At 58.0% G+C, this 69,676-nt stretch overlaps 1 protein-coding gene across 3 annotated transcripts; it reads right to left on the bottom strand.

The window, feature by feature from the left end:
* Window positions 1-49,567: 49,567 nt before the first annotated feature.
* Window positions 49,568-68,413, bottom strand: RIPK4 (receptor interacting serine/threonine kinase 4). 3 transcript variants are annotated; one of them, XM_004594170.2, is made up of 8 exons: window positions 68,166-68,413; window positions 61,598-61,889; window positions 57,442-57,590; window positions 55,719-55,768; window positions 53,046-53,204; window positions 52,529-52,632; window positions 51,623-51,890; window positions 49,568-50,800 (listed from the first exon to the last, which is right to left on the bottom strand). In XM_004594170.2, the coding sequence occupies exons 1-8, from the start codon at window positions 68,345-68,347 to the stop codon at window positions 49,641-49,643; spliced, it is 2,364 nt and encodes a 787-aa protein (XP_004594227.2). In that variant the 5' UTR covers window positions 68,348-68,413; the 3' UTR covers window positions 49,568-49,640. The 3 variants fall into 3 exon arrangements, with proteins under 3 accessions (XP_004594227.2, XP_058517583.1, XP_058517582.1); XM_058661600.1 differs by lacking the exon at window positions 68,166-68,413 and adding an exon at window positions 67,735-68,079; XM_058661599.1 differs by lacking the exon at window positions 68,166-68,413 and adding an exon at window positions 67,148-67,334.
* Window positions 68,414-69,676: the final 1,263 nt, after the last annotated feature.

Genomic DNA, 69,676 nt, shown 5'->3' with positions numbered 1-69,676 from the left:
CACCAGTTTTTTTTTTCTGCTTCTTCTTTTTATTGATTACATTGCATTATGTGACACAGTTTTATAGGCACTGGGATTCCCCCCAAAAATCCCCAACCCCCCCTTGGTGGATTCCTCCACCTTGCTGCATTGCCACAGTTCAAGTTCAGTTGAGATTCTTTCATTGCAAGCATCTACCAGGCATAAAGTCCAGCATCTCATTGTCCAGATAAGTTCAACGGTTTCTTGGGGAGACCATCTCTGGTCTGAAGGTAGAGCTGGCAGAGTATCATCACGATCAATTAAAAGCCCCGACATTACATCAGTAACAATTTATAACGTTATGGAATTAGTTGACATGGTATTGAATAACCAATATGTTAAAAGAGAGGAAAAAAAAAAAGAATGCAAGTTCTGAACCACATCCTGTGACTTCTACATTGACATTTCAATTATTAGTTTATATACAACCGGGTGCTATAAACCTTAAAATGGCTATAGATTGCTATTCAGTTGTCTCATGTCTATTTTAATTTTAGTATTTAGCAGTTCATAGCGTTGAAGCATGATTTTGCTGAACCTGGTTGTGTTTCGTGTAGTCTAACTATAACTATAATAAGACATATGTCAACAGTTTAGGTGAACAGTTTTAGGAGGGGTGTGCAGAGAAATCTTCCATACCCCAGTGAGGAGTAACTAATCTCTGTGTCCCACCCAGTGAGTTATAAGTGCGTCCCCGCTGACCGTTTCTTGTTTGTTTCTAAGCTTTCCTGGTTGTTCTCTATCTATTCTAGTTTTGTTTGTTTGTTTGCTTGCTTGCTTGCTTGTTTGTTTGTTTTGAGGGGTTTCTGGAGCGATCCTGATGGTCATTACAAAAGAGAGTGGGGACCCAAAGTCGGAACCAGGCAAGGACCAGAGAAAGCTCCTCTCCCTAGTCCCGAAGGAACTTCTGTTTCTGTTTCTTCTGTTTCTGCGGACTGCTCAGTGCTCCTGGTTGTCGTTCCGATGACCTCGGATCCTGCAAGGCAGGATTTGGGCTTCTTCCAACCCATGTGGTGGATTCAAATGGGGATGGGTGACCTCAGAGTTCTTGGATGGGCACCAGTTCTAATCCTGGCAGCCCTACTTCCCATCTAATTCCCTGCTTGTGGACTGGAAAAGCAGTCAAGAACGGTCCAAAGCCTTGGGACCCTGCACCCGCGTGGGAGACCCAGAAGAGCTCCTGGCTCCAGATCAGCTCAGCTCCAGCCGTTGCGCTCATTGGGCAGTGAATCATCGGACGGAAGATCTTCCTCTCTGTCTCTCCTCCTCTCTGTATATCTGACTTTCAAATAAAAATAAATAAATCTTTTTTATAAAAAATGAAGAACCCTGTGAACTGGCACCCTATATGCCCAGCACTTCGAGTCCCAGCTCCACTTCTGATCCAGCCGCCTGCTGACACGCCTGGGGAAGCGGAGGAGGACAGGCCAAGCGCTTGGGAAGACCTGGAAAAAGCTCCTGGCTCCTGGCTTCAGCATGGCTCAGCCCTGGCTGCTGCAGCCATCTGAGGCGTGAACCGGGGAGGAAGATCTTTCTCTGACTCTGCTTCTCTCCCTGTAAATCTGCCTTTCTAATAAAAATAAATTAAAAATTTTTTTTAAAGTTCCAGGCTCCTGGCTTTGTCTCAACCCAGCTCCAGCTGTTGGCAGAGATTCGGCGAACAACCAGCAGAGGGAAAATTCTCTCTCTCTCTCTCTCTCTCTCCCTTGTCCTTCAAATAAAATCCAAGGGCATTTACATGATTGTATTCTTCAGCATTGTGATGTTTTGGGGAGCAGGGAACTTCAGGAATTCACCCGGGCTCCCACAGCGTTAGCCTGACCCACTGCAAAGCCAGGGGAATAAATTGTTGCAAGACTTTAAGAACATGTTTGTGCACCACAGCTCCTTACAACAGCGTCTGACAGAACTAGGAACGCGCCCATTTACCCTAAGAAGGCTGACTGCACAGCTTATGCCGCAGGCTCAGAGAGAAGGCCCTGCGAGTGAGGGGGACGCAGCATAAACAGCCCGGGATAGAAACTGCCACCTCCTAAAGTGCCAGGATGGCCCAGAGTCCTGCTCGTCAGGGAGAGAGGGCAGGCCGGCCAGCAGCAGGAGGGGGCCACTGGCTGCCCAGATGCCAGGAAGCTGGAAGGCCAGGCTAGGCTCCCAGCCTCGGCTCCGCCCCAGCCCCGCCTCTGGCCACCCCCATCTGCCCCCTCAGTTTCCCTTTGCAGGAGTTCAGTTGGAGGGTTCTCCAAGGAAACTTCGTCTGAAGTGATCCCAGACCTGATTCTTGTGTGTGCTTGCCAGTACAGGGTCCACACAGCCTGTCACCGCAATCAGCCTATGCACATGCTGGTCATTGCAATTGGAACATTTCCTTTAAAAAAAAAAAAGATTCATTTATTTTTATTGGAAAGGTGAATATACAGAGAAGAGGAGAGACCTAGAGGTAGATCTTCCATCTGATGGTTCACTCCCCAAGTGGCCGCAAAGGTTGGAGCTGAGCCAATCTGAAGCCAGGAGCTTCTTCTGGGTCTCCCACATGGTGCAGAGTCCCAAGGCTTTGGCTGTCCTCGACTGCTTTCCCAGGCCACAGGCAGGGAGCTGGATGGGAAGTGGAGCTGCCGGGGCCTATATGAGATCTGGGCGCGTTCAAGGCAAGGACTTTAGCCACTAGGCTATCTTGCCAAGCCCAGCTAGCTCTTACAGTAAAACTACAAATGAAAGAGATGTGTCAGCCCTCCACCCCTGTCAGCCCTCCATCCCCTCCCATCCCTGTCAGCCCTCCATCCCTGTCAGCCCTCCACCCCTGTCAGCCCTCCACCCCTGTCAGCCCTCCATCCCTGTCAGCCCTCCATCCCCTCCCATCCCTGTCAGCCCTCCATCCCTGTCAGCCCTCCACCCCTGTCAGCCCTCCACCCCTGTCAGCCCTCCATCCCTGTCAGCCCTCCACCCCTGTCAGCCCTCCACCCCTGTCAGCCCCTCAACCCCTGTCAGCCCTCCATCCCCTCCCATCCCTGTCAGCCCTCCATCCCTGTCAGCCCTCCATCCCCTCCCATCCCTGTCAGCCCTCCATCCCTGTCAGCCCTCCACCCCTGTCAGCCCTCCACCCCTGTCAGCCCTCCACCCCTGTCAGCCCTCCATCCCTGTCAGCCCTCCACCCCTGTCAGCCCTCCATCCCTGTCAGCCCTCCATCCCCTCCCATCCCTGTCAGCCCTCCATCCCTGTCAGCCCTCCACCCCTGTCAGCCCTCCATCCCTGTCAGCCCTCCATCCCTGTCAGCCCTCCATCCCTGTCAGCCCTCCACCCCTGTCAGCCCTCCACCCCTGTCAGCCCTCCATCCCTGTCAGCCCTCCACCCCTGTCAGCCCCTCCATCCCTGTCAGTCCCTCCTATCCCGCCCCCACCTCCCTGTCCTGCCCCTTCTGCCAGCTCTCTCAGCCCCTGGTCTCCTGGCACCTCAGATGAAGGCTTCTCATGACTCACACTCTAGAAACGTCGTGTGTTGTCTTCTGGGCTCAGAATGGGGGCGGGTCAGCCCAGGCTGTCTCGGTGGGCACTGAGTCACAGAGGGGCTCCTTCCCGGGATGACACTCACAGGCGTGTCACAGCTCACGAGACAGGTACCTGAGCACAGTCAGGCCGCTGTGGCTAACTCATGCGGGCACGAGACAAGGATGTGGAGCCCTCTGTGAGGTCCCTCCAGTGACCTGACAATGCCCACCTCAGGCCGCGTCCAGCAGTCCTGCCCAGCAAGCCCTCTTGGCTGGGTCACTAATGACCCTCTCTCTCTGGCATGGCCAGACCGTGGGAAACTGACCTTCCCCAGGTGCGGTTTGTGATCATTTGCTGTTGACTGCGAAAGGGCAGGTGCACCTCAGCCTCCCCGAGCTAGCCAGGCAAAGCAGGAATGCAGAACTCCAAGCATGTCTCCCACCGGGGCAGCAGGGGCCCAGGCACCTGAGCCACCCGTGCCATCTCCCAGGGAGGGCCTTGGAAGCAGGATGGGAGCAGAGCAACCAGGCCTCGAGTCAGACATTGACACAGGATGCAGGTGTTCCAAGTGGCCATGGACTGGCCTCAGCATCCCACACCTGCCCATCTTTTTCTGTAGTCAGGTTTATTTTTTTTAGGACAGTTTTGAGCTGACAAATAGTAGACAGAGCAAACATCCCCCACATTCCCCATCCCTCTTCCCAACATCATATAATAGTGTGATTAGTTTGTTACGACTAATGAGTCAGGGCAAATGCAGTACCATTCACTAGTTAAAATGCACAGTTGCCGGTGTGGGGCCCTGTAGGCTAATCCCCTGCCTGCAGCACTGGCATACCTTGTGGGCACCAGTTCGTGTCCCAGCTGTTCCACTTCCCATCCAGCCTCCCTGCCTGTGCCCTGGGAAAGCGGTGGAGGACGGCCCAAAGCCTTGGGACCCTGCACCCACGTGGGAGACCCAGAAGAGGCTCCTGGCTCTGGATCAGCTCAGCTCCAGCCACTGTGGCCATTTGGGGAGTGAACCAGTGGATGAAAGATCTGTCTTTTCTTCTCTCTTTATGAATCTGCCTTTCTAGTAAAAATAAATAAATATTTTATTAAAAAAACACACAGTTGGAGGATCCTTGTTTTATTGGAATTTTTTTAAAGATTTATTTATTTTATTGTAAAGTCAGATATACAGAGAGGAAAAGAGACAGAGAGGAAGATCTTCCATCCGATGATTCACTCCCCAAGTGAGCGCAACCGCCGGTGCTGTGCCGATCCGAAGCCAGGAACCAGGAATCTCTTCCGGGTCTCCCACGCGGGTGCAGGGTCCCAATGCATTGGGCCGTCCTCAACTGCTTTCCCAGGCCACAAGCAGGGAATTAGATGGGAAGTGGAGCTACCAGGATTAGAACCAACGCTCATGTGGGATCCTGGCACGTTCCAGGCGAGGACTTTAGCCGCTAGGCCATGCCACCGGGCCTATGTTATTGGGATTTTATCCATGAATTACCTTGACTCTTTCCCTTTGTATTAACATCAAGATAACATGAGAATGGTGGTAATTGTCATACAGTTGTTGCAACTCTGAGAATACGATGCATTAAATTTTTAATTTCAATGAAAATTAAATCAAAAGTGTAGAGTTTTACATTAGGGTTTTCTCTTCTCCAAGAAACTCTTTAATTTTTGACAAATAGCTTCTTCGTTAAAGGACATGATCATTTCTAGTTGGACAAGCACTTACCTGCCAGCACGAGGCTGGCATAGTGTGAAGTAGGTTAAGGCACCTGTTTGAGACTCTTACCATCCTGGCATCCCACATCAGAGTGTCGCTTCCAGCCCTGGCTACTCAGCTTGCCTGATTCAGCAACCTGCTTATGCCCTGCAAACATAGCCGCCCAAGGGCTTGGACCCCTGCACTCACATGGGAGACCTGGAGGAAGCTCCTAGCTCCTGGCTTCGGCCTGGGCCAGCCCTGCTATTGCAACCATTTGGAAAGTGAACCAGTGGATAGAAAATTCTCCCTCTCTCCTATCTATGTGTCTTTCAAATGAATAAATAAAAATCAAGTCTTAAAAAGTTGACTCAAAAAAATAAAAAGCTCAATATAACTCAGTCCAACAATGCACACCCTACAGAAAGGCAGGGGACACCCCACCAGGCTAGCCCAGCCCCTGTGGCCCCTCTGGAGCTGCTCCCAGGCTCTGGGCGGTCCTGTGCGTCCTACGCGCAGTCCTGGGGTAGACGTGGGCCCCGGAATCCCAGGGCAGGTGTCTCCATCAGCTGCGTGGATGACTGCGGAACATTTGCCCACTCCCGAGCGCTCCCTGGTGTCTCTGACACCTCACACACCCTAAGACCCACTATCCAAGGTGGGTACCCCCATCCCCCGCCCCGGTCAGCAGTAGGACCTCTTTGTCTCTGGACCGCCTGTCTGTAACTGGCGGCTTGGAGGCAGAAGACGCCCCCAGAGGAGTAGTCCATGTTCCCACATACAGTCAGGGTCCTGGGAGTGAGGGAAGGAGGGCTCACGGGTGTTGACTAACCCTGGAAGGCTGCAGGGAAGAGGTGGGTCATTGGAGACGAGCTGGACCCACTGAGCATAGAGCAGCAGGGGTGGGGCCTCCAGGCAGGAGCTGCATCCATCCACTCCATGTGCTACACCAACAACATCTGTGCTCTGCCTGGGACATGCCTGGGTGAGCTCCCATGTCACAGTGCTGGAGCTGAGGTCCCCAGTATGACAGTGTTGGGAGGCAGGGCCCAGGGGCAGGTGATTAAGTCCTGGGAACTCTGCCCTGGTGAATGGGTTAACATCATCCCTCCCTCCCGGGAATGGATGCGTCAACAGATGGGTTCAGCCTTCCTTGCTGGGCTGCCCGCCCCGCCCCTGGCCCTTCCGCTGGCCCTTCTGCCATGTGACAGTGTGGTACCACACCTGCGGTAGAGATGGAGGCCAGCTCCTCCTCGAATTGACAGTGGGCAGAACCCAAGCCAGACCCGTCCCGCTGCTCACGGACACAGATCACCCAGGCTACAGTAGAGCAAAACAGATGGAGGTCCCTCCTACATCATATACAGTACAAGCTCTAACACACAGATGCCGCCGAAGTCAGGGCAGGGTGACTGCTGGCATGCCGAGGGACTGACTGCCACAAGGGATGCCCCACTCAGACTGGGGTGCCTGGGCAGGTCCTGGCTACTTCCAATCCAGCTTCTGCTCCAGGAGCCTCGCCTCCTGGGAGGCAGCAGATGATGCTCCAAATGCTGGGGTCCACTACCCAGATGGCACATCTGGCTGGAACTGCAGGCTCCTGGCTTGGGCCTGGTCCCGCTCCAGCTGTTGTGTCTTGGGAGAGACCAGCAGGTAGAAGAGCGCTCTCTCTCTTTCCCTTTTTCTCTTTCTCCTTCCCTCTGCCTTTCAAATAACTAATCTGTTTGGAAATAACTTATGGAAAAATGGAGTCAACTAGGCTGCAGCTCCCACTGGTTTATGCAAGGGCTGAGTGTGTGCTGGGCAGAACCAGGCTGGACTGCAACACCCATTGGTTCCAGTGGAAGTCGGGGCTGAAAACAGAACCAACCCAGCAATTGCAACCACCAGCTGATTGGAGCGATGGACTGTGGCGGGTCCCATACTTGCTAGAACATACAAGAATCTGGTCTGGGAACACCTCAAAGTTTCTTTTGGGGATCTCCCCAATCAAAATGGTGGACTCAGAACCCTAATCAAGAAAAGACAGAAGACAGAACAAGTCAATCAACCACCTCAGCCAGTGGGAGACTCTAAGATGGACTATGTCAATCAGTGGATTCTTCAACGACCTCATCATGCTTGGAGTGGCGAGATTGGCAGCGATTCACAACTGGTGAACTATCAAAACCACTTGAGCAAGAATCTCAGAGCATGCCCCACATCCGGGACCTGGGGTGGGTGGGAAACCGGGCGGGGTTTCTCCCTCAGTATCCCCTTTTACCTCAGATACATGAAGGAAACAATGTGGAAATAATAGTCTTACCCACTTTCCTATAGCCCTTGAACCTTTTTACCCTAATTAACTATGTAAAGATTGTCAAAAATACAATAAAAAATGAAAAAATGGAGTTAAAATGTGCACTCATTCTGGTGCAAAAATTATATAACTCCATATGTACATACAGACTTCCAAAAAGTCCCAGGAAATGCGGGTCGTAATAGTACCCAGCACCGAAGTCCCCTGGGGCTGTGCACCCTCGTGGGCACCTGTGCCTGGTGCTGTGGACAATGCATTGACTGCAAGGGACAGAAAAACCACAAAGCAGGGAAGTGCTACTGCGGGGCGGGTGGCCTGCACGCCGCCTCCTCGCCCAGCTGGGTCAGCCCCTCCCTGGCCGGGCCTGGCACACAGGGCCATGACCTGCCATTGAGCCCCCCGTGCGAAGCTCTTTCACCACCAATCCAGTTCTCAGCCCCAGGAAAGTTGCAGCATTTGGACTGGTCACCTGGAAACCTCGTACACGTGTGTCAAGCTGGGGTTTCCAGGAAGCGCTTCTCCCTGTGGGTGAGGGTTCTTTCTCCCTGGCCCTGCCCCTGGAAGGGGGGATGGAGGGAGGGGAGGAGACAACAGCAGAGGCTGGGCGAGCCCAGGCTGGCCCCAGCGTTGTCACTGCCTTTCCTGCCTGTGCCCTGCATGAGTTAACCAACTGCTCAAGAACAGGGCCACCAGCCAGGGCAGGTGGCAGCAATGTCGCTCATGGTTCAGAAGGCCATCCGTCCACGGTCACCGTGACGTTGGTGTCAGCTCGTTCTGCAGAAGGCCCGGTTCCAGATGCCCGGTGGGTGCCAGGGCCTGTGGCACTTCTCAGCTCTGCCTTCACGGAGCCTTGCCCTCCCAGAGTGGCCTGTGCCACCTCTGACCAGGATGTTCTCATGGGCTTCAGCGCCCTGGTCCAGTTGCGCCCCATTCTTCCACCTTCTGAGGCCCCAACTTCCAAACACAGCCACACCCATGTATACCCAGGACCTAACCTGTGGGCAGGAGATATTGCTGAGCCCACAGATGATTCAATTACCAGGCCTGACATCCATGGGGGAACCCAGGGTCCAGCCCGCAGGGGCTGCTCCCCAACCTGGGAATGGCTCTGTCGGTGACCCCAGGGGCAGAGGAGCATGAGAAAGCTGAGTAGTCCCCCACAGAGTGTCTCTGAGTGCAAGGCATTCCCCAGCTGCTGCTGGGATGGGTGAGCCAAGGAGGCCTTTGGGGGCCCTGCCCATAGGGGCTGCTCCCTGGGCGCACGTGGGAGTCTATACTCTGTGTGGTTATGTAGCGGGAAGCTATGGATGCCTGCTGTCGGCGGGAGGGGTCTTCCCTGGAGCTAACAGTCTGAGTTCCGGTTTCAAATGGAACAGAGCCTCCTGAAACTGTCAGCGTCACAGGAACTCTTAGGACAGCTGTATAAGCTGTGTCCTCACTTCTCTCCCTGTCTGAAGCACCCCATACCTCCCCAGGTTCTGAGCACTTCCATGGGAGAGCTGGCAGGGGGGTGTGCTTCAGGTCACCCTAAGTTCACACAGCGCCTGCACCGGTCAACAGCAGGGTGTGGGGTGGGACGCGGGGCTTGGAGGGGTAGCACTCAGTGCCCCCAGGGCAGCGGGAGGGACTGAGGCTGTTCTGGAGCCCGGCTGGACTGCGCCACACTCCTGTCCAGCACTCCAGCCTCCCTCCACCTGCCCTTGCCCCCCATACAGAACCAGTGACCAGGGCAGAGGACTTCCCAGCGGTGCCCCTCCTCCCAGCCCAGCTCCAGGAGCTTGTTGGCAGCTGGTAAAGCCAGGCGATATGTAGGAGGGACTGTGATCAGGGCTCTCCATGCCTGGGCAAGGGGAAGGCCAGGCTCCTGGGGGCTGGGGACCTGCTGGCCCTGCCGGGGGAGGGCAGAGCAGGGTGGGAGGTCACTGCCTGGACCCTCAGCCTCCCTGCCTCAGTCATGCTGCCCACTCACGCGTGCCCAGATGGAAGCCAAGAGGGTGCTCTTCACTGTACACCCGTATCTAGGTTAAGGTCTCATTGAACAGCTTGCTACAGGAGGGATTCGGGCCAGTACCTCAAACTTCTCTATTAGGGTCACAAGTTCTGTTCATCCCTCCCTGCATCTGACCATCCATCATCAGATCATCACTCAGAAACCATCTGTCCCTCCCTCCACCCATCCATGTATCCATCCACCCATCATTTACCCTCAGTCCATCCATCCACCAACCTTGCCTCATCTATCTGTCCTCCATCCATCCATCATTCAGCAATCACCCGTTATCCCTCCATCCATCTATTCACGCACATCTACCTATCCAACCGCCAGCATTTAGTCATCCTCCGTCCACCAGTCATCACCCGCCCTCCATCATTCACCCACCCCCACAAACGTACACATCCACCCTGTGTCCATTGACCCACCAACTATTCATCCTCCATCCATCTCCCAGAAAGTTACCAAGCACTTGTGAATGCTCACTGTCCTTGCTCCTTGGAGCCACATGTTAAAGGTCAGTCTGCCACCATGGAATCCCTGGTCTGTGGAGTGTTTGCCATGTGCATCCTCGGGGGTAGGGGCAGTGCCATGGCGTGGGACACTAGGGGAGTTGCTCCTCCACCATCCTGCTCTGCTCTGGGGCCTGAGCCTCAGTTCAGGATGGGGAGGCCTCCCCCCACCCCACCTCCTGGGAACCCACAGGTGGCGCTCTCACAGCCCCAGGGGGGCTGGGTGATTAGCGCCGCCCACCTGTGCGGGTCTGCACAGTGCAGGAATGCACTGGGTTTCTCTCATTGCAATAAAGGTACAAGGGTACCGCTCAAGCAGGGTAGCCTGGCCCATTCTTAGCTGCTGTGTGGGGAGTGCCTCTGACTTGGAGGGGGCGGCAGTAGCTGCTTTATTGGATACTTTATATCGCTGACTCAGGCCTGGAGAATGCCAACACGCCCACCTCCATCCTGACCTGGCCGAAGCCTCGGCCTGTGACCCCAGAAGAACAGCCAGGGCCTGGGAGCGGTGATCACGGCAGGCTGGGGGGGATGGGGCTCCCCCCAGCAGAGGAGGGGACTAGCAAGTGGTTGCCCTGGAGGAAACCACTGAGGCACGGAGCACACCAGAGCCAGTCCTGTGGTCCTCTGGGGCTGCTCTTCTGCAGAGCTGGCCCCTAGGGGAAACCACCCACCAGCCCTGATACTAAAATGTGGCCCTCTCCCAGTAGCAGTGAAGTGGAGAGAGTCACCAGGCACCCTCAGTTGGAAACTGTGACCTCACAGCGTGCAGGCGGCGCGTGGCACACAGGAATTCTTAGGCATCAGCAGGTGGGTCCCGGGAACTTGAGGAGGTGGGGAAGAGTGCGTGCCCAGCTCTGTCCCTGCCCCGTGACCTGTGGTCTTGGCAGGTGCCTGGGCCGTTCTGGGTCTCCTGGCAGGGATTATAATAACACGGCTGCCCTGTGTCAGTAAAAGGCTTTGAGCTCCTGAGGGGCAGTGGGGGGAAGGCGCCAAGGAACCCCAAGCTGTCATTAGCGGTAATTGAGCCTGCGATTGGGGAGATCTTCAAAGCTGCAGGCTTGGTTTTACTTCACCCGCTTGCTCTCTCATCTCTTCTCCCATCCCCACGCCTTGCTATTGTCCCCCTGTTCCAGCCTCTACACGCTCTCCCCTCCTCCTCTCACCTCACACTTTCCCAGCATGAGGCTCCCTCACTCTCAGCAGGATGCTGTTGGAAGCTCAGACACCAGGCCTGGCTGGGACCCTGGGGAGCTGTGAGAGTTGTCTGGGTCTCAGCCATGTACTCACTCCCCTGCCTCAGCCACTCACCATTCATCCCTCCCCACCCCCGTCCACCCATCACCCATCCATCAATCCATTCACCCACCCAGCCAGTCACTCCATCCTTTATCTACCACCATTAGCCAGCTTTTCATTACTATAATAGAATCCCTGAAACAAGCTATTGCATAGAGAAAGCAGGCTCGTTTTGGAGGTTCAAAAATCTGAACATCATGATCTGGGCTGTGATGAGGGACCCCATGGCTTCATCATACATGGCAGGAACACGCATGTCACGTCTCTTTCTCTGCATGCCAAGTCACCAGAATGTAACCATGGTGGCCCCACTCTAACTAGGTCAGAGCTGATCTAAGCTACCCGATGCTAAATGCTGCTGCTGGGTTAGATTTCTGCACTCCTAATTATGCGCAGAGGACTAAACACCTATGTGAGTTTGGGGGGTCAAGTTTCATTTGAACCAAAGCATCATCTATGGTGCATTCACTCTATGCGGTCACCCATTCATCCATCAGCCATCATTCCTCCATCCACCCACACATCCAGTGTGGATCCTGCCAGCCCTGTGCTTGGCTCTGCGGGTGCCTGATGAAGATCCTTGGGCCAGGGAGCAGGGCGCAAGGACCCCACCCTCTCCCCTCCCACCATGTGAAATCTCACAGGAAGCCCCTGGGGTGGTCGCCTTTGTCATCACCTTGACTCAGGTTTCACCTTGGATCTCTGCCCTCATACCTTGCACTCCTGAGTGTGCCGACAGCCACACCTGGGCCAGGTGGAAGGAAGATGGGTGCAGAAGCCCCAGGGGTTCTGTCTGCCCCTCGCCACTGCCTGCTGGGCCCTGTCCCACACCGTCAGCATTCTGGGCAAGGCGCCCATTTCTCTGGGAGCAGGACTGCTCAGGGTAGCCCAGGCACTGTGAGCATCGGAACCAGGAGCTTGAGGCGCTGGCATCCCACATGGACACCGGTTCGCATCCCGGCTGCTCCACCACTGAGGTACCTGGGAAAGCAGTGGAGGATGGCTCAAGTGCTTGGGCCCTTCACCCACGCGGGAGATCCAGAAGAAATTCCTGGCTTCAGATCGGCCCAGCTTCAGGTGTTGAACCCGTGTGGAGAGTGAACCAGAGGATGAAAGAACTCTCTCATCTCTCTGTAACTCTGCTTTTCAAATCAAAACAAACAAACAAACAAACAAAATAAAATATGCAGATTCCTGAGCCTAGTCTGTTTGCATTGAGGTCCAAGCCAGGAGCCAGGAGCCCAGGTGTGGCAATCTGCATTTGAGCAAAGCCCTAACTCTGGCGAGCGTCATCTCCAGAGCCTGGACTTGGAGTTCATGCTCAGGGGAGGTTCCTTGAACCTGATGGAGCTGCAGCCCTGCCTACCAACCGGCCGACCCTCTACGTCTCCTGCTCCTCCCTGGCCAAAGGCCACGTGGAGTCTCTGTCTTCATGTTCTGGCCACATGGTGCCCGTTACCCCAGTGACACAGAAAGCAGCGGGCCTGGCCACCAGGAGTCTGTCTACCCGGGCTCATCGCTCGACACAAAAGTAGGTCATGACAGTCTAAGATGGCGAGCAGGAGACCATTTGGTGAAAAAGCCCAAATTGGTCCTTTAGGACCGAGCTGCCCCGAATCTGTATGGTCCCATCCATGTTGCTGGCTCCTCTGGGAGGCGCACCGGTCTGCTGAAGGGTGGGATCGGGATGGGAGGCACCCATGGGCTCCTGTGTCCCCAGGATCTCCCTGGGTGCCAGAGCTGAGCAGCCACTGAAAGGAACGAGTCTGAGCTTCTCGGGGCTTCAAGCTGCCAGCCGGCCCCGAGGTCACCGGGGGTCAGGCGGTGGTGCTCTTCAGCCAGAGAACCGTCAGAGACAAGCTGGGAGGAATGTCTGCCTTATCATGCACAAGGTACAACTTTTAGAAGTTAGGGAAGGGGGAGCAGGAGGGCATCTTCCAGCAGGCCCCCACCCACCAAAGACACTGTAATTGGCTAGAAGACACATCCATCTCCCTTGACCTTGTAGTCACGTCAGAGGTCATGTTCCACACGTATTCCCCTTGACCTTCTAGTCTTGTTGGAGGTCACGCTCCACATTAGGCCCGGAAGTGGTGCCTCTCCTCACAGACATGCTAAGCCATGCCCACCAAGTAGCAGGCAGAGACTAGGGAGCAATTGCCCACATGAGTCCCCCAGAACAGTCTCAGGGGATACCCTATTTTCTGCCCAAATTACAGGGGTGGCCGCTCAGGCTCTATGGACATCAGCAGACAGGGGATGAGGGGGCCAAGGCTGTCAGGAGTGCGGGGCTGGCCATGGGCAGGGAGGATGGCATTGTCAGGAGGGGTCCCTTGGCAACCTTCCCCTCTCCAAGGTGGAAAGTGGAGAGGCACCCCTGTGGGACTCCCCCTCCCAATGGTGACCATGGTGGCCAGAAGGAACTTTTGGGTTCTCCTCACCCTGGGTGAGTATGGCCCGTGGATCCAGGTTCAATATCTAGTTCTCCTTCGACGTGCAGGTTCACCCTGCACATGAGCATATGCCGTTTGTGGAGCTACGCACTGCTGCCCATTCAACCAGTGCTCGAACCAAGGCAACGGAATGACAAGACCCTGTAATTCGGTCCGTCCCTTTACAAACTTCCTGAATCACACCCCTGAGACGTATTTTCTTTTTAAGACTTATGTATGTGAGAAACCGCTCCATGTAGCCCTTTAAACCCCCCACACCCACACCAGGCTGACTCACCTTGCTCTGCGTTCTGGTTCGTGTGCAGCTCAGAAGTGGAGGTGCAGGGCAGTGAGCAGCCAGGGGGCCAGCACAGGCTGTGATGGGAGCCCAGCTGCCCCCCCCCCCGCCACAGGGGACGGCCTCCGGGGTGTCACCACTGCTGCCAAGAATGGCTCACCTCCTCCCTGCAGTCCTCGGAAATCCCTCTCACACATTCCCATTTGAGAAACGGAAAGTACACTTCAAAACACTCAGAGAGAAGTGGAATTAGGAAACCAGGTTTGGGGACAGGCCTGCGGCTTAGCAGCTGAGACGCCAATGAAGACACACCCGTGGGGGTGCAGCTGGTTAAGCCTCTGCCTGTGGTGCCAGCAACTCAGATTGGCACCAGTTCACGCCCCAGCTGCTCCACTTTCCATCCAGCTCCCTGCCTGTGCCCTGGAAAGCAATGGCGGACGCCTCAAGGCCTCAGGTCCCGGCACCCACGTGGGCAACCCAGAAGAAGCTCCTGGCTCCTGGCTTTGGACAAGCCCAGCTTCTGCCATTGTGACCATCTGGAGAGAGAAACAGCAGATGGAAAGCCTCTCTCTCTCTCTCTCCCTCTCTCTCTCATTCCCTCTCTCTCTCTCCCTCCCCGCCCTCGCCTTTCAAGTAAATAAATAAATAAATAGAAGATGCTTTTAGGACGACACAGCCACATCTGCTATTGAAGGGCCCTGGACTGAGTCCCGGCTGACTCTGGTTGGGGAGACCGACCTTGGGCAGCAGCGAGGGCTCCGGCAGCCGGGTCCCGCCACTTCCACATGGAAGGCCTGGCTGGAGCTTCCAGCTCCTGGCTCTGGCCTCAAGCCGCTCCCCGAGAGCATCTGGGGAGTGAGTTAAAGGTTGACTCTCTCTCTCCCTCTCCAGTAAAATGAAAGACGGTCTCACTTCGGTGCTTAGTCTTTTCCTAACATGCATGCATCACAGACACTCTAAAGAACTTGCCATGCTGCGTGCCCGGCTAAGTCTTCAAATTCAGGCGGCTGGTCCCAGACCCAAGGCACTTCCTGCTGTTTACGGGTGAAGGAAGAGGACTACCCAGAGAGGTGGCGTTCCTCGCCCAAGTTCACCCAGCCGGCAGCACACCTTGGAATCCAGTTCTTCTGGATCTCAGGCCAGGACGGGTGACAGAGCCCGGCCCAGCCAGAGGCAGAGGCAGGGAGAAGCAAGAGTCAGGCCTGTCAGAGTGGCCGACCCCACCTGGACCCACAGTCTGCGGGCACCACCGCCCCAGCCCGTCTTCCGGCCAGGAGGGAGGTCAACCCTGACCGGCTGACAGGTGGGAAAGGACAGATGTGGCCACTGCTTGGTGGGTATCGCCAGCACATAGGAGCACATTAACATGGGGTGGGTTTGTATTTTACATTTAAAAATATTTTGAGGGCCAGAAATTGTGGCACCAGTTTGAGTCCTGGCTGCTCTACTTCCCATCTAGCTCCCTGCTTGTGGCCTGGGAAGGCAATGGAGGACGGCCCAATTGCTTGGGCCCCTGCACCCATGGGGGAGACTCGGATGGAGTGTGGCTCAGCCCTGGCCATAAGGACCATTTGAGGAGTAGAGCAGCAGATGGAAAATTTCTGTCTGTCTCTCTCTCCGTAATTCTGACTTTCAAATAATTTAAAAGTTTTGAGGGGCTGGTGTAGCGGTGGATTAAGCTGCTGCCTATGATGCCAGCATCTCATATGGACACTGGTTCACGTCCCAGCTGTTCTACCTCTGATCCAGCTCCCTACTATGGCCTGGGAAAATAGCAGAGGATGGCCAAAGTGGGTGGGGCCCCCACCCCATGGGGGAGCTCTGGCTCTTGGATCATCCCTGCCCTGCCTTCCCTGCACCCAGCAGGCTGGCTCCTCCTGCAAGGATGGGGCTCTGGCTGACAGGAGCTGGGTGTCACAGGGAGCTCTCTTGTCTGTGGCTGTGGGGTCTCTTGGGAAGGCACCAGTATTCAACCCTGGGGTCCACTCCAGCGACCCACTCAGGTCTAATGGCTTCCCAAGGTCCCGTCTCCAAACAACTGTCATCCTGTCAGCATCAGGAACGTGTGCCTTGGGGACGAGGCTCCTGTTATGTGTCCAGGGGATAGGTCCTGTTCCAGACACAATCACAACAGCACAGAAATGCCGGGGTCTCTGAGCCCTGGGTTCGCCCCAAGTGGAAGCAAGCTGCTGCCAGCCCCCCCAGTAGGTACCACAGCCAGGCATGTGGGGCAGGAGGTACCCAGCACACTTGGCAAGCAGGTATGGGAAGGGGTTAAGTGGGCATTGTGCATTCCCTCCCATCTGAAAAGGTCTTCCCTCGCCCGAGCTGGTCAGATCCGACCGATGGCTGCTTGGCGTCCCTTTGATGGGCCCAAAGCTTTAGGGTACAAATTATTTATTTCTAAACCCGTGACCCAGCAGAAGCACCCGGGCAGCTCTCAGCACACTGTCGGCTCCAGGGGAATGCACCTACATAAAACCTATGGAATTCTGTGCTCAAAACCGACCGAAAGCGACAGAACTAAATCCCCGCCTGGCCCTACCCTGCCCTGTGGTCAGCACATAGCCCTTGCCCCACGCACAGCCCTGCCCCATGCACAGCCCTGCCCCACGCACAGCCCTGCTCTACACACAACCCTGCCCCACGCACAGCCCTGTCCCACATACAGCCCTGCCCCACACACAGCCCTGCCCATGCACAGCCCTGCCCCACGCACAGCCCTGCCCCACGCACAGCCCTGCCCATGCACAGCCCTTGCCCCACACTCAGGAGTCCTCATGCCTGCCAGACCCCAGGTGATTCCTGGTTTGTCTCCCAAGTAGGGACATGGATGCCACCGCCCATCACCCGCTGCTTGCTGGCTTCCCATCTCTGCTCACAGCAGCCTCATCCCTTTAGCCACAATGGGGAACCCTGCAGGCTAGAGAGGCTTCCCCAGTGGGGCCCACTCCTCCTGCCCCCACAGACCCTGAGCCTCTTCTCCGGGCCCTCCAGAGTCTGAAGTCCCTAAGGGAATATTGTGTGCCCTGTGACGTCTGCCTCTGTTTGTGACCTTGATGTCACACTCAGAATTGGACACTGAAGCTCCTAAAGTCAGCTGGGACCACCCTGGCTAAAACCTGGGTCCTTCCCTGTCACATGGGAGCCTCAGAGACCGGTTAGGCGGCCCTGTCCTGGGCACCACCATACTTCACCCCCATCCTGGCAGCAGCAAACTGCAGATCAGGAGGAGTTTGGGGGCCCAGCCCCTCCCTGCTGGGACTGTGAGTGGGAGGCAGAGGAGGGGCCCCCTCGGGGCCAGGGGCAGGTGCAGGGCAGCCTCATGGGCCAGGGCCAGGCCAGCAGCCAAGCGGAGAATCTGATAAGGTTGTGAGCTTCATACAGAGATGAGCTCACTCCATCCCTACCTGGGAGCCAGGAGAACAAAGACACAGGAAAGGAGGCAGGTGCAGAGGGGCCCCTGGGACCGAGACAAGGCGGGCCCTTTTGGGGAGGCAGGCCTTTCCTCTCCTACGTTAGTGATGGATGGATCCAGGGTGTGAATGGTCCGCCCTGGCCTGCTGGGAGGACTGCCTTCAGAAGGCACTCTCTTCAGCCCAGCCTGGTCCAGCTTCGCCTCTGTACTTCCTGGCCCACCACCTGCTGGATGCCCTACACCTGCTTCTCCATCCCCGCCAGCCTCCACCAGAGGCCCAGCTGTAACTCCCAACCTGCAGAGGAAACACCAGCTCCTTCACTCTGGTGTCTTATCACATCAGGACGCTTAGAAACTCAGCCCCCATCCCTATTGGAGACCCTGGCTCCAGCTGCCTGCTAAGAGACCCTGAGAGGCAGCAGCGATGACTCAAGCACCTGGGCTGCGGCCATTCGTGTGGGAGATGGAACGGGAGAGCGTTTCCACCTGCCGTTTCTTCCCCCTCCCCCCAAAATATCTGTAACAGCTGGGGGTCTGGGCCAAAGTGAAGCCCGGAGCCCAGCACTCCATAGGTCTCGCACATGCATGGCAGGGATCCCTCACCTGCCAGCTCCCAGGGTGGGCATGACCGGGAAAGCTGGGCAGGAAGCAGAGTCAAAATTCAGGCCAGGTGCACTGACTTGGGCAGCAGGCAATTCTAGCTGCAGGCTTAACCCTCGGAGCCCATCGCCCTTCACCCTGGGCCCTGCTTTGGTAGGGAGTGGCCAGGCCAGGTATGGCATCTCAGACCCATCACATCACCTTCACGGTGACCTCTGCAGGGAGCCGGGTCAGGCTGACAGCAGACTCCTCCGCACGTTGTGAGCTCAAGGTGGAAGACAAGGCCAAAGTCCTCCCAGATATCGGTGAAAAAAAGATGTCACTCCTGCTGCCGGAGCGTGTCAGAGGGCAGCACCTGCAGGGTCTGGGGGGGAGGGATCATTGAGAGCCACTGGTGCCCTCCTCACAGTCCCCAGGCACACTCAGGGACCAGGGTTCAAGTCCCAGGCCTGGGAGACAGCAGAGGAGGCAAAGCCCAGAACCTGGGAGAGGAGACGGATCCGCTCGGCCCAAAACAATCCAGCAGAACAGGCTGCATCATTCAGGGAGAGGGGCAGGCTGCTGCATGCAGGCAGGCCCCCTTGTCTGCAGCCCAGGAAGGAGGCTGTCGCAGGGTCAGCAGAGGCCTGCTGAGGCGCCTTGGGCAGCAGCAGCACGGGGCTGGGTGCCGAAGGTCCCGGACCTTACCCTGGCTGACACCCCGTGAGTGTGCGTTTTATTTTTGTTTTCAAGGTATATCTACTTTAATTTGAAAAGCAAAGTTACAGAGAGGTGGGACAGAAAGGGACTTCCATCCTGCGTAATGGCCAGAGCTAGGCCAGTCTGAAGCCAGGAGCCAGGAGCATCTTACGGGTCTCCCATGTGGGTACAGAGTCCCAAGAAGTTGGGCCATCCTCTGCTGCTTTCCTGGGGGCATAAGCAGGGTACGAAAGAGCAAGTGCAGTAACCGGGTCTCAAACCAGTGACCATTTGGGATGCCAGCACCACAGGTAGAGACCTAGACTGCTGTGCTATGGCACCGACCGCTGTGTTAAGCACCTGCTACATGGCAGGCTGGGTGTGGGTACTGGACTGCAGAGCCTTCCCAGTAGGGAGGAGCTGCCCTCACCAGTGGGCTGTGTCTTGTTCTTTCAGCTCACCTGCAGTCTCTGAGCTCAGGGTTGCTGACAGCTTAGTCAAAAATCTCACTCCCAAGCCCTGCAGACACCTATCAAAGACACACTCGGTTGTCACAGCACCACAGGGTCACTGCTGGCACCCAATGGGGGAGGCTAGGAGTACCCCACAGGCCTTCAATGCACAGGACGCCCCACCCCAAGGAATCAGCCCCAGGGACCACCTGTGACACCCAGGCAGGACAACGTCCTCAGGCAACCCCAGCTTATCAGAAGCAGGAAGCATGGGCCTGGAGTGGGTTGCAGGAGCCCCGAGCAGCCTGTGTGTGTGTGTGTGTGTGTGTGCCAAAGCCCAGTCCTTTGCCGCAGCACTGGCACCTGCTGTGCCAGGCTCAGGACAGCCCTGGCCCTGCTGGAAGCCACTGGGTAGCAGCACTCAGGTTCATCCGATGCTGGGGAAGGTGACAGCCAGTGACTACCAGGTGGGGACAGCATGCACTGGTCGAGAGCTGACCGCTCTCAGGGCCGGCACATTGGCTCAGCTGGCTAATCCCCCACCTCCAGCTGCTGGGATCCCATGTGGACCCAGTTGATGTGCAGGCTGCTTGTCTCCAATCTGGCTCCCTGCTAACACACTTGGGAAAGCAGCTGAGGATGGGCCAAGTCCTTGGGTTCCTGTGCACACACGGGTGACCAGGAAGAGGCTCCTGGCTCCTGGCTCAGTTGGGAGCCATCTGGGGAGTAAAACAGCAGATGGAAGATTTTTCTCTCTGTCTCTCTTATAAATCTGACTTTCCAATAAAAATGAATAAATCTTAAAAAAAAAAAAAAAAGAGCTGACCACTCCCTCCATAGCCACCCAGGGCCTTGTAGTCAGATAGGGTCAGAGAGGGGACATGGGAGCGTGTCTGTCCTCAGACCCCAGGTACCAGAGTGACCCCATGGGAGGCCACACGCTGGGCCACACCTGCTGGTGACGGGCTGGGGATTTAGAGGCAGAGGCAGGCTATACTCTCTTCCTTGGAAGTTAGAAGTCACCCCATTAATCCCCACCCCAACACCCCTCCCATGCTGGGGGAGCAGAGGAGAAGGCAGACCCAGCTGTGGGGGCTGAAAACACGGGGACTCCTTTCTGGTCAGGCAGCAGCGAGGCACCACAGACCTCCAGGATCAGGCGACAGCAGGCACAAGGCCATGTCCACAGCGGCCAGCACCTCCTTCTCCAGGCCCAGACCTGACCCCCCTTTCTGTTGGGGAGCAGGGGAACCTCCTCAAGCCCCTGGAAGTCCTGTAATTAGGCCCCCGTTGCAGGAGCCAATGTTTTATTTTAATGACAGCTTGCATTTATGGGGTACCCATCTCCCCAAAACGCTCAGTTCTCCTGCCAGATCCTGCTGAGGTTAGGAGAGGAGGCTGGGGCAGATTAATTGACGATTAGCAATGAGGAAACTGAGGCAGGGACGGGTTCACAGACTTGCCTGGGGCGTGCGGGAGGTCAGGCCACAGGAGGGGACTCAGGCTCAGGGTCCATGCACCTGCCCTGGGGTGAGGCTACCGCCTTTGTAGAGGGGAGGATGGAGACAGCTCAGCTCTGGCAGGAGGCTGGTAGAGGGAGTGGGGAAGGCTCAGGGCAGAGGACGCGCCATAGATTCTGAGAATACAACACCCCAAATTCAGAGGAGCTGTCCTTGGGGTCCCCTCCCACTTCTTGTTGTCTTTTTCTTTGGAGCCAGGGCCCAGCTATTCTGCACGGGGGCCACCAGCCTCAGGGCGGATCACCCGTTGGAAAACAGGTGTGGTTTTGCACTCGGCTCTTCTGAGATGGGGCTTGTGGGGCTGAATGTTCCCACGGCCCCTTCAAGGAAAGCACCCACGGGGCTGGCACAGTGGCATTGCACGCTAATTTTTAACCTGCAGAGTCAACATCCCGTATGGACACCAGTTCGTGTCCTGGCTCCCTGCTTATGGCCTGAGAAGCCAGTGGAGAATGACTCAAGTGCTTGGGCCCCTGAACTCACGTGGGAGACCTGGAGGAACTCTTGGCTCCTGGCTTCTGACCAGCCCATCTCCAACGGTTGCAAACAGTTGCGGAGTGAACCAGCAGATGGAAGGGCTCTGTCGCTCCTCTCCTCTGCCTTTCTACGTAAAACCAACTATCTAGCTTCATGTGTGTGGTCATCAGGAACACCACCGAGACTGATTTTAATCGCTGCTCCACTTTTAGTCAAATCACTAAATAAAAACAGCTCTGGAACATTCTGGCACCCCATGTGAGTACCAGTTCGAAACCCGGCTTCCTGCCCTGCTCCCTTCTGAAGCACCTGGGAAGCTGTCGGGGATGGCTCAAGGACTTGGGCCCTGTCACCCACGTGGGAGTCCCGGATGAAACTCGGTTGCTGGCCCAGCCCTGGCCGATGAGGCCACTTAGTGAGTGAACCAGTGGATGGATGATCTTTTTTTAAAGATTTATTTATTTTTATTGGAAAATCACATTTACAGAGGGAAGGAGAGAAAGAGAGAGATTTTTCCATCTGCTGATTCATTCCCCAAGTGGCCACAATGGCCAGAGCCGAGACAAGAGCCGAAGCCAGGAGCCAGGAGCTTCTTCCGGGTCTCCCATGCGGGTACAGGGTCCCAAGGCTTTGGGTTGTTCTCAACTGCTTTCCCAGGGCACAAGCAGGGAGCTGGGTGGGAAGTGGAGCTGCTGGGAAACAAAGCAGCGCCCAGAGGGGATCCTGGCATATACAGGAAGAGGATTTAGCCACTGAGCCATTGTGCTGGGCCTAGATGGAAGCTCTCTCTCTCTCTCTAACTCCACTTTTCAAATAAACAAATAAACCTTGTAAAAATAAATAAATAAATAATCAGGCCAGGCGTGATAGCATAGCAGCTAAAGTCCTCGCCTTGAACATGTCGGGATCCCCTATGGGCGCTGGTTCATGTCCCGGCTGCTCCACTTCCCATCCACCTCCCTGCCTGTAACCTGGGAAAACAGTCAAAGACAGTCCGAAGCCTTGGGCCCCTGCACCCACATGGGAGACCCGGAAGAAGCCCTAGGCTCCTGACTTCGGATTGGCTCAGCTCCAGCCTTTGCAGCCGCTTGGGGAGTGAACCATCAGATGGAAGATCTTCCTCTCTGTCTCTCCTCCTCTCTGTGTATCTGCCTTTCCAATAAAAATAAATAAATCTTTAAGATTAAATAAATAAATGAATAATGTACAGACCAGGAAAATATGTGGAGCGACTTGCAATAAGCAGCCTGAGGCTCTTGAGAAGCTGTTCACCCTCTGACTGAAGCAGCTAGAGCAGGTGTCAGAACCTGCACGTACCTGCACATGCACTGGGCGACTTTGTTTCTAGAATTGAATTGCATTTTCTTCCAAGTCAGTGGTGACTTTTTAATCACACTGTCCAATAAGCAGGTAACCAAAATTCTCCAGACTTTCAGTACATTATTGTCATGATTAAAAGTCAGATGCACACGGACTGTTTGAATACCATGAAAGAAAGAGAGGAGGTGCTGGCCCGAGTCCCAGGCCCCTGCACCTGTCGGGGAAGCCCAGACGGAGTACCAGGTACTGACACAGCCCTGGCTCCTGCAGCCGTGGGGCGGGGGGGGTGTGGACCAGTGATGGAAGCTTGTGCGCTCTCTCTCTCTCTCTCTCTCTCTCTCAAACTGCCTTTCAAACACATAAATGCCTCTTAAGAGAGAGAGTTGGGGGTGGGGGAACTGAATAAACGGACACTGTTCAATGGGAATCCCTTTGGAATTCTGAAATTGCTCTTGGGAATGTTGTAATTATGGTTTTTGATAAGGCTCACATTTAACTGGATATGTGTATATTATACACAAAAGTGGAATAAAAGCGAGCAGACCTTGCTTTCTAGCATACACATTTGACAAAATACGAAAAGGGTCAGCATGAGAAAGCCTGTTTGAAACATCTGGCCTCGTGAAGGCGTTTATGGTCAAGTCTTGGGATAGAGGCAGGACCAGAACCTGTGCAAAGATCCAGGTGAACCAGCCACTGAGAGTGCACTGTGACACCAAGACGGCCCTCGGGGAGCAGAACGCCCAGGCCCTGACCGCAGCAGCCCCGGGACCACGGACAAGCTCCTGCTGAGCCTGCCAGCAGGTTCAGACCTGTCGGTTGCGTGGCGTCTTCTGGAAGGAAATGCCTGATGACATCATCAGCCAGCAAAGCCAATTGAGCCCTTTGGAGCACCGCCTTCCAAAACAAAAACCATGACCTTGGCGTTAAGAAAGGCCAAAACGCTGATGCCAGTCCATGCCTGGGTACCAGCTTGCGGTCGCCTGTCATGGTCAGCTAGCCTGGGGTGAGTGCTTGACACGGCGATGAACGCTTCCACACCAGAGTGCTGGGCTTAGTGCTGGCTACGCTGCCCATTCCAGCCCCTTTCCATACACCCCAGGAGGCTGCAGGTGGGGGCTCAAGGACTCAGGCCCCTGCCCACCCCCCTCAATGTGGGAGGCCCGGACAGGCTAGTCCTCGCTTTAATGTAAACAAATGCTCTTCTTACTTTTTGAAACAGCATTATCTGTTTGTAAATACATTTCCCACTTGATTGGAAATTAAGCCGTGCACCGCCGTAGCACTTTCCTTCCATGCCCTCCCCAAAAACTGGATCAAGCCTTACTTGCTCCAACTTTACTGTGTAGTGACAAATGTCCAGTAAAATCCAGCCCTGACGAATGAGCAGTTGGGTGGCTCAGCAGTGTTGACAGTCACACAATCGCCACCACCAGCACCTGGGGCCAGGACGTCTCAGTAATGACGAAGCCCACCCCAAGGCTGTCCGCTGAAGACCACAGCTCTTACAAGATGCAACACCTACCCACGCAACACCACCCAGCATCAACACCCTCTTATGCAGGACAAACACCCAACTCCAACATTCACTTACCCAACACCAACACCCACCCTGCGCCAACACCCACTGGCCCAGCACCCGCACACTCACCCAGCAACAAAACCCATCCTGAAAAAACATTCACTCACTCAGTACCAACACCCACTCATCCAGCACGCGCTCACCCAACACCCACACTCACCCCTCACCCACCAGCCCTCCCCACAACTCAACCAGCAGTAACCAACTGTGGGCATGCCAAGCTCTGTCCATAGTCTGTGACTAACATGCCAAGTCAGCTCTATGGACTGCACCTGTCCACTGGGAAGGCCATGTGGCAGCAGAGAAAACCCAGTCCTGCTCTCTGAGATGACTCAGCAGTGAGATCCGCAGGCCAGCCAGTGTAGCCCCAAGGCTGCTGTCCCTGCTCTGGGGACAGGCTTCGGGGCCAGGACCCTGCATGGGCAGCATGCCAGGTCCAAAGGTAGCTCGCAAGGGTGGTCGTGTGTGAAGCGGGATGCCTTCCCTGCTTGGACGGGCAGAGCCTGCGTCCACCCACAAGCCCACTGTGATTGTACTGTCCATTGTCATTCCGGTGTGGTTTCTCCACTTCCCTGTTGCCATGTATCCTGGGTCCATGTTCCCACTATCTCCTGAGGACCCTGGTCAGGACGGATCCTGGAGTCCTGCAGGCTGCACCGTGGAGTGGCAGAGGGTTCTGAGGTGCCACGTGACCGTGAGTGGGCTGTGCTGCAGCTGAGAGCCAGCTCACCCTCCATGGGAGTCTCGTGTGGCTCTGGTAAGACAAGAGCGGCTGATCCTTGTGCAAGAGGGGCCAGGGGCCAGCACAGGGACCGGGCGTGCATCAAAGGCATCGGGTCCTTGCAGGTACATGGTGCCTGATACCACGTGCCTACATGTGTGAGAGGGAGTGAGTGAGCAGGAGGCAAGGAGGAGGGATGTGGGACTCAGGACATCTCTGTCCAGGCATAGCACCGGGAAGCAGAAACAGAGGGAGCAACGAGCGACCCACGCTCGCCCCACCAGGCGGAGCCCTGCAGTGTCCCAAGGCCGATGGGAAGCCAGGCCTCACAGTACCGAGCCCCAGCCACCCCACCTGGTATGCATTTTTGTGCCCAATGAACCCGCTGGCACTCACACCATCCACCCAGCCCTGCCACCTGTCTGTCCCACAGGTGCGATCAGAGTCGGACTGTGGTCTCAGCCTGCAGCAGGGACAGTACCTGGATGGGGGTGGGGCAATGGGAGGCCCAGGCACGGATGGACAGGACAGATCCCGGCAGCTGAAGGAGCAGCTGGCATTTGCACTGGGCTTTAGAGCCGGCAGACTCTCGCGGCGCTGTCCCCTCCTGCCCACGGCTTTGGAGGCGTAGTGCCTGGGACAGCATAGCCACCTGTCAGAGCAGGATCCCCCGCCTTCCATGCCCCTGCACCATCTGCTCACACTGTTCCCCAAAGCCCATGGGCTCGGCGGGAGGGACTCAGCCCTACCTCCAGCTGACCCACGGAGGGGGCACCGCGTCTCTGGCTCTGCTCCTGGCTGACCCACGGAGGGGGCACCGCGTCTCTGGCTCTGCTCCTGGCTGACCCACGGAGGGGGCACCGCGTCTCTGGCTCTGCTCCTGGCTGACCCAAGGAGGGGGCACCGTGTCTCTGGTTTCTGTGCTGTGTGCCTCTACACTGTCACGCACAGCTGCCCACGCCATGAGTAGGCGGGTGACCAACAAAGGCCACAGCTAACGGAAGGTCCCAGTCACGTGCGTGGGAAGCCCCAGATGGGCATGGGGCCCTGGCCTCTGTGTTCCTCACCAGCTCTGGGTGACGCTGAGAGCCTCTGCCTCCAGGGATGCAGCCTGTCCCAGGGGCCGGGCCACTTGTCTGCCACAGGCTGTGAATGACTACCCAGCTCCTTCATCGGTAAGACTCAACTGTGCGGTGGATGTCACAGGCCTGGCGTCACCTGCGGGCGAGTTCACAGGGAAGAAAACGGAGTGTCTCCCCCTTGCCCCTGCCCCCACTCCTCTGAGCTGAGCCTGGCAGCGGCCCCTCCCCTTGCTGGAACCCCAGCTGACTCCTCAAGTCAAGATAAGCAGATCTCAAGGTCAAATCTAGACTCTGCGCCCCCCACCCTGCCCTGCGGCTCTTGGAGCCAGCCGAGCCGGTTCCTCTTGGGTGCAGAGGTCAAACTTGGCACCAGAAGGAAGCAGGGAGATTCAAACAGTGCTGGAACTACTACCAACAGACCCAGACCCTTCCCGGGGACAACCCAGGATCACACACGCGTGTGCACCTGCTCTCCTGTCTGAGAAAGCCCAGCCACCCACAGCTCCGTGGGGGAGGGAGGGAGACAGGGGCCCCTCCCAGGATGGTCCAGAGCCAAACTGGTGACCAAGATCCTCCCCATGACACATTTACCTCCCTTTGTGTCAGACAAGCCCTGGGCACCAAGAACCTCCCTGCTCCGCCTCTCAATCCCCAGGATGTGGAGCATTCTAGAATATGCACAGGACCCCACACAGCACCCCTGAAGGCTCCCTGTCACTCTGGCCCCCACCTGCCTGCGTGCATTCTCTCCAGCTTTGGCACCTGCCCTGAGTGCTCCCAGGAGCACCACCTGCCCTGCCCTGTCCGGGGGACGCTCCCACACTCGCTCGGCCGCCAGCACATGTTGCTGGGCAGGGAGTCATGTGCACAGTCGTGCCCTTCTTGCACCCCCAACTGAGCTCGCAGCTCCATGGAGTGGGACTGCTGCCTTCACAGTGCATCCTGCCGGCAGCTCACCCCTGGGGCTCACGGACCAGCCTCACCAGCAAGCTAGGGGCCAGCCACGTCACCTCCAATGCCTCATCTGCCCAATGGGCACAACCTCTGACTCGGAAGACGAAGTGCCCACTGCCCAGCCTCATGCCATGCCTGGCACGGACACACCCACGGAGACCAAGGCATGCAACCAGGAAAGGCGTTTCTCTTCTGCAGAATGGGCAACCTGGGCATGCATGGGCTGTCTTGTCTGTAAACAGGAGGATTAGCAGAAGGGCAGAGGTGAGCTGAGCAAGGGCGCTGGGCCTGCACCTGTGCTCCGGGCTCCGGAAGGTCCTGTCCTCCTGCGGCCCCACCCAGCTCCCCCATGACACAGGAGTGTGAGCTGTCTGCTCTGTGTGTGAGGGCCCTGACCTTTGCCCTGCACAGGTGGGCTTTGGGGCCTGACCATGGAAGGCACCCCTCTGGTTTTTAGTGATGCCAGGAATTTCCCACACTGTCACCTCTTGTCCCCGAGATGTCTGCAGAAGGCATTCTATGCACGAAATTAACAAGTGGGGCTTGCTGGACGTGGCCAGCGAGAGCAGAGCACACCCCCACAGGCTGCGGCCCTAGACTGCCGGTCCGCACTCACATCCATCCCTGAGTGTGACCCGTGCACATGGGCTCCGGAGCCGGACAAGGGGACTTCCAAAAGCTGGTGGCAAAGAGCGCTGAAGAGAGCTTATTTTGCTGCAAAACAGCTTTTGAAATGTATGCACCAGTTTTGCATAGCACATATTTTCCAAAAGATCTCTCATGGGCAGGGATTTCACTGGCACCAAAATAATCGTATCTTTGAATTCCATTTTCCATGAAACGCCCTTCCCAATCCGATCTGGAATGAACCAGTCCAGATTCACACACCTCCACACACCACATGCCCATGCACACACATGTGCACTCCACACACACAACCCCACACAGGCACCCACATGGGCACATGTGGGTGCGCACAGCTGCAGCCCCTCCCCCTGCCACATCTCACAGGTCCTCACCATCGGTGTGTGCCCGCAGGGTAAGGCGGGGGTAATTTGCATGAGTCTGTCATGGTGGTGGGCTGAGCTGTTCAGGTCTTGCCTGCCATCTCTGGCTCGGAGGGCAGGAGCTGGCAACCAGCTGAGTGCTGTCTCCCCATGGTGATTTCCACACGGAAGGTCACGTGAGTCCATCCGGAGACCCCACCCCACCATGGCTCTATCACAGAGTCTGGGGTGCAGCCCGGCTTGGCGCCCAGCTCTGGCTTCCTGCTCGTTTGTACCCTGGGTGGCAGAAGGCATCTGGGGAGTGAGCTAGCCGATGGAAGTCTTCTCTCACGCTTTCTCTTTGTCTCTTTCTCCCTTTCAAATCGATTTTTTAAAAATTTATTTATTTTTATTGGAAAGTCAGATTTAGAGCGAGAAGGAGAGACAAAAAGATCTTCCATCCGCTGGTTCACTCTAGCGAACCAGGAGCTTCTTCTGGGTCTCTCCTGCAGGTGCAGGGTCCCAAGGACATGGACCATCCTCTATACTGCTTTCCCAGGTCACAAGCAGGAAGCTGGAAGGGAAGTGGGGCATCCAGGATCCTGGCACACGCAAGGTGAGAACTTTAGCCACTAGGCCTGTACCAGACCCTTTCAAATCAATTTTTAAAATTTCGACAATCCACCTGTGTTTCCCCTCTCCAGCACGCAAGTGCTTGCCTCAGGAACAAAAGCAGAACATCTGCTCCTGGAGCCTGGGATAGGGCCCAGCGGGGACATTCTGGGTCCCTTTTCCTTCTGCAGGGGAGAGCCTGGGAGAAGCAAGCAGGGCAGAGGGAGGGGAGGAGAGAGGAGCCAGCAGGTGTAGGAGGAGCCAGCAAGTGTGGGTGGGGCCAGGGAGGTGAGTGGGGCCAGCAGGTGTGGGTGGGGCTAGAGGGTGTAGATGGAGCCAGCAGGTGTGGGTGGGGCCAGCAGGTGTGGGTGGAGCCAGCAGGTGGGGGTGGGGGCAGCGGGTGTGGGTGGGGCCAGCGGGTGTGGGTGGGGCCAGCGGGTGTGGGTGGAGCCAGCAGGTGTGGGTGGGGCCAGCAGGTGTGGGTGGGACCAGCAGATGTGGGTGGGGCCAGCGGGTGTAGATGGAGCCAGCAGGTGTGGGTGGGGCCAGCAGGTGTGGGTGGGGCCAGCAGGTGTGGGTGGGGCCAGGGAGGTGAGTGGAGCCACAGCACAGAGATGCATTCCTCCCAGGTGAATCAGGCAGGGCACCAGAGACCCCAGCACATCCTTTCCTGGGCAGGGAAGGTGGGAGTTTTCTTTCCAACCCAGCGAGAACATGGGCTGGCCCCTCTCGGGGAGCTCCTGACTGCTAATTTACAGAGACATTCCCGGGGAGAAAGCCAAAACAGCACAGGCTGGGATGAAAGGCAAGGGGCAGTCTCCCCCCCGCCCGACTTCCCATCCCTCCCCCCCTGCACACACGCACACACACACGCGCACACACGCACGCACACCAGAGTATCAGAGGCAGCGGATTCCGCTCTGTTCCATCCTCCAGGCTGGAAATCCAAAAGGAGTGGGGTGGGGAGCCCCGGGTTTGGGCTCCAGGGCCTGCCCTTCCCGCCGCTCCTCCTCTCCCGCAGTCAGATGTCCCCGGCCACCCTCTAGGGCCACAGTGAGGACCCATCGGCCAGTGCCCTGTCCAGTTCAAGGCCACACTCTCCAGGACTCTGCCTCCTGCCAGGGTGCCCCTTGCTTCATCCTGGACACTCCATATACCTGGTTCAATGGAAGCCCATAGTTTCAAGGTTTTGACCTGGAGAGAGAGGCTAGCAGTTGGGCTAGGGAGACTGGGGCCCCATGGGCAGTCCTGGTGGCCTGTGTTTCTTCCCCTCCTCTCCCACCCCGTGACAAGCCATCCACACCCATGGTGGCCTTCCCTGCCACTGCCACCATCAGCCAGCATCCCCAGGAAGGCCCCTGCAGTGCACATCCTCAGGGCACAGCTCGAGCCCTTGAGGGCCAAGCTCCTGCCTGTAAACGGCAGGGGCACGGTGCGTGTAACCACACCTGCTGCTGGTGCAGTGCTGTGTTCCCAGGACCAGCTATGGGCCACTTCCTAAAGGGGAGGACAAGCATGGCCAATGTTTTCTCTGCAGGGGAGTGGGCAACAGGCCAGCCTGGAGGCCCTGGGGCTTGCACATCGCAGGGATCAAACTGTGGACCTGGTCTGGGGAGAACTTGGGACAATGCCTTGGTGCACACGGCCTTAGGTGCTGTGGGAGGCGCCGTGAGCTGCCCTTGGGCAGGAAGCACGGCTGTGCACACCTAATTCCCCAGTGTCTGACTCAGTGCCTGGCAAAGGAAGATGGCAGCTGGGCCCCGCATTGCAGTGCAGTGGGTTAAGTCACTGGCTGCAGTGCCGTCAGCCCACAAGGACACCAGTTCGAGTCCTGGCGACTCCACTTGTGATCCAGCTCTGCTGGTGCACCTGGAAGGGCAGTAGAGGATGACGGAAGTGCTGGGACCCCTGCCCCGTGGGAGACCCAGATGCAGCTGCAGCTCCCGGGTTCACCCCGGCCTTTCAACGGCGGTCTGGGGAAGAGAAGGAGCTTAACAGTAACATCTCTCTCTGCAACTCTGCCTTTCAAATAAATACTTAAATCTTTAAATCAAGAGCAGAACACAAGCCTATTTTGTGAGTCCCACTTCTGTTGAAGATGAAAGCAAAACACCATTAAAGTGGAGCCATCCTCGGGCTGCCCTTGGAAGTTGGGGGCCGCCTGCCGCTGTGAGACGCAGCATGCTGCCCGCCTCCCAGAAGGGAAGGCCTCACAGCCCCGCGTCCACTGTGTCCCTGGGTCTGCCCACCGCTGCAGTCCTCGGGTACCTGCAGGAGGGCTGTCATGGCGGCCGGGGCACATTGGGGTCCCAGGGTCCCCGTGAGGTGATGGAAGCTGCCTGGGTCACAGGCCTGGAGTTCCTATGCTGTGTGTCATGGTCGACTTGGAAGCAGATGTCCGAGTTCCCCGATAGCCTGTCCTACCTCCGCTCCAGAGGGCCTGCGTGCTGCGTGGAAGACCCTCCCGCCGTCCATGTTCCTTATCCCCCCATTGCCTTAAAAACTATAAAAGGATTCGTGTGCCAGGCAGTGCCTACTCCTTCCTCTCAACCCCTCGGTGTCCAGCCCGGCACCCTGTGGGTGGGCTCTTGTGCCCTAAGGGAGACCTCCAGCAGGTTCAGGCCTGAAACAGCCACCAAAGAAGCCACGTAGCTGGTCAGACTTGGCCTTGGGATAAGCTACAGAAGTCTGTTTTGAACTTGAGGACTAAAGACAAAGGGTTTTCCTCTTGTCCCTTTGAAAGACCCTCACCAAAAACCATGAACTTTAACAGCAGAAATGCCATTTTGCAAGGCTTTAACCAAGGAAAACAGGATTTCTGGGGAGGAAGCAGGCGAGGTCAGGACTAGCTTGTCACACACTTGTCACACATTTGTGGTCTAATATCTGGCCCCAAAAGAGGGAAGAAACGTTAAGAAAGAGAGCCAACTCAGCGCCAACTCAGCGCCAATTCAGCTATTATTAGACTTCGCCTATCAGAATCCTGTAACTATGCATCTCGCTTCTGTACTGTGCTTTTTTTGCCTCCCTACCCTATAAAAACCCACCGACCCCAGCCTAGGGCGCGCAAGTCTTCCAAGAGACTTTGTCGCCCCAGGTACCTGTGTATCTCAATAAACCTCTTGCTGTTTGCATCCGCTCAAGTGGTCTCGTTGTTCCTTGGGAGGGGTCTCCCCAGAAGGAAAGCACCCTTCGAGGGTCTTTCACCTTAGATGCTCAAATTTCATAGGATCCAGGACACAGGATCAAGAAGCGATAGGGACAGGGCAAGGTGGTCAGCTCTTGGGTGCTACTGAGAGGCCTGGGTAACAGCATCAGTGGACCGGAACGCCCAGTGCTCGTGATCTCCCATGGCTGTGAGGACATCGCAGGACAGCAGCTTGAGAAAAGAGGACTGGGGATGCCAGCTGGCCTCCTGGGAGCCCCAGGCAGGGGAGGTACCCAGGGAACCACCTGCACTCCTTGCCCCGGCCCTCCCCTGGCCCAGCTCCGGCTGAGAGCCTGCAGCGCGTGGCCCCCTTGGGCCCCAAGAGGAAAGGTGTCAGCTGGTGTCTGCCGCCCGCCCTGGTGGGCACAGTGGAGTCCTTCAGAGAGGCTGAGGGTGAGAACCAAATGGGCCCCACAACGCCCTGGGGCCACGTGACTACGCCTTGAGCAGCCAGAGCCTTGGGAGCCAGTCAGTGCTCTGTCACGAAAGGGAATCCAGGTGGAAATTCCACCACCCACGCCACCACGCCTGCATTTGACAACACTGAGCCAACTCCAGATGTGGCTTTTTTGCTCCATTCTCCCCCTTGGAAAGGAGCTCTGTCAGGTGCTGGAGCCACAGGGCAGCCTCCTGCAGGCAGGTTCCGCCCTGTGCCACGCCCACATGCTTTCAAGCCTGGAAAGCCTCCTGGGTTGTTCTGAGTGCAAATCACTCCCACGAGCCTAATTACCCATTTCCTCTTCTTCCCTCTGTGTTCCTGGGTGCCGGGGAAGGCTCTGGGTGGAGCCTGCTCAGGTCCCCATATTCCCAGGCCTGAGCCACCACAGACTGCAAGGACCACTCGTGCTGTCACTCAGGGCAGGAAGGGAAGATGGCAAGTGCCTCCCCCAGGGCCAGCACAGCTGCGCTTGGGTCTGGTTCTGCATCTGGACCCCTCGCTCACACTACAGCCGAGGGACCCTTGGCAGGCGTGCACAGGTGCCCCTGCCGTCTGCCTTGGGGTCACATGCTGCTCAGGCCCCGCATGTCTCTGTGGCTGCAGTGGACAGAGCAACGACCTCCGTTCATGTGCTGAAGCAGCCACAGGCAGCCCCACGGCAGTGGGCACCCCTCCATACAGCGGACTCCCCAGGATGTGGGCTGAAGGCAAGGACACGGGCTCCTCTCAGCCCACTGGAGTCCAGCTTCCCTTGCCAGCAACAGGACAGGGCAGCTGGGGACCAGGCGCTGTGCCCCTCACACCAGGCCCTCTCCCTGTCCTGTGCTGCAGTGAGAGCCAGAGTTGCCACGGCTGGGCTCTAACTCAGCAGCTGGGTGGAGATGCCTAGTCCGCTGCCCCCAGCAGCCTCGGCACACCTGGATTCTGCCCACAGTGAGCAGCGGGCAGACCCGGCCCCAGCACAGGACCTCCGCACTTCCTGGCACGGCCTAGCCTTTGGTTCCAGCAGTCAACAGGAGGCAGGTTGGCTCTCAATCAGAGCTTTCCCACCCAGTTTCCCCCTCTGCACACACACCCCTACTCCCCAGGGGGTGAGCAGGAGGCCTGCACAGCACACCCCCCCCACCCTCCCCGTCCCCCTCCGAAGCAAGCAAACCCAGGCTGCCAACCCAAGGGCACTTAACTGCCCCTCGGGCATTCAGCCCCAGGCCCCACAGTGCCCCTGGGAGCTCCTTCCCTTGCCTGGCTGTGGGCAGCCGCTGCTGTCAGCTCCTGGATGCCACTTGCCAAATGACTTTCCCAGGCTTTCCTGGGCCAGGCCCCGGCACTGGGCCACAGCGAGCAGAGCTGTCTGCCTGCCTCTGCCTGGCCCGCACCCTCCTCCCAGGCCCACACGGATCCCAGGAGCCAGGCGCCGATGCCAGGCCCGCCCCAGGACCAGGGGAAGCACCTGGCAGAGATCTCAGGCTGGTACTTTGGAAGAGGGGCTGAGCCACACTTGCAGCGGCCTGTCCCTTTCCAGTGGCTCCCAACTGCGAATTCCTTCCCCTCTCTGGTTTCCTTGCGGAGCAGCCACTGAAAAAGCAGCTTCACTTGGTCCGCCTGAAAGAAACACACAGGAAGCCCCTCGCTCAAGTCTCCAAGCAGGACAGCATGACCACAAGAGCCCTGATGGGGCGTCGTGGCCACTAGGAGCTCCATCGTGGAGTTTACAGGCAAGGGCGGGGCATCAGCAGTGGCACTGCGTTGGGCGAAGGCAGGCAAGGCCGGGTGGGCTCTGGCTGTGTCCTGTGGGAGCTGCCACCCCGAAGGCTGGCAGGGCAGCCACAGCATTGTTCTTGCGGGAGTGCATTCAACTCTGTCTGCTGGGTCCTAAGCCAGGGGGGGGAGGCCTGGGCCGAAGAAGCCTGGGGGCAGTGCTATTGTCACCAATGGTCTGTCTGGGCGGAGGCCAGGCGGCTTCCCCACTCTCAGGTGCAGGGGCCCAGGTCTGCAAATTAAACTAAGAGAAGGTAATATTCACAAGAAGAAACAATTTTATTCGGTATGCGCACAGGAGCCAATGAGAAAAGTGTCACGGTTGTAGCCATAATTAAAATCAAATGCTTATACCTAATTAACAGGGTAAGGGAATGGGGAAGAACGGATTTTATACTAGATTTTATTTTTTTTTTAATTTATCCATTTTTAAAAAGATTATTTATTTTTTCTAGAAAGATATACATGGAGGAGGAGAGAGAGGAAGATCTTCCGCCCATTGATTCACTCCCCAAGTGGCCACAACAGCTGGAGCTAAGCCCATCTGAAGCCAGGAGTCAGGAACCTCTTCTGGGTCTCCCAGGCGGGTGCAGGGTCCCAAAGCTTTGGGCCGTCCTCGACTGCTTTCCCAGGCCACGGGCAGGGAGCTGGATGGGAAATGGAGCTGCCAGGATTAGAACCAGCGCCCATAGGGATCCCAGCACATGCAAGGCAAGGACTTTAGCTGCTAGGCTACCATGCCAGATCCAATTTTATTTGTTAAAGATTTATTTGTTGTATTTAAAAAGCAGAGTTAAGTACACAAAACGAGAGAGAGATGGAGAGAGAGAGAGAGAGATCTTCCATTTGCTGGTTCACTTTCCGAATGGCTGCATCAGCCAGAGCTGGGCTGATCCTAAGCCAGGTGTCAGGAGCTTCTTCTGGGTCTCCCACATGGGTGCAGGGACCCAAGCGCGTGGGCCATCCTCTGCTGCTTTCCCAGGTGACAAGCAGGGAACTGGATGGAAAGTAGAGCAGCCGGGGTTCGAACCAGCGCCAGAACACAGCACTGTCCTTTCCAGAGCCGTTGTCTCTTAGCTGAGGCATTGCTTTCCATGGTTTCAGTTACCCATGGCCAATCGCTTCCTGAGAATGTTCAATGGAAAGTCCGAGACACAGCAACCTGCACTTGTCAAGTGTGCACTGTTCTGAGTGGCACAATGAAAATTCACTTACTAGGGGTCAGCACTGTGGCTTAGCGGGTTAAGCCCCTGCTTGTGACACTGGCAGCCAGTCTGATTCCTTGCTGCTCCACTTCCCATCCAGCTGCAGGCAAGCAGCAGATGGTGGCTCAGGTCCCTGGGCTCTGCAACCACGTGGGAGACCTGCAGGAAGCTCCTGGCTCCTGACCTCAGCCTGGCTCAGCCCTAGTTGTGGCCGTTTGGAAAGCAAAGCAGCAGGCAAAATCTCTCTCTCTCCCTCTCTCTTTCTCTCTCTCTCTCCTTTAAAATAATTAGATAAAAGCAGAGCCTTAAAAAGAGAGAATGAAAGAGAGAGGAAGGAAGAAGTTACCCCTTGCTGTTCCTCCATCCCTACATGGTAATGAATCATCCTGATCGACATACTCACTGTATACACTGAAGCTTCCTCTAAAAGTTGATTTATGGGTCCGGTGTGATAGCCTAGCAGCTAAAGTCCTCCCCTTGCATGCGCCAAGATCCCATGTGGGTGCTGGTTCATGTCCTGGCTGCTCCACTTCCCATCCAGCTCCCTGCTTGTGGCCCGGGAAAGCAGTGGAGGACAGCCCAAAGCCTTGGGACCCTTCACCCGCATGGGAGATCTGGAAGAAGCTCCTGGCTTCCACCCTGGGAACCAGGAGACATGTGCCCTGGGTACAAGGAGACAGGTCCCCACCCTGGAAGATGGAAGATCTCTCTCCCTGTCTCTCCTCTCTGGATCGGCTTTTCCAATAAAAATAGATAAGATCTTTTTTTTTTCCTTAAGTGGGTATGGAGACAAATGTTGGTGGGGTTGGCTCAGGGGGTGAGGTTGGGGACTGACAAGCCCCCACCTCCAGTTCAAGCCTACAGCTGTGCACCTGGTGCTGTGGGGTCGGAGGGGTGCCATGATGCCTGGGAAGTGCTGGAGCCAGCAGGGGGCCAGGGCCAGCAGGAGGGGTGTGCCTCGCCTGTAGTTGACTGCAGACCCCCCCCGCTTGTGAAGGGCTCTCCCCCACATCCCCACAGACATCCCAGACACAGTGGCACATCCAGGCATCCCATAGTCCTATCCACGTGACACACACAATTGATTACCCCTGATTCAGCAGTGCGGTCAGCCCACGCCGCCACCACTCGCGGCCGCCACCAGGTGCTTCCTGCCCCCTCCTTTGCAGACCCTGTACCTGCTCTGCCAACAGCCCTTTCTCACACGCGTGTGTGACCCAGCCGTCCTCTGAGCCAAAGGGCCAGCATGACGGCATGGCACCAACACCATCCTGGGACCAAGCTCTGCCCCTGTGAGCCTGTGTGAGCACAGTGCTCACATCTCTGCAGGGGACCCCTGGGGATGTCATCCATGGAAGATTGTCGCTGCCATTCAAGGAAGGGAGGAGAGCTTATGTACCTGCCAGCTGTTCCAACTTGGCCGAGACAGGCCCTATCATGGCCACAGGACTGAGGTTACCATCACTGGGCAGGTCCTGGGTGATGCCCAGGAGGGCGTGGGACCTGTCAGGCAGGTTGCGGGCAAGCTGACCGTGTGTGCCGCACACGGGGACTGGCCCACACCCTGTGAGGCAGGGAGAACCACTGGCTGCCTCCACTGGGTTCCCTACCCTGCCAGGGGGCAAAGGCAGGGCCCGGATGTGTGCCTGGGGTCTCTGCCACCACATGGTTGTCACCCCACCCCTCCCAGCATCACCACCAGTCTTCCGTGTGTTAACTCAACTCCCTGAGGTCTGCTTTTTCTCTACAAACACAGGCGCATACTGAATGTGTGCCAAGCACTCCAGCTGACCGCACCCTTTGAACCGTCCAGCCAAGCAGGGGGTCTCGCCATGTATAGACACCAGGCCAATGGCACAGGCTGTGCCAGGAGTGGCTGGGCATGGCCCCGCTGGCATGGGGTGTGGGGGACACACTGCAGAATAGCACCGGGAGGAAGTCAGGTGTGAGGTGTGTTTTCCCTGTTCCGTGGATACTGAACCTGAGCACGGGCATTCAGGTTCTCTGCAGGTCCATACCACAGGCTTTGCCAGCCTGTGTAGGCATGGTCTGGGCAAAGAGAGGCCATTCACTCCTGGACCAGCCGGCAAGGACCCGTTGGCCAGCAGATGATGCTCACTGGGGTGTCTGGGCAGAACTAGCCCAGATGTGCCAGAAGTTACCTTGCATGGGGCAGAGCCTTTAACCAAGGCCACACGCCATCGTGTACACCTGGCACAGAACAGAAAGTCTCTGAAGAGGACGGTAAGCCAGGGAGGTTCACGTTGGGTGGGCCAGAGTCCAGCATGCCACAGCCCTCACCTGTTGCTAATAGGTGCTGGCTCTGCAGCCATAAATCCACCAGTGCCAGCCCACAAGTCTGACAGGCTAGGTGCGGGTTCTGACTTGGTCTGGCCAGTCCAGCCCAGAGCTCCACACACCGCTGGGTCGGGGACTCCAAGACCAACACAGAAGAGGGACTGGTTGACTTTCCCCACCAGGTAATTACGTCTCCCCTTTTAAATTTGATTTTTATAGCACCACTTAGGAAGTCACATAGTGTCGCAAAGCCTGTGATAATAACTGTGGCTGTCGCCGCACCCTTCCCCACCCCCAGTTCCCTCCCCGTGAGTCACCGACATTCAAATCTGTTCCTGCTGCTTCTGGTCTTCACCTCCGTGGTGCTAACCTGCGATGCTTCGTTGTTCTTTCTTGCTTTTTCAGCCGTAGCTCCTTTATGCCGCTGCCACACACATCCCCACTGTCCACCCTACCCTCGGTCTTCACAGCTTTGTAATATCCCAGTCTTGGACCAGACCAATCTTTAGCTTGGATTTTACTGAGATCCAACAAGTATTGTCACAGTGAAGCCAGTTAGGGCACTATGACTGCATCTCTCCCCTGCATCCCGTCACGTTGGTGCAGTTTTTTGTTTTCCTGGAGTTAACTGTTGCCTCACATTTCCAACTACTTACTTTTTAAAAAAAGATATACTTATTTTCACTGCAAAGTCAGATATACAGAGAGGAGCAGAGACAGAGAGGAAGATCTTCCTTCCAATGATTCACTCCCCAAGTGACCGCAACGGTCAGAGCTGCACCGATCCAAAGCCAGGAGCCAGGAACTTCTACCACGTCTCCCTCACGGGTGCAGGATCCCAAGGCTTTGGGCCATCCTTCGCTGCTTTCCCAGGCCACAACAGGGAGTTGGACGGGAAGTGGGGTTGCTGGGATACAAACTGGTGTCTAGATGGGATCCACAGCCACTGCAGGGCTTAAGGCTTCCCAATCCCAGGACCCAGTGACAGCCAGGGTCCCATGCCCTGACAGCCACAGCCCCCTTCATAGGAGCTAACACAGGCTGGCGCCCCTCATGGGCCGAGCACTGAGCACCCAATTCTCATTCATCCCCCACAGGAGTCCCTCGAGGCAGTCATGGCGTCTTGCCTCTGGTTGAGTCTGGGACAGCCCAGCGCCAGGCAGGGCAAACTGTCCGGCCCAAAGTGTGGGCCACCCGCTCTTGGAGTCAGAGCAGGGCAGGGCCCACACTTCCCAGTGCCACAGTCGGCCGGGGTTTCCTAGACACAGTTAAGGGCAAGCACCAGTCTCCAGGTGCCACTGTATGCTCCACATCGCTGGCCCCTGTCCCACTGACACTATGCTGGCCATAGCCACCAGCCGATCAGTCCCATAGCTAAAAATAGCCTGACCGGTAGCCAGAACGGAGAGTGTCAGCTTTCCCACTCCGGGCACCGGCTCAGCGGACAGAGAGGGTTACATGACAAGCAGTGCCTCCCACCTCGGGAAGCTCTCCACTCCGGAGCCTGGGTACTTGGAGGCCACTCCCGGCTGTGGGCACTTGCAAAGCTGACCCAGCCATGCTGTGAACACGCTGTGGTATTTCACTGCACCTGCCTCTCAAGTCTGAGCAAACCACATCAATGCTGTGTCCACACAGATGGAGCAAGGCTGAAGGTGAAGTCTACCCAGGCAAGTCCTGAGCAAGAACAAAGACCCATGGGGGGCGATGGACGTTGACCCGTCAGCAGCCAGAGTGGGCAGACAGGGCACCCCCCATCTCTCATCGCATGAGAGCAGACAGAGACGCCCTCGTGTGTGGGGAATCACTCCATGTCATGTCCTGGGGCTGCAGTGCCCAGCTCCCTGCCCCAGCAACTTGCACAGGCTCTGTGTTCTTCCAGGTCTGGGAGCCCTCCTGGCAGCTCTTGGGAAGCGTCCCTCCCAAGGCTTTTAGCGTAATGAGCCTGGGGCCACTTCTCTTAGCTGATAAGGACACAGCCACCCTCATTGAAGCCAGCTATCTCAGGAGATCCTTGCTCCAAATAAGAGATCAGACCCCCCACATATCTGACTTGGAGGTGGGGGTACAGGTCAATCCTTAACACCCCTATTTTCATGTAGGGGAGGAGGCGTGCAAACAGGGACGTCCACAGGAGGGAGGTGTCATTGCCCCAGGAACCCTTGATGTGCTTGCGTGGTTTACACACAGGGCAGACAAACACAGTGGCAGAGCCAAGAGGAGGAGGAGGAGGCCTCTGGTGTGGTTTGCCCAGGAGACTCTAGGCTCTGACCTCCATCCAGACATCTCCTGCCCAGGTCAAGTTCCCGCTGGGGAGAAGGAGTTGTGCGCAGGTGGACGCCCTTGTCCCAGCCTGTGGCTTCAGAAGCACATCTGCCTTTTACAGTGCGAGCTTGTGAGCTGTCCACGGCTCTGAGCTGTCCACGGCTCTGAGCTGTCCACGGCTCTGAGGTCAGCAGCCTAAACCCTAGAATCAGAGAGAGGAGCAAGACCTTGTGGCTGGGGAACGTGACGTTGCAAGCCCACTTTGAGCGTTAGTCAAGACTTGACAAGGGTCTCAGCCCATGGCCTGCTGGACAGCTGGCCCAAGGTGGAAAGGCAGGCACCCGAGCCTCAGGGAAGTGCCATGGCACCATGATAACCCTGCCCCTCTCAGCCGAGGCTGGCCTGTGCGTGTCCGCTGCTGCCTCCACTGGTCCTCGCAGGAGCCCCTGTACCTTGGAGCCTCCCACGGTCACCTTGTGAGTGCGTTCCTTCGCCCAGGCTTGCTGGTCTCAGCCCGGATCCCCCAAGCGGAAACGGAACCAGGTCCTGTGGAGAGCGTGGGATTCAAGGTTAGGAATTAGGAGGACGCCCACGCACACGGCTCCCCTGAAATGTCCATGGCCCCTGTGTTCTCCTCGGAGTAACAGGAAGGACTCTCGTGGGCCTCAGCTGGAAACACACACCCAGCGGGAAGCCAGTTCTGGGCCTGGGGAGCCGCGGGCCTCATTGATTCAGGACACACACAGTCAGATTTGGTTACTCTGAAGGGAGGCCAGCCTCACCCCACAGCAACCACCTGGGCCACATGTGTGTGCAGAGACATTTGTACTTGAGTGTGTGTGCCAGCGAACATGTGTAGTTGTGTGTGTGCAGGGCAGGATCAGGGTGTGGAGCTATGAAGAAACACCATGAGGAAAGACGCCCTGTGGCACCTGCTCATCCACCCTGCATTGCAGCTGTGATGGCTGGAGCCTCTGCAGTTATTTTGCCACTGTGAGAGAAAGGGGGGGCCATCTCTGCAGTTCTGGAACCTTCCTCCTCCGCACGGTTGGGAATGCTGCTGGAGGCAGCCAGCGTAAGCCCTGGGGCCGGTGGGTGACACCTCTCTCTGCACAGTCCAGAAAACTTTGCCCCTTGGAATCTCATCATCTCCCACTGCACAGGAGCCGTAATCTTCTATTTGTGAGTGACACCTGGTTGTCATGGAGACCGCACACCTGCAGCAGGGCTGGGAGCTCAGGTGGGGTCCAAGGTCAGTCCTGGGGAGAGGGAGAGGAGGGCAGGTGGTAGGCGCACCAGGTCGTTTCCTTGGTGATTTGGTTACTGTCCTCTGGATCTGCGTGCTTATCCTAAGGCCAGGGACAAGCCCTGCCTGCAGCCCTGAGAGGCACCCCAGCTCCAGGAGTCGCTAAACATACCCTCCCCCACCAGGGTCTCCCAGGGCCCAGGTGGGTGCTGCCTCTGCACCCTGGACTTGCAGGCTGCAGTTCAAGGTGAGCCTGCATACAGTCTCACTCTGTGCAACGGGCTGGGGCGGGAACTGGATCAGGATGGGCAGGGTGGTTGGGCTCTGTCCTCCCTGCAGGTGTCCTGGCAGCCACCACCAGCACCTGTACTCCGGCTTCAGAAACAGCCCTAGATGCACCAGCCAGGCCCTCTGGGCCTCGTCCCTTCCCAGTACTTCCATTCAGCACCTGCTCCTCCAGCGTCTGCTCGAAGTCACGTGTCTGGAGTGGGCAGAGGGTCAGTGTTCCACCTCAGGCCTGAGGCTGTCTGCCTGTCCCAGAAATGGGGACCTGGCAGGCAGGGCTTAACTAGGGTGGGTAGGGGTGGGGAGAGGAGGGCCCAGGGTAATCCAGGGGGCCTGGTATCATCACAGAACTTTCCATCTCCCTAAAGTACTTCCAGAACATTCCATTTCTCCAAAGGCATTTCAGAATTTTCTGTCTTCTAAAAGGACTTGCAGAACATTCCAGCTCCCAAAAGACTTCCAGAACATTCCAAAACATTCCAAAAGAAAAGCTTCAACCCATTAGGCAGTTTCTCCCCGTTCCCTTCTTGCCCCACCTAAGGCTTCATCAAATGACTGTCCTCCACGCTCAGTGCCAATGTAGCTTGACAGCAAGAACTGGCCCTCTCTCCTTCCTCCCCTGTGGACACAGGAGGAAAAAACAAGGACAAAAATTGGAACATTTGTTCTACTCTCCTTACTCCATACGTGAGCCTCCGCACCGGAATCAGAGGCCCATATGTGCATGCATCCCTCTCAACTATATAAACTCTATTACAAACAAAATTTAAAAAAATTTTTAAAGATGAATTGCTTTTTTCTGAAATCTTTCATTTGGTTTTCAGTCTGTATAACTGTACGTCCCAGACGGAGAGTCACGTCTCCAGTGCGCATCCCATTTGCAATTCCTTACATCATTCATAACCGCGGGCCGCGGAAGAGGAGCTCCAGGCTTCGCCCCTTGCCCAAGCAGCCAGGCTGCATGCCAGGATGATGAAGGTGCCAGGCAGGGAAATGGAATGGCAGGCGTGTCCGCTTGCCTTGGTTGGTTGGGCAACACCTGTAGGACCAGGCCGTGGGCAGTGTTGTCGAAGGCCGGGCACTGTCCTGTTCCACCTCCCACACCCAGGCCACAATTGTCCACACTTGGGCGCAGCTAAAGGGAAGCCAGTTACAATTGCAGAAGAGGTGGAGCTTGAGCTGTCCCAGGGCAGTGGTGGGCAAGAGGGTGAAGAGCTTGGAGGAGCGACTCCACCCACCCAGCACCAAGTCAGCACCACTCACTCCCATTCGGGGGTACCACAATGGCCAGGGCAAGGCCCCGCTGTGCCATCCCCCGGTTCCCACTGTTGGCAGGGGTGCAAGGTGAAGTTGGGAGTATCTGTAGACCTAATGGAGCCCTTCTAAATCAACCAAGTGGTCTCTGGTGCCAGCAGGTTCCACACAGACGGGACATCACTGCACAGATGTCTCCTGGTCCTCGCGTGAAATTCCCAGCTCCTCAGGGTTGCTGGCGCCGGATCATACCCCGGCTATTCCTGTCCAGCTTCCTGTTTACAGCCTGGGAAAGCAGTGGAGGCTGGCCAACGTGCTTGGGTTCCTACGCCAACCTGGGGCGCTGGAAGAAGCTCCTGGCTCCTGGCTTCACCCTTGTAGTTACGGTCCTCTGGGGAGTGAAGCAGCAGATGGAAGATCTCTGTCTCTCTGTCTCTCTCTCTCTCCCTCTCTCTCTGTAACCCTGCTCTTCCAGATTCTGCACTTCCGGGCTCCCCAAGGCAAGCCCTTCCACTGTGACTTCGCTCAGGAACCCACTGCCTGAGTTTGGCTGGACAGCCAGTTGGGCTGCCTCTTCATGTCTTGCACATTCTTTGTTTTTCTTACCAAAGCGATAGACTCATGGCGAGGGCCTGGCGCGGTGGCCCAGGGGCTAAATCCTTGCACCAAGATCCCATATAGCGCCAGTCCATATCCCAGCTGCTCTACTGTCCATCCAGCTCCCTGCTTGTGGCCTGGGAAAGCAGTGGAGGATGGCCCAAAGCCCTGGGGCCCTGCACCCACATGGGAGACCCAGAAGAAGCTCCTGGATCCTGGCTTCGGATTGGTACAGTTCCAGCTGTTGCAGTCACTTGGGGAATGATGTAGCCATTGGAAGATATTTCTGTCTCTCCTTCTCTCTGTAGATCTGACTTTCAAATTAAAAGAAATAAATATTTAGGGGAAGAAAATAAGCTCATGCCAAGTACGCAGAATGGAACCTTACCTGTCCCAGCATCCTCCATTCGGCTGAGCCAGCATGGGGAGTTCCTTGTTCCAAAACTCAGCCCAACTCCACGCTGACACACTGGGGCTGGTCTCCATGGCCTCCTGTTGAGTGGATGTGTTCACATCCAGCAGTGGAAGATAAAAACGTGGCTCTTTCACAACAGCCCCACCCATACCCCAGGACAGCGACGTCATCCCCAACGAGGAAGTCAGACTCGCTGTTGGCGCACTATTACCAAGCTCATGAGCCCACCCGTCTGTCAGCTCATCGGGCTGCTGGTCGAGCTCCGGCTGGGAAGAGGAGCTCTTTCAGTCTGCTGCCAAGCATTCCTCCTGCACAGCCAAAGGAGTTGGTGAAAACGTAAGAATGCTTTCCACTCACCAGCTAAACATATGGGGAAGAAGAGAGACCAGAGGCCCATGGAGACAGGCCTGGGGAACCCTGGCTGGCCACGGGCAGACACGGGCATGGCACGGGTCTCAGTGTCTGGCAGTCTTGGACAGCCCAGAGACTGGAGATACAGCCGTGCAAGGAAGGGCAGAAAAAGCAAAGGAGACCCTGAGGATTTGCCAGCCGCACAGCACGCTGTCTCCTTGAGCAAACCCCTGTGTAGACAGGCCCCTTCCTCTTCAGGCTTGGATCACGCATGCTTAACACCTGCACCCTCGGGGACCCACAGAGCCCTGGAGTTGGCTCAGCTGACAGTACAACCAGGAGTCTGGCACAAGCTTTCCCAGTAAAAGACAACTCTCTGGGCCTGCATGGTGGTGTAGTACGTTAATCTCCCATCTGTAGCACTAGTATACCATAGCGACACGAGTTCAGGTCCCAGCTGTCCCACTTCCTATGTAGCTCCCTGCTAATGCACCCGGGAAAGCAGTCAAGGATGGTCCAAAGCCTTGGGACCCTGCACCCACATGGGAGACCCAAAAGGAGCTCCTAGTTCCAGGTTTCAGACTGGCTCAGCTCTGTGCTGCAGGCATTTAGGGAATGAACCAGTCGATGGAAGTTCTCTCTCTCCTCTCTCTGTAACTCTGCTTTCCAAATAAAAATACATTTTTAAATTAAAAGAAAATTATTGGAAAGTCAGATTTACAGAGAGAAGGAGATACAGAGAGAAAAATCCTCTGTCTGCCAGTTCACTCCCCAAATGAGTGCAACAGCCAGAGCTGAGCCGATCTGAAACCAGGAACCAGGAGTTTCCTCCAGGTCTTCCACGGGGGTGCAGGATCCCAAGGCTTTGTGCCATCCTCCACTGCTTTCCCAGGACACAAGCAGGGAGCTAGATGGATAGTGGAGCAGCTGGGATATGGACTGGCACCCATATGGAATCTCGGTGCATGCAAAATGAAGATTTGAGCCACTAGGCTACTGTACCGGGCCCAAAAATAAATCTTTAAGGGAAAAACAAAAGGGGGTACACTCAACCCAGGTAGCAAAGATTCCCACAGACAGCGCCCTCCCAAGAATGAACATGCATCATGAGCTCAGGCAGCGTACCAGGAACGCATGCACTGGCCGGCCCAATGCACAGAGCAATGCATTCCTGGGAACCTCATATGATAGCTTGAAGGATATTTGCCTAAAATAAGTACAGGTCCACACCGTGGCACAGCACGCTCAGTTGCTGCTCACAACACTGGATTCCATGTCAGGGCAGCAGTTCGAGTCCCAGCCGCTCTCCTTCCAGTCCTGCTCCCTGCTAATGGGCCTTGCAAAGCAGCAGCAGGTGACCCCTGCTGCCAGGTGGGACAGTTACACGGAGTACTGGCTCTTGGTCTTAAGCCCAGCTTAGCCCTGACCACTGCAGCCACTTGGGGAATGAACCCGCAGCCAGAAGCTCTCTCTTCCTCTAACTCTGCCTTTCCAAAAAATGAATCTTTAATGCAGATGTGAAACAAGGAATGAAGCATAAAATGTTATTAAAAATGTAGAAGCGGGCCCAGCGGCGTGGCCTAGCGGCTAAAGTCCTCGCCCTGAACGCCCCGGGATCCCATATGGGCGCCGGTTCTAATCCCGGCAGCTCCACTTCCCATCCAGCTCCCTGCTTGTGGCCTGGGAAAGCAGTCGAGGACGGCCCAATGCATTGGGACCCTGCACCCGTGTGGGAGACCAGGAAGAGGTTCCTGGTTCCCGGCATTGGATCGGCACAGCACTGGCCCGTTGCGGCTCACTTGGGGAGTGAATCATCAGACGGAAGATCTTCCTCTCTGTCTCTCCTCCTCTCTGTATATCTGACTTTGCAATAAAAATAAAATCTTTAAAAAAAAAATGTAGAAGCAAGGCAGATTCTGAAAGCTGCTTCTGAAATGGAAGACACAGTGAGTGAATTAGAAGCCTGAATGCTAGGTCTGTCGTGACGCATTCTCTCTGCAAGCTGTGCAGCTCAGCACGCCTACGGAGGCACGTTCTGCAGCATCCATCCCCAGGAGCTAAAAAGCATGGCAGCGTGGGGCCAGTGCCGTGGCACAGCAGGCTAAAGCCTCCATCCACAGCACCAGAGTCCCCTATGGGCACCGGTTTGCTTCCCATCCAGCGCCCTGCTGATGTGCCGGGGAAAGCAGCAGAGCATAGGCCTGGGCTTGGGCCCCTGCACCCATGTGGGACACCCAGAAGAAGCTCGTGACTCCTGGCCCAGCTCCGGCCATTGTGGCCTTTCAGGGAGTGAAGTGACACACGGACAATCTCTTTCCTTCTCTGCAAACCTTTCCAATAAAAATAAAATGTAGGGCCCGGTGTGATAGTCTAACAGCCGAAGTCCTCACCTTGCATGCTTCAGAATCCCATATGGGGGCCAGTTCGTACCCCAGCAGCCCCACTTCCCATCCAGCTCCCTGCTTGCGGCCTGGGAAAGCAGTCAAGGACGGCCCAAAGCCTTGGGACCCTGCACCCGCGTGGGAGACCCAGAAGAGGCTCCTGGCTCCTGACTTAGGACTGGCTCAGCTCTGGCCGTGGCAGCCACTTGGGGAGTGAACCAGCAGACGGAAGATCTTCCTCTCTGTATATCTGACGTTGCAACAAAAATAAATAAATCTTTAAAATAAATAAATAGTAAAAACACTTCAATTGCCTGCTCTTGAGCATTTACACACACACTGTTGTCACCTAAAATATCCTGCTGCTTTCTCTGCAATTGCAGGTTTCTCACAGCTGTCTGATCGTTCACCTGGCGTGTTGGGCGGGTTGGAAATGGCTGTTTGTCTTTCCTGGCGGGCACTGCTAGCCCTCAGATGTGGGTCATGGACACATCTGGAAGCTCTGTGTGTACGGGCAGGGTTTGCCTCTGGGTGGGAGTCATGCGGTATGCTGGGCACACGCCTGTATGTCAGGTGTGTGGTTCTCATCTGCTAAGAGGAGGCAGAGGGCCTGGCGGGGTGCGGTTGGGGTCTACCGCTCTCCCCCTGCTGAGCCCCAGCCCCCAGGCCATCTCAGCTACAGCTGGGCCTCGTGGCCCATGCACACCTGACTCTGGTGTGGCCTGTCTGCTGATGGAGCAGGGAGAGCGAGGGGTGAGGACTGGGTGTCCACCTGCTAACGGACATCCAGGCTCCTCTCCCATCTCCTCACTTAGAAGGCCCCGGTGCCTGCAGAGCCACAGGCAGCCGTGTGCCAAGATGGCACTGTGATGCCAGCATCCCTGTAGTTGAGCATTCCACCAGTTCAAGCCCGGCTGCTCCACTTCCGCTCCAGCTCCCTACCTAGGAACGCAGCAGGGACCCCTCAAGTGCTTGGGCCCTGCACCCCATAGGAAACCAGAAAGCTCCCGGCTTCAGCCCAGCCCATCTCCAACAACGGCAGCATTCAGGGAATGGATCAGAAGATGGAAGAGCTCTTTCAAATTAATGATCGAGCTTCCTAGGCTTCCTTGCTTCAGGGTAAGCGTCCACAGGGGGGCCAGTGCACTTTGTTTCGGCCTTCACGGTAACCCAGGGAGCTACAGTGGACACTCTGTCCAGAACAATCTTCAGCTCATGACGCACATGTCCTCCGATGCATGGTCACTTAGCACCCCCATCCCACACTGGCTCTTCAGGTGGAGGTCTTGGTCCCTGGCCACCACCCTCTCCCTCCCCATTGTCCCCCCACCAGGCTCAGGGCTTTACTAAAGCCTGGGAGCAGTGGACTCCCCGACCCAGAACCCTCACCCCAACCCACCTCTATAGAAGCCTCTTCTATAGAGAGAAGCGCTATCCTTCCAGAACCTTGCACAACTCTGAGAGGACACCCGACAGTAGGGGCCGGGTTCTCCCCTGGTGCGGGAACCCTGGCCCTGGGCTACCTTCGGCTACAGCATCCTTGGATGTCCTTTGGGAAGCCACTACTGCCTGCCACACTAGGGCAGGGGCAGCAGGTCAGACCCAGCCTGGCCAAGAACATTCTCTGTCTCCCACCACCATGCCAGCCAGTGTGGGAGACCCAGGCCACAGCAGCACTGCCATGGTGTCAGGCAGACATGTCCCTAACAGCCCCCAGAAGAGGGAAAATGCTGCCCACCTCCATCCTACGAGGCCCCCAACTCTCACTGCTGGGCTTCCTGGAACTGGCGGAACTCTGGGGTGTGCCTGTACCAAGTCTCGTCACGGGAAAGAAGTACAGCCCACCTGAAGGGAAGGGAACCCCATCATTTCACGGGGCAGCCCACCATGCTTGGCCAGTGGGCTTGAGGCAGGGTCGAGTGCCACACCTCCCTCTGATGGCCAACCAGTGGGCAGACCGTCCAGGGGAGGCCTGAGCCCCAGCCAAGGGACAAGAGGGGCGGAGCCGGGACTCCTGAGCTCACGCGACAATTGCACAGGGAAGGACCAATTACTGCACAGCGAGCAGGTGGACAACCACGGAGGAGTTTGACCCAAGGAGCAGGGGGCTGGTCCTCTCTGCTGAGCATGCGGAAGCCACTGCTGACCCCGGGGAAGGTCCCAGGCCAGGGGCGGCAAGGGAGCTGGGAGAGGCTGTCGGCTGCCTCTGCTTCCTACGGAGGCCATCTCTGAGTCAATCGGCCATGTGTGAAAGAGCTGTGTGGGGTATGTGTGTGCAAGGGGACTTCAACACACACAGAAGACGGAATTCAATGGTAAGGTTTGAAATCCACGCAGTTTTGCTTGGGAACTTTTTGGGCTCCCACGAGTGAGTGGGTGGGACTGATGTGCTTGTCCTTGTGTGGAGGCTGACCACGTGGCAGCCTGGCCTTTAGGACACGCACACAGGGGCTTCAGCGGGCCACCGGCCCAGGGCCTGCACTTGCCCACACAGGTAGGTGTGGGGGTGGGGACTGATGGACCTCTCCATCTCCCTCCTGCTGGGTCCCTGCAGGGGGGCCCGGGCTCAGGAGGGATACCCCCAGGGCAGGGACCTGAGGACCACCCCAAGCCTTGGGTCTGCAGACACCACCTTCTGGAAGCTCAACCGGAAGCAAGAGCGGACACACGCACTTCAGGCCAATGCCTAGCTTTATTGACATCTGCCAGGAAGTTCTCTGGCCTTCCACACACAGCACATGGCAGGTGCTACCACACCCTGCTGCAGTTCGGCTTGTCCAACCCTGCCCACGAGCTCACATCCTTGGTACATTCACCTCACTGTGCCATAGCACCTGCCCACACCCAGGCTCCACAAGACAGCGCCACGAGGAGCCCTTCCTCCCCCTACCCCCCATCTTTCCCTTCCACCAGCGTGTCTCCCAGGGTGCCTTAGGACCACACCCCAACTGCCAGGCCTGGGATGGAGGTCAGAAACACCCCAGCCTTTCCTCCCCCTCCTAACTCCCACTTTGACTAAAACAAGGCCCAGGGAGATGCCAGATGAGCGGGCAGGTGTGGGGCTGGCAAGCAGGGGTCGGTCTAGGATTGACATGGAGGAGGACTGCGACACATGGAAGGGCCTAGGCTCCAAAACCAGTCCTCACCTGAGACATGGTGAGCAGCGCGTGCGGGGAGGTGCATGACTGGGATGCGGCTTCTCCCGCACCCCCATCCTCACCGGCTGTGCTCCGAGTGCCCCAGGTAGCTCCCCGCACCGCCAAGGCAGACTCGTCCTGGCCTGGGACAGTCTCCTTCAGGCCACCGTCAGCAGCGAGCAGACGATGGGGACCCACCGTTCCTGGGGATCCCAGGCACCGTTGAAGAATGGACAGGTAGCGTGCCCCTTGCTTGCCTGGCCGCTCAGGCAGAGTTCGGTTCAGCAGAGCCGCCAACAGGGCAGGACAAGCAGCTCACACAGACCCTGCCCGTCTCCCAGAGGGTGCTGGGGTGGCTGGGCTAGGTCTTATTCCGCCTCAGGAGTGTGGCCGTGGGGCTGTGGCTGCCCTGGAACTTGAGGCTCTGCAGGTTGATGTGGGCCCCATGTCGGAGCAGCGTCTCCACGGTCTGCGCGTGCCGGCCCTGGGCGGCCAGGTGCAGGGCACTGAGGCCCTGGGCATCCGCCAGGTCGATGAGCTCAGCACTGACCAGTTCCTCCACCACCTCCGAATGCCCGTGGGCAGCAGCCAGGTGCAGGGCTGTCTGGCTCAGGGGCCCCCGGGCCAGCACATCGGCCTGCTCCTCCAGCAGCAGCTTCACGGTGGCCAGGTGTCCGTTGCGGGCCGCCAGGTGCAAGGCGGTGCAGCCCTCTGCGGTCACAGCCTCCTTGCCAGCACCACGGTGCAGGAGCAGCCGTGTGGTGCTGGTGTGGCCCGTCTCGGCCGCCACGTGCAAGGGAGTCTGGGCCCGGAGGCTGCGAACATTGACGTCGGAGCCGAGGTCGAGCAGCATGCGAGCCACGCGGTAGTGGCCCCGCTGGGCAGCCAGGTGCAGGGGCGTCCTGCCGTCCAGGGTCTGGGCGTTCACGCTAGCGCCCGGCTGCTTGGCCAGCAGCTTGACAATGGGCAGGTGGCCCTGCCAGGCGGCGTAGTGCAGCGGCACCCAGGCGTCCTTGCCCTGCAGGCTCACATCCACGCCGCGCCTCAACAGGAGGCGCACGATGTTCTCCTGGCCATGCTGGCAGGCCACGTGCATGGGTGTGCGGCCCTCAAAGTCCACCTCGCTGGCCGAGGCATTCTTCTCCAGCAGCAGACGTGCGCTGCCCGCGTCGCCGTTCTGTGCCGCGAAGTGCAGCGCCGTCCACTGGTCCTCGTCCTTGGCGTTGATGCTGATCTTGCGGGCTAGCAGCAGCTCCACGACGCCACGCACTCTCCTCTCCACGGCCACGTGCAGCGGTGTGGAGCCCTTCCGGTTGGTCAGGTTGGGGTTGGCGTTGTTGAGCAGCAGCCACTTGACGCACTCCTCCTGGCCGGCTTCCACAGCCAAGTGCAGCAGGCTGGCGCTGCCGTCCAGGACCAAGTCCACGTCCTGTGGCTGCAGGATCTTCATCAGCTTGCCGGTGTCCCCAGATACAATGGCATCCACCAGCTTCTTCTTCTGGATGTCTGTGGTGCCCAGTTCTGCAGGGGCAGACAGAAGGGAAGAGGGGAGGTTGAGTCAGAGGCACCCGTGGCTGGTACATTCCTGGGACTGGCACAGCCCACGGTGCTCAGTTCGCTTTATTTGTGCGAGACCTAATCAGGAGACCTCGGTGGGCAGTAATGATGTCCTCGACATGCCTGGTCAGTGACCCGCACAGTCACAGCTGCCATGGCCCCAGGGGAGAACCTGGAGCCAGCCTGGAGCTGGGCCAAGAGGGACGAGTCACAAATAGGGCGCTCGAACGGTCGCTCGCAAGCACCAAGCCAGGCATCCCTGGAGTGTATCACACCCTAGAAGGTTCTGGAACTTGCCTCTCTTTGGGAGATGGTGCTCTGGGTCCAGGTGGCAGCCTTTCTGACTCATTGCCCGGTGCCCGTCCCCAAGGCAAGTCAGGCCCTCCCCATCTCTGCCTGATCCAGCAGCCCACTCTTTAGCCTCCCAGCCCTCCAGGGTTGCTGTACCCCAAGGCTAGGGGAAGTAGCAGCCCCTGCACTGGGGGGGGGAGGGGTACATGGATCAGCACTCAAGAGACAGCACCCACGCAAAAGGCCAGGTCAGCTGAGAGATGGGGGCTGCTTTCTGAACCCTGAGAGAACGAAAAAGGGCGTGTTTCCCCATGTGGGGCTGGCACCTGCTTTTACAGCCCACTGTGTGACCCCACCCCACAGCACTGCATCTGTGCACCTGCCCGGCTCAGTGGCGCAGGATGGCACTCCCACAAAGGTGGCAAGGAATAGAAGTCGCCCACTGCAGCGCGAGGACACCGGGGACTCTCCATCCCCGCCCACCTCCATGCTCACCGCTTGTGCAGGGTTCCCGCTCGAAAGACAGCGAGAGCGAGCCTCGGGAGGAGAAGGCCGAGTCCACGGAAGACACGCCCGAGAGCCTCTTGCCGCTGCTGGAGGACGGGAGCCTGGACTCGGAGGAGCTGCGGCTGAGCTCCTCGGGCTGCTCGGGGGTCTGGGCGAGGCCGGAGTCCAGCTGCGACAGCAACTCAGACAGGCTGCAGTCATTGTCAAAGGCGGGGGCCGAGGCTCGCTTGAGGGGCGCCGACACAGCGGGAGCCGCCTGCGGGGGAAGACGGAGGGGTCGTGGTGAGGATGCCTCACGGGCTGTCCGGTGGCAGGAGAGGGGGACAGGCCCCTACACAGCCTGCAGCACCCACAGGAGCGCACGGCCAAGGCCTCCCGACTAGCACCCGAGGCGGCCAGCTCACACCCACCTGCCTACATGTTCCTGGTCTGCACTACCCAGGGCTCTCCTTGGAGTCTCCCCTCTCTCCTCCCCCCAGACTGCCTAGGGACCCCCACCTCTTGCTGACAAGAACCGCCCCCACACCAGAAAAAGCGCCTTAGGAGGCACATCTTATCGGCTTCACTTTTCTAGCCTCCTGACCTTGCAGGGAGGTGGCCTGCTCTGGCCCTTGGAATGTCTTATCACTCCCTCAGCAACCTGTGTGGCACCAAGCACTTTACAAAGGGACCAGCTCCCCGGCTCCACCCCACCACCTGCCTCCATGCTCCACGGGGGCTGGGGGCCTCAGGGCCCAAAAGGCTGCTGCCTGCAATCACCCGCAGGCTTCTGTAGGTACTGCGAGGACCCCCACCCCAACCCGCAAAGGGGGCATGGCGAGCTGGCCAAGGCATCTGCGGAGCGGGTGTGGCCAAGTCCACCACCCAAGCCACCGAAGCCAGCCTGCCCGCTACCTGGCTGGTGGGCTCCAGGGGACTTGGCACGTCGGGCGCAGGAGACGCGTCCTTCACCTCATCGTCCGGCTTCTCGCACAGGTCCTCGGTCTCCGAAGTGATTTCTTTAGAGGAAAGAGAAAGAGTATGTGGCTCAGTCAAGTGCCACCCACCCATTCTGCTCAGCCTGGGGGGCCCCCCACACCAGAGATTCTCAAAGGTCAACCCTGAGGAGACCCCAGTGAGCTCAGAGCCACCTCCTTTGGGGTACCCCTACCTGCCAGTACAAACACGTGAGCCCCCCAACTCCTTCAAGTCATCCTGCCCATCCCCATGTCCTCTGGGGTCACTTCGCCACCCAAACACACAACTTGCATCCAAGTGAGGGCAAGACCAAAAGGCAAATGCAAAGGACGGACCCAGGCCAACAGCTGTGCCCATCTGTGACCATCCAACACCAGATCTGACCTTGGAGCTGCAAGAGCCGTGTGCCCCAGGACGCTGGGCCCCACCCCGTCCTGGCTCCCGGCACACTCACCCTGGAAGGTGGGCCGGGCCCGTGGGTCCTCGTGCCAACAGCGCTGCATGAGGCGGATGAGGCTGCTGCAGGCGCGGGGCCGGGCTCGGCAGACCGGCGGCAGCTCGGGCCGGTGGCCCTTCACCACCTTCACCATGATGTGCAGGATGTTCTTCTCATCTGCCAAGGAGAGGGCGTGTGTCGGGGGGCTCCTCAGGCGGAACCGGGGAGGGCGGGGTCCCCAGGACCGGAAGGACCAGCAAGAAGCCCACACCTACCCATGCAGTTCTCACCCCCTAAACCCCGGGGTCACCTCCTGCAGGGTGGGGGTTTGGAGTCACATTGCCTGCACTGCAGAGGCAGGTACCACCCCCTAAACCCTGGGATCAAGGTAGAGGTGTGTGAGTCATGTGGCCTGCATCTGCTCAGGCAGGCATGGCCCCCTAAGCCCCAAAGCCACCTCGTGCAGGGTGGGGGGACAGGTGTCCCCTCATGCAGAGGGGAGGGGTCACGTGACCTCTACCTGCCCTGGCAGACATCACTCCCTAAACCCTGTGCAGCCACCAAGGGTTCCCAAGCAGAAGGATTCTTCCTCACTTCCGGTTCCCAGCCCAGAGCTCAGGCACCCCGCTGGCCTCCCCCACTGAGCGAGCCAGGCCAGGACCCCGAGACCCCAGCGGTGTCCCCTGGCTTCACAGGGTGGGGCCGCCCATCCACCTCCCCATATCACCAGCATGATGCTGTTACGGCGCCTACAGCTTCGACCCAGCACGGGAAGGGGAGGCCCGAAGGCCAGCACTGGGCGCCATAAGCCATGGCTAAGCTCCTGGCTCCCAGCAGCCTCCACACAGCTCCAAACACGCCCAGGGAAGGCAGCTCTTTGCGAAGAGTCAGGCGTGTCCTGGCAGGTGTGGGCAGCCAGCCCCGGGTCACCGTCGCTGGCCAGGATTCTCTGCTGTTGCCTGCCTCCACCTTTCCTGTCAAATCTTGTACAAGAACCACCGAAGGTCTCGACAGGCTATTTCCAGTGTAACTTGAGCTCCCAAATCCCACAGGTCCTCCACCTGGACCGCTCTCCCCAGCCTCGCCCAGACGTGGGGTGCTGCAGGACTAGCACCCCGAAGCCTGAACCCCCAGCTGCCCAGCACCTCCTCGACCACCACTCGGGGCCACGTGACAGAGTCCTGACCACGGGCAGCCATCAAGGAGACAAGGGGGAGGCTGCCTTCTCTCCAGCAGGGCTCCGGGGACTCAGAGGGTCCTGGGACCCTCCCAGGAGCTCTCCCCCTCAGCGTGGGCTCCTTGGACCACACTGTAGCCCAGGTCACTGCTGGTCATACCACGAAACAGCTGCCCAAAGCTGGGATCTTTCTCCAATGCAGCTAAGGAGGCCCTTGACTTTCACAATAGTTAGGTCCATAGGATTAAACCTTTCATGGACAGAAACCCGAAGAGGGGCTTTCTGGAAGGGGACAAGCCACTCCAGCTCCAGCAGACTGTGGGGCACAGGGTCAGAAACGGCCGGGGGCCGGGCCTGGCACAATACCCTGGTGGCTAAATCCTCGCCTTGAACACCTGGGATCTCCTATGGGCACTGGTTCATGTCCCGGCTGCTCCATGCTCCGGCTGCTCCACTTCCCCATCCAGCTCCCTGCTTGTGGCCTGGGAAAGCAGTCAAGGACGGCCCAAAGCCTTAGGACCCTGTACCCCTCATGGGAGACCCGGAGGAGGCTCCTGGCTCCTAGCTTCAGATCAGCTCAACTCCAGCCATTGTGGCCCCTTGGGGAGTGAACTAGTGGATGGAAGATCTTTTTCTATGTAGATCTGACTTTCCAATAAAAAACATAATTTAAAAAAACGAAGAAAGAAAGAAAGAAAGAAATGGCTTGGGGATGTCAAGGGGGAACAGGCAACACTGCGGCACAGCCAATGAAACCATCACTTGACTCCAGTTCCTGTCCCAGCTGCTCTACTTCCAAGCCAGCTCCCTACCAGCTCCTGCTCCCGAGCCCGGGAAAGCAGCAGAGGACGGCCAAGTGCCTCAGCCCCTGCACCCGCGTGGGAAATGTGGGTGGAGTTCCTGGCTCTTGGCTTTGGTCTGGTACTTCAGGGAGTGGAACAGGAGACAGGAGCTCCCCCGCCACTCTCTCTAAACACATTTTGAAAGAGAGACAAAAGACCAGCAGCACCGTGTGCATGCAAGGGCGGCTCTGCATGCCTGGAACATTGGGCAAATCTTACCCACATCTGGCCACAAAGAACAACTCTATAACAGTCCTAGCAAGAGACGCCCAGAACAAGCAAGTCCAGAGACAGAGAACAGGAGAGGGGTCACCCCCAGGGGCTGGGAGCAGGGGCAATGGGTCCTGGGTTCCCTTCCAGGGTAGAGAGAACATTCTGGAATGTTCTGGAAGCTGACAGTGGAAATGCCTGGTTAACACCATGAATGCACTTGACCCCAGAGAACTACGCACTGAGTGACTGCAGAAAGAAGTGCATGCTCAGACAAACTCACCACCTCCAAGACTGACCCGAAGAGAACCCAGGTACAAGTCATGCCAGAAGGACACTGTGCCAGCGCAGGAGGACCAGCACCGCCCCCCAGGATGGCCCTCTGGCTCCGGGGCCCAAGCCATTCAGTGCCTGTACCCCCGCCCCCACCTCAGCACACCCAGGAGGCAGGTGGTCACTCACCTGCAAACGGCTTCTTCTGCGTGAGCACACCCCACAGCACGATGGCAAAGCTGCAAGGGAAGCAGGCCCGTGAGGGCGGACCGAGGGGGAGACCCCGGGTGGGACTCATGGGGAGAGCTGTCCCTCGCGGGGGTCCCGCGGCCCAGGGAGATGCCCTGTATGTCTGCATCGGGCCACCGCCGCGACAACGAGGGGGCTCACAGCCACCCCCTCCTCCTCGGGTTCTGGTCTGAACTTTCCAGAGTGAGAAAGTCTCTGGAGACGGACGGGAAGCCCTGCACATGGCACACCACTGCAGGCCCCTTGACCAGGGACGACTCAAGTCTTCCCTCCAAATAAAAATCACTGTGGATACACACCTCTCATCCCCCCCAACACACACAATCAAACCAACACACAAACACGGGTGACCAGCATGGTTACAGCTCCGCCTGTGACACCAGCATGCCACGGGGTCGCCGGTTCAAGTCCTGGCTGCTGCAGTGTCAATCCAACTCCCTGCTAATGGCCTGGGGGAGCAGTGCAGGGTGGCCCACGAGCTTGGGGCCGCGCACTCGGACGTGGGAGACCCAGGTGAAGCTTCTGCTTGGCTCAGCCCTGGCTGCTGTGGCCATTAGGGAATGACCAACAGGGTGAGATCTCTGTGTCTCCCCTCTCTCTGTCATTTTGCCTTTCAAATAAATAAATAAATCTTTAAAAACCAAAAAATGGAGAGCCCAAAAGCTGGGTGGGCCCCCCGGAATACCAGCGCCAGCAGCGACAGCTGCTAAGAACACGAGAGGTCCCTGCCGCAGAGGGACAAAACAGAGGGCAGGCAGCTCGCTGTCCCCAAACCGACAAGCCGAGACCAGTCCCCGGCAGGCTGGCACTGCAAGGCACAGCTTAGCACGACGGCTACTGTCAAACCAGTCAGTCCAGGACCAAGGCGGTGGCGGGGACACAGGCTGGGTCTGGTCACGGTCAGCACACGCAGCACGGAGCCACCGGGAGAGTACCAGCAGCAGCTGGCCTGGCTGGCCCGGCCAGTGAGCGGGACGTCCTCCCTGCTCCTCCGGAAGTCTGGGTGTCACCAGCCTCCCCGGTGCACAGCACTTGCACTGGCAGCAAGCAGGCATCAGCAAGTGCCAGCTGCTCCCTCGCCAAGACACAGGTAGGACGGACTCTGGGAGACCTAGACCCCTGGGAGCCACCTACAAAGCCGGCTCCCATCCCACATGGGCGTCGGTTCAAGTCCAAGCTGTTCTACTTCCCATTCAGCTCAGCAAAGTGTTCAGCTGCTACATCCACATGGGAGACCCAGAGGAAGCTCCCGGCTTCAGCCTGACCCAGTCCTGGCCACTGCGGCCATCTGGGGAGTGAATCAGCAGATGCAAGATCCCTCCATATAACCCTGCCTTCCAAATAAAACACATCTTTTAAAACAGCCAGCACACTGTGCTCGCTTTGGCAACGTACATACTAAAACAGCTGGCACTGTGCACAAGTGGTAGACCTGGTTATGCTGCTGCCTCTCACAATAGCGACAAGCCTTCGCTGTCCAGGACAGCTGCTACAGGCCCCGGGAAGCAGGCACCCGGCCATCTGCAGAACAGCATCAGGGGCCTTTGGGAAAGCTGCTATCCAGCACCCACAGGCGAGGCTCAAGCCCCCCAGCCCGGGGCCTGCAGGGGACCTGGGACACCACGACACTGACCTGCACACAGCCCTGCACAGCAGCACTGACCTGTACACATCATGCTTGGTGTCAAAGAGCCGGCTTTTCTCTCGGATGCGCTCCGGAGGGAGGTAGGCGATGGTGCCGAACAGGCCGTCCATGCTGAGGTCGTGCGAGTGGGACAACCCGTTGCACTTGGCCAGCCCAAAGTCGGAAATCTGCAACAGTGCAGACACAGAGCTCTCGTCAGCCCTGGCTGGGTTCGTGTGGGCCCTGGGGGGCTGACCGCTCGGCCTCACCCCTCTGTAGCCCCCCAGACACCTACTCATCCATGCATGGGAGCTGGGCAGTGGGCACCTGCCAGGCCCTGGCCTGGGCTTCCCCAGAGAGCCCCCCATCCCCTGCGGGCATTCCCAGCACCACACCTTGGGCTTTGCCTTAAGGAAGGAACTCGCTGGGAGACAGAAGGCCCGCAGGCAGGAGTGCCTGCCCTCTGGAGGCGCCAGGGCTGTCGCCAAGGGGTGAGGTAGCAAGCGGCCGCTGCGAGCTGGGGTGACTGGTTCTGCAGGCCGCCAGCTGGGGAGGCAGGCAGGCAGTGACAGGCCCTCCGGAGGGAAACACGCCTTCAGGAGCCCTTTAAAGTCAGCAGCACACACAGGAGCCCAGAACCTCGGCCAAGGGATCCTGCCTTCCACCAGGAGGGTTTGTGGCCTGGGGATGCACCTGCTGGCAGCCCCCTCCCCTCCGCAGGTACCCAGCAGCCCCCCGGCGTTGAACCCTAGAGGTGCTGCCTGTGAGATTAAAGCACCAAAGAGACGCCTGAGCCGTGTGGAACCGGCTCTTTTCCCCCTCCTGTGAGGCGCGTACTGTTTTTCTTCTAAAGCCATGTAATTAATCCCAGGCACCCCTCTCAACACACCTGTGGGGTGGTGGCAACGGGGTCTAACTCTGAAAGGTAAGGCACAGGCCCCGTAGGACCAGGTGCTGGGCTTCAGGGAACCCCTGAATTCACATTCGGGGGAAGGCAGGAGGGGCTCCGTGCAGTTGGGGCTCTCCTGGCACCCGTTGCCAGCTCTCAGAATAACTCCACCACCCTACAGACCAGAAGCCATGCCGCGAGACGGCAGGCATCACAGCACGCAGAACCAGGGGCTGCTGATGGGCCCGAATGCCAGTGCTGGGCTCAGGTTAAATTCAGAAATGAAGGCAATCGCCATCAGACACAGCCAGCCAGCTCAAAATGGACTCAGAGCAAAGAGAACGAGGGAGCCTGCACCACGACACAGCTGGTGACATCACCACCTGAGGTGCTGGCATCACAAGTGGGTGCAGGTTCAAGTCCCGGCTGCTCCGCTTTCCAATCCAGCTTCCTGCTAATGCGCTGGGAAGGCAGCAGAGGATCAGCCAGGTACGTGGGCCCCGCACCCACAGTGGGAGACTCGAGGAAGCTCTTGGCTTCAGCCTAGCCCAGTCCTGGCTATTGTGGCCATCCGGGGAATGAACTAGCGGATCTCCCCCTCTCTCTCTGCAGCTTTGCCTTTCAAACAGATCAACAAATCGAAAAGAGAGGAGAGAAAAATACAAGCTAAATCCTTACAAACAGGAAGTTCCAAGCTCTAGGGTTCCCTTCCCCCAACAAGGGGTGTCTGCCCTTCCCCTCTGCCACTGCACCAGACCCAAGTTCCCCAACAGCGGGGGCGGGGGGGGGGAAATCACAGTTGTTCCACGTGCAGAGCCCCACTGCTTTGGGGGCATCGCCGAATGGGACGCCCCCAGCCCCTGACTGAGGTCAGCTCCGGCAGACTGGACACACCTGAGGTTTGGGGCCAGATTGTTTCAACAGGAAATCGAGGCCACTAAATCGGTGTCCTTAATGGCAAGACCTACTGCGTGTCAAGCCAGGTGACAGCAGGTGCACTTCCTACACCTGTCAAGTGGCCACTGCGGCTGTCAGGTCCAGCCTCACTGGGCATCTAAAGGCAGCTCCCCAGTGAGGACGGACACACATACAGAGCTGGCTGGGACTGTACGGTGTGTGTAGCAAGTCGGCATCACGAGCTAACTTTGGTGCCAAGGATGTTGGAGCCCATGCACACACAGGGCCTCAGAAAGGTTGTGGACGGGACCGGTACAATGGTTCAATGGTTCAATCCTCACCTTATAAGCATTGGGATCCCATATAGGCACCAGTTCGTGTCCCGGTGGCCCCACTTCCCATCCAGCTCCCTGCTTGTGGCCTGGGAAAGCAGTCGAGGACGGCCCAAAGCCTTGGGACCCTGCACACCAGTGGAAGACTTAGAAGAAACTCCTGGCTTTGGATCAGCTCAGCTCCAGCCATTGTGGCCATTTAGAGAGTGAACTAGCAGCTCTCTCCTTCTCTCTGTAAATCTAATCTGCCTTTCCAATAAGACATTTTTTTTTAAAAAGGAACCTATATATTAAAAAAATAAAGCTTGCTGGCAGCACATGTTGGGTAAGAACCAAACAGGATTTAGCAACAACAAAGGCACCTGTCAAATCCATCTCCCACAAACTTGCAGCAGCCCCCTGGCGTTGCAAGAGTCCAGTGGACACTCCTCCCCACGTCACTGACCACTGAGGTCTGCTCACCAGGGCCTCCAGCCTTCCGCCGGCCCGCCACCCCACGCCGGGAGCTGCTTCTCCCAGGAAACGAGCCTGCCTCCCGGCTCACAGGCAGTGACTAACCCCTGATGAAGAGCGGTGTCAGACAGAAGTAACCCTTGGGGGGGTTGGAAGAGGTGGCTCACTGCAGTCTGGCTGGGGCTGCGTCACTTCCTGTCCCGCCCCCTTCCCCCAATCCCAGCTTCCCCACAGCACCATCCTGCGGGGAGACCACCACCTCCCTCCTGGGGAGCCTGCTGGTCCCACACAGGTGGCAAGCAGCTCCCAAGGTGACTTCAGAAAAGCTCACAGGGGAACACAATTAAAAGCCTGCGTTCGCATAAAAACCGTTTTTTTTTTTTGGCTAACATAGGATGAACCAAGCATTTCAAAAAGTTGTTCTGCCTGGAAATAAGCTCTGACTTTTTTTTTTTTAAATGAAATATTTTTATTTTTTTATTTTTATTACAAAGTCAGATATACTGAGAGGAGGAGAGATAGAGAGGAAGTGGAGCTGCCGGGATTAGAACCAGCAGCCATATGGGATCAAGGCGAGGACCTTAGCCACTAGGCCACACTGCTGAGCCCTCTGACTTTTTTTTAAACTCAATTTCCCACGCACTTCCCAAGACCCCCTCCCACTGCGCACTGGGGCAGGGCGGGGCCACATGCGGAGCCCAGACGCTGGCCACGGAGGGGCGGGAACCCCACCAAGTCTGCTTACTGTCCCCAATGCAGCCCCCCACCACCCATCATGCCGCCTCTGTCCCTGCTACTGCAGGACCCCACACCCTCCTGCCCGGGGAAAAGCTATACCTCCTGTCTGGGGGAACCGTGTCTCCCCTGGGCTCTCTCCGCCTGGCCAGAGCTGCTGCGTTGCAGGATCTCCCAGCCACAGCGCACCTGCTCCTGCTGCCAGCGCCATGAGAGCGGGGCCCAGAGCAGGCCCCAAGGACGGGTCCTTCGAGGGACATGGAAGCACCTGGACCCAGGGACCCCAGCGACCAAGCCTGTGTGGGTGGGCTCCTTTCCTGTGCCCTGCAGCTGCGGGCAGGAGCCAGGCTGTGACTCCCGGCTACAAGCCAACTGGTCTCCAGTGTGGGAGAGGCAGGGACACCACAGCCATGTCCACTGTGCACAGGCCTGCCACCACAGGCCCCCCCGGCACACGTGGGCAGCACCACCATGGCAGGTGCCACCCTCAACAGGGGCGGCTGAGCTGAATCCAAGCCTCGAGACCAGAGTGCCCACGCCCCCAGCTGACCACTTCCAAGGCGAGCACAGCTTTCCAGTGTCCCTGTGTTTCCAAACTTAGAAAGCACCAGGTTCCCAGGCCCCGTACTCAATGCACCCTGCTTCCTCCACGGGCCTGCACAGGAACTGGCAGGTGGGTGGTCTGGATCCCTCTTCAGGAGCCCCCTGTGTGCCAATCCATGCCAGGGAGCTCCACTCCTCACCACAGTCCATGGCCCAACCTTCAATCTGCTCCCCCCCAAGAGCAGAACCCACCAATCTGCGAGCCCCTTCCCAGGCAGCACCGCAAGAGGCCCCCCTGTGAAATGCCTCCCTCAGGCTGCTGCACCGCACCCCGACCCCGGCCCACCTTGACGTGGTAGTGCGCGTCCAGCAGGATGTTGGCCGGCTTGAGGTCCAGGTGCAAGAGGGGCGGGGCCATGCAGTGCAGGAAGTTCATGCCCACGGCCGTCTCGTGAACGATGCGGAAGCGCAGCTCCCAGGGCAGCGGCTCGGAGGCCAGCAGCTTCTCCAGCGAGCCGGTCTCCATGTACTCCATGACCAGGCCCACGGGCTCCCGGCAAATGCCGTACACGGGCAGGATGTACCGGAACTTGGCCATCTCCATCTTCTTGGCCTCTTCGAGAAGCTCCTGGCGCTCCCTGGGAAAGGTCAGAGGGCATGAGGAATGTGCCATGCTGGGAGATGACCAGTTCCTGAGGCATACGCCCCCCCCAGCTCCCCACAGGCAGCCCTGAGCCGGCATTCGGGGTCTCCGAGTCTGGGTCACCCTCTCTCGGTGCCAGGCTTCATGGGGCAGCTGTAACTGATTCTCTATCCCTGAAGCCCCTCACCATCTGCCGTACATAGCTGGACCCCCAACATGTCAGAAGCGTGGGGACTGCCTCACATCCCACATACGCACGCAGCTCTCGAGTCACCCCCCCAAAACTTGCCCCGCACCAGCCCTGGTGCCAGCTCCCTTCCTCCCACTCTGGCTGTTAAGAACCAGCTGGGAGCCCGGCACAATAGCTCAGTGACTAAATCTTTGCCTTGCCAAGCACGGGGATCCCATACAGGCACCAGTTCGTGTCTCGGCTGCTCCACTTCCCATCCAGCTCCCTGCCTGTGGCCCGGGAAAGCAATCAAGGACGACCCAAAGCCTTGGGACCATGCACCCGTGTGGGAGACCCGGAGGAAGCTCCTGGTTCAGTGGTAACCATTTGGGGAATGAACCTGCAGTGGGAAAATATGGGTGTCTCTCTTTCTTTCCACCTTTCCAACAAAGTAAGTAAATCTTAAAAAAAAAAAAGAAGAAGAAGAAGAAGAAGAAGAAGAAAGAATAGCCCAGGGCTCAGTACAATGGCTCAGTGGCTAAACCCAATAAAAATAAAATACATCCTTAAAAAAAGAGATCTCTCGTTTCTAATTGCATCCCTCAGGAAAACGTGCCTCGTTCCAGCAGGGACTGAACCTGCCCTGAGCCTCTGGGGCCACCGTCCTGAGGGAGCTAGCCCTTGGACACTCCACTGACCCCTTCTCCCAGGTCAGCCTTGGCTGCTCAACTCAGGGCAGGGCAGGCTCCAGGTAGTGTGTGCTGCAGCGAGGTCAAAGGTCACCCTCTAGCACAGATGGAGGGGGAGGGTTGTGTGGACGTTCAGGACAAGAAGTCAACAGGGCATGTCCTGGCCACGTGGGATCCAGGCCAGCAGCTGTCCAGTGCGGAGCCACGGAAGGCAGTGGGAACGCCGGCTGGAATGAATGCAGGTTCCCGGGCCGCCTCCTCGGGCGGGGCATCTGCTTTCTAAGGATGGTAAACTCTGCAAAGAAACATCCGGAACCACGCCTGGAGAGCAGGTGACTGCAGCCCAGCATTGCACACAGGCCAGGGAGGGCACAGCCCCCAGGGCCTCCCAGGCCAAGAGCAGAGCCCACGTGGGATGCCATCCTGCTCCAGGAGCTGCCTCAAGTTACAGAAACACCAGATCAGTCCCCCTCTGTTTCACACACACACTCTCTCAGCTCTCCCAGGGAGCTCGGGCAGGGCCAGCTCCCAGCCAGGCAGCCCTGGGCTGTGGGGATGCAGACCCGGAGCGGGGCAGGGGAGGGACTAGGTGTGGGCCAGTGGCTGACAACCAGGACAAAGCACCCAGGGAAGGGTGGGTGGCGCCTGAGCTCAGGCCAGGGCTGGTCCCCACCGGAGGACACTGCAGACACGGCATGCCCGTGCCAAGCCCAACACCTGAAACAATGTTTCAAACAGCTACTCATAAAGGGCCAGTAGCTGCCCAGCACCTTCAAGGGACAGAGCTAAGGACCCAGGAGAGATCCTTCCCTGCCCTCCGGGTGAGGGACAGTGAGGCCGAAAAGCTAAGTGTTCTCCAACCCCGCCTAAAACAGCCAGGACCCTAGTCAGACCAGAAGTGCAGCCCAGGGGGAGCTTGCGGGGAGGCAGGGGACAGGCTGGCACAGGGGGCACTGCGAGGGCCCCGGGCGGAGAGGGAGGGAGCAGGGCGAGCTGGTGGTGCAGGACCACCACCGGAGAGGGTGCGGCCGCACATCTGTGTTGGGACCAGGCGCAGGAAGAAGTAAAGTAACTGCTAGGAGCGGATCCTTAAATCACCATCAAACAGAACCATGGTTATGGTAGCACAGTTTGCTGCCTCACCATGGGGAGTGAAGCAAAGACCTCTTCCCCCCTGGATGACAGGTGCCCACTGCCCAGCAGCCACAGGAGAACCAGGCAGGCCTGGGCAGGGGGACGAAGACCCACACACGCCCCTCCCTCCCGGGGCAGGGGAAAGCTGCCACCTGCAATGGGGCCACTGGCCAAACCAGCCTCCTTGCATCTGCCCACAGGGCACAATCCATAAAACCCAGTGACTTCTGACAACAGCCTCATTAGAGACTGCTAGGCGGCCCCAGGCCGGAAGCTCACCACATCCCCTCCCCTCAGCCCCACCGGGCCCCTGGGTGCAATGGGGTTCCTCTCTCCTGGCCAGCTTGGACACAGACCCCGTGAACTTCATTTTCAAAATATGGCTGCCACCACGGCCATTCTAAAAGCCAACAGGCCCAGACACAGGTCACACAGAGATGCCAGGCAGCCGCTGCCAGACAGCAGGGACAGGAGGGGGAACCAGTACCAGACTGGAGACCCTGGAGTGAGGGGGCTGTGCCCCTCAGCGCCAGCTTCTACTGTGCTCAAAGCGGTCTGTACCCAAAAAAAACAGGAAGGGGAGGGTGGCCTTGTGGTACACCAGGTAGAGTCGCCTGTGGCACAAGCAGTGAGTCCCAGCTGCTCCTCTCTGGACCCAGCTCCCTGCTAACGCACCTGGGAAAGCAACAGAGGACGGCCCAAGGGCTTGGGCCCCTACGCCCACACGGGGGATGAGTCCACCTCCAGCCACTGTGGCCATCTGAGAGTGAACCAGTGGATGGAAGATCTCTCTGACTCTGCCTTTCAAATAAATTTAATTTTAAAAAACAAAAAAGGGGGCCCGGCGGCATGGCCTAGCGGCTAAAGTCCTCGCCTTGAACACACTGGGATCCCATATGGGCGCCAGTTCTAATCCCGGCTGCTGCACTTCCCATCCAGCTCCCTGCCTGTGGCCTGGGAAAGCAGTCAAGGACGGCCCAAAGCCTTGGGACCCTATACCCGCATGGGAGACCTGGAGTAGGTTCCTGCTTCCTGGCTTTAGATCAGTGCAGCACCGGCCGTTGCGGCTCATTTGGGGAGTGAATCATCGGACAGAAGATCTTCCTCTCTGTCTCTCCTCCTCTCGGTATATCTGACTTTGTAATAAAAATAAATAAATGTTTAAAAAAGGGGGTGGGAAGAAGGGTTGGCACTATTAGGTCAGAATCTGAACCACCCAGCTTTTTGCTCTAGGTTTCAAAGCTCCCAGAACACACGCCCCAGGGCTGGGGGGGGGGGGCGAGGGGGGGCAGCCAGCCCTCCTAGGGGTCAAGGAGGACAGCTACACCTCAATAAGCCTGTGAAAGGATTTTCTCCAGGTGCGCAAGGACTTCCCTTTAAGCAGTGCTGGCATCCCCAGGGCGCAGACTAGGCGGGTACCCAAGGCTGCATCAGGCTGTGAGCTGGGGTGCAGGTGCCAGATGGCAGAGCCAAGCCTTGGCCACACTTGCACCGACCCCAACTGCCATGCGCCTCTCCCAGCTCATAGAGAAGCAAGTCACTGGGGGCCACAGGAGCAGGCCAACCGATCCTAAATAAAACCCACACATGTTTGGGTGGATTGGCACTCCTTGGGAGAGGCGCTGCGGGTTCTGCCCCAGCTCCCCCTGTGTTCCACCTGGTTCCAGATGGGGACTCCCCAGCTGGGGAGTCACTCCACAGCCCCCCACTGGTAACTGCCTTCTCTTTTCACAGCCACCTGCCCCAGGGCGTGATGTGCTGAAATGCTGGCAGTATCCCAGGCACTACCGCCCAGGGCAGCTGTTGGAGGTCGGGGAGCAAGGGAAGGTGGAGGATGGGGAGGGGTCTTGGTCCCAGAGAGGGCTGGGAAGAAAGGACTCCAGGAGGCAAGCGGGCAATCATCTTCTGCGAAAGGTGGTTGGAAATTCGGCTTCCCTGCCAGCCAGGGCTCCCACCCCCCATCCTTCCCAGGCAGCCTCCCAGGGGTTCCCACACTGCTATTTTTAAAACTGACAAGAAAAGGCGCATGTCTGATCACCAGCCGTGCAGCTGCAGCCCCGGGGGCTGCTCGGGCTCGCCCCGACTGGCAGGAGCGCTGCTGGCTGGCGCCTGGACTAGGACCTCGTTAATCTGGGCTTCTTCCGAGCAGAGGGCTGGGCTGGCAGCAGGAGGAACGGAGCCTGAGGGCGGGGGCACTTGGTTCTCAAACTGGTTAATAGCAGCACCCAAGGCTGGGTGACATCCCTCACCCCCTCCAATGCAAAGGAGGCCAGATCTCTTCCCAAAGCCCCATAGGAGACGGGACCCTTGCACATCTGTGCCCTGGCACGCAGGCACAGACTTCCTGGGCCCCAGGTGTGTCCCAAGGCTACCAGAGCCCCGAGCTCCCCTGCAGACCACAGGTTCCTGGGGCCAGCAGCAGATGCTGGGGGTCAAGGGCGAGGCCAAGGGGCCGAGCCCAGCTCCAGGAGCAAGCAGCCATGCCCAGCCCAAATCAGGCCTCCCTGACACCTCATCCCTTGATGACGGGTCCCTCTGCAGCAGGTGGTCCCTTTGGTCGCCCTGGGAAGGACCTAGACCCCCGATGGAGGGATGCTGCCCCTCAAACAGGCGAAGCCAAATGTAGCCAGAAAAATCCTACTTCTCCCTGTAAACGACACCTTGCAAACACAGGGACACTCCTCTGTGCCCAACCAGGGCATGGCGCACGGTGAGGGAGATGGGAATTCCTAACCAGAGCATCAGACCCACCAACAATCATCAGCAAGGCAACCCCACCACGGCATGAGGCTACCCCGGTGCTCCATGGGACCCTGGGCCGCTGCGGCCAGCACCCAGCTCCAGTCCACTCCACTGCCTGGCCAGGCGGGGGCCAACGACTTCCCGTGACCTGCTGTAGGAAGCTGAGCTCAGCCTAGCCACCACCTGACAGGCCACCACCTGCCGGCTTCCCAGAGCAGGCAAGGTGTTCCGGAAAGAACCCAACACGGCCCTCCCCGGCTCTGCAACCGCCACCCCAGCCCGAGTCAGCACAGAGCTCTGGGAGGTGAACCCTCCTCCAACGCGGCCACCGAGAACTGAGGAGCTGGGCCCCATCCTAAGGATGCAGGCGATGAGTCAGCGGGGGCGGAGGGGTGTGCTGTTTACTGCCCTCTCCCAACGCAAGCAACCCCGTGAACACTTTTGCTGATGAGTAAAACCCAACTCCAGCTATCACGCTAGACAAACATGGCCGAGAGGCTAACCCGCCCCCACCGGCACCTCGAGGAGGGGGCTCAGCCGGCCAGAAGACAGCCGCTGGCCCGCATTCAAAGTGGCTTCTATTTCATCAAAACAACCACAGCGCCCCTCCCAGAAGTTCCCAGGAGCAGCGGCGCGGCCAGGTGAGGGAGAGAACTGGCTCCTAGCCTCGGAAACCGGGTTCCTGGCAAAGGTAGCCCGGGCCGTCCGAGCGGCCGCCTGCACATAAACTGCTAAAACCCGGCCGGTAACGGTGAAATACGCCCCAAAACAAAGTTGCCGCGCCAAGACACACAGAGCACCACTGACCCCCGTCGGCAGCTCCAACAGCCCGCGCCTCCCCAACTGGGAGCTCGCCCCAGGAGCTTGTTGTTTCTTTTGTTTTGTTTTTGCTAGGGGCGCCCGGGGTGCCGAAGGCTCCCCTTCCCCAGTCCAGCCCTACAGACGGGCCAACCCCAAGTTCGGCCTCCGAATGAAATCACCTCCAACAGGGAGTGCGGCCAGGCGGCGCTGGGCGGAGCGAGACCCCGGGGCCCGCGGGTGCCAGCGCGCAAGCGCCCAGGCAGCCTCGCCCGAGCCCAGCCGGTGCTTCCGACCGAAATAATTACCGTCTTACACCAATTTGTGCTCCGCCGTAAATTACTAAGGCTGTCGGACGCAGGCTCTGCCCTCACAAAGCCCCGGTACCCGCACGGCAATTTTCCTAAGCCCGGCGCAGACCGCAGCGCTCCGAGGGACGCTCGTCCGCGGCCCCGGCGAGCTCGGGAGCCGGGTACCGGGTGGGGCGCACGGCGCCAAGGCTCCCTCCACGGAGGGTCGCCCCGGGAGCCACGGCCCAGAGCCCCGACGCGCGCAGTTAGACCCCGGAGCTCGCCAAAAGCACCGCCAGGGGCTCACAGCCTCGCTCCGGCGTTGGGTGTCCCCTAGTAGGCGGCTCCGTAGGCGACCACAAGGACGGACACATACACACACAGGCCCCCCAAACCCAGGCACCCCCGGCCCGCCCCGGCGCCCCCGTCCGACCGCCCGGGCAGCTGACCTGTCGTCGACGTGCAGACTGGGCGAGCACTTGATGGCGAGCCACGTCTTCCAGTGGACGTGGCGCACCTTGTACACCTGCCCGAAGCCGCCAGAGCCCACCTTCTCCCAGCCCGCGAACTCGCCCGCGTCGAAGGTGCGCAGCAGCCCTAGGGCCCACGGGCTGCCACCGTCGGCCTCCATAGCGCGCCTCGCCGCCGCCGGGGCCGCCGCGGCCGCCCAGGTGCCCAGGTGCGCGCCCGCCCCGCGCCGCGTCACATCCGCTGTGCGCCCCGCCTGGCCCCGCAGTCCCCGCCCCGGCGCCCTGCCCCTGTCCCCTCCCCAGCACCACCACCAGGTCGCCGAGTCCCTGCTAGGCAACGCCACGCGCCGGGCCTGGGCTTCTCTGCTGTTATTGTTGTTCTTAGGGAACTCTTGTGCAAAGTCGCTTGTAGGAAATCATGCATAATTTTTCTCCACTTTGCCAAACGGCGTGAGGTGGGTCTGGCTCTCACCTGTGCAGGTGCGCGTGTCTCCGCGGCGCCCCTCCCTCCCCGCGCCCGCCCCGAGCCCCGGCAAGGCCCATTTCTGTATTTCTCCCAGTGCTTTGGGATGCACCTGCTGTTTTGGAACCAGTTTCCATGTTATACCTTATTCTTAGTTTTCTCGTTGGGAGTGATCCCGACCGGAAGTTTCAAGTCCACTTCAGGTGCCAAGGCACGGGATCCGGAGGCCGGGGCCAGGAGGTGGGGGGCCCCTAATTCTTTTCTAGGGAGCAGCGGGTCGGGATTGGTTGATTTTGCAGATAGAATATATAATTTCAAAAGCAAAAGTGATTTTTTTTTTAATTTCTCCTTTTGGGGGGAAAGCATAGGCGGCCTTGCATCGGGCTGAGCGGCGGCCACGCCCCTGAAGCACTCCATCCGGCGTTGCGCCCGCTGCCCGGCGAGGGGTGGCACCCACCGGTCCAAGTGCGAAGATTGACTGGCGGGCTGCGTTAGTACCAGGCGCAGATCGCAGATCTACCATCACCCCAGTGTGTGTCCCCAGGAGGCCAGGCAGCTCCTAGCGGCCTGGAGGCCCTGCCTGCCTCTGGGCGCTCTGGGACGTCTTATCTTACGGCCTGAAATGGAGCTGGTTCCCTGGCCACCCCACGGAGCCTCTCCTGGCGCAGGAACCTGCTGGGCACCACTTGCTGTGGGGGGAGGGCATCCCTCCCGGGGAGACTAGCCAGCCGCATCCTTTGCCTCCTAACTTGGAAATTACATTAGTTTTCTGAAGGCTGGGAGTGTCCAGTGTTGATTTGCAGCTTCGCATGTATACTAGCATTGACAAAAAATGGGGGAGTTTTGGATGAGCTGGGATAACTGGGAAGTGAGCCCTGGTATTATGTTGGGAAGGGGAGAAGTGACCGGAGAGAGCTGTGTGTCCTGTTGACCCCCTCCCTGGGGTTCAGCACCCCTAGTCTCCCCGCTTGAGTTGACTAAGCCCCCTTCACCAGCCAAGTAATAAACATTCCAATATCATCGCTGA

Source organism: Ochotona princeps, chromosome 3, assembly GCF_030435755.1.
Source record: "Ochotona princeps isolate mOchPri1 chromosome 3, mOchPri1.hap1, whole genome shotgun sequence".
Taxonomy (NCBI): Eukaryota; Metazoa; Chordata; class Mammalia; order Lagomorpha; family Ochotonidae; genus Ochotona; species Ochotona princeps.
Note: the sequence above shows the minus strand (reverse complement) of the source record. Positions and strands in the feature narration are given on the sequence as shown.

What these genes read in the sequence shown, in the direction of transcription:
- RIPK4 (XM_004594170.2), bottom strand. Translation starts at nt 68,347, where the DNA reads ATGGAGGCCGACGGTGGCAGCCCGTGGGCCCTAGGGCTGCTGCGCACC. An exon ending in CCCTGGAGCCCACCAGCCAG is followed by an intron (nt 51,891 to 52,528) that starts GTAGCGGGCAGG and finishes CTTCCCCCGCAG; the next exon opens with GCGGCTCCCGCTGTGTCGGC. An exon ending in GCGGGAACCCTGCACAAGCG is followed by an intron (nt 50,801 to 51,622) that starts GTGAGCATGGAG and finishes CTGCCCCTGCAG; the next exon opens with AACTGGGCACCACAGACATC.